Source organism: Brachyistius frenatus, unplaced genomic scaffold (genome assembly GCF_029030835.1).
Source record: "Brachyistius frenatus isolate BFR_SWC_R1_liver_20210118 unplaced genomic scaffold, ASM2903083v1 Contig_6, whole genome shotgun sequence".
Classification (NCBI taxonomy): Eukaryota; Metazoa; Chordata; class Actinopteri; family Embiotocidae; genus Brachyistius; species Brachyistius frenatus.
Genome location: NW_027210605.1, coordinates 3,566,024 through 3,638,112, shown reverse-complemented (window position 1 = coordinate 3,638,112; position 72,089 = coordinate 3,566,024). Strand labels below are relative to the sequence as shown.

The window sequence follows — 72,089 nt, the reverse complement described above, 5'->3', positions numbered from 1 at the left end:
ACACTTGGCCATGTTGATATCTTGTCCAACAGCCTTCCAACTCCCTCTACATTCAGTCAGCCTTCATCCAAAATGCCCAAGAAGGGGATACTGAAGAACTTGTATGGTGGGGAGTCGGGCTTTGGCTCATTCTCAGAAAGAAGGGGCTCTGGAGTGGGAGTTAAAGAGAGTGATGCCGGCGAGTCATGCTCCCACAAACAGCACACATGTCTCCCAGCAGCAGAGAATAGTCCCACCATGCGCACAGAGGCTGTAAGAAGACGGAAAGGTATTCTGAAACGGAACGGCAAGTTCTCTCGCAGTCTGGATCTTCCCGACAGCCACCACTCATCTCCCTCTTCAGGCCCTGCGATATTCCCTGAGGCTCTGCAGCGGCTCCTCCAGGCCACAGGGGACGCCGAGGGTCGCCGCAGCCGCCCCTCTAGTGTGATGAGCGAGGATAGCCTCTTCTCCTCTGATTCCTTTGATCTGCTGGATCTCAGCGCCCAGTCACGTCGCAGGATTTTCTCCCGGGGCATGCAGCAGAGTGCTTGCAGCTCTGAAGAGGACCTGGAGCCATTGAAAGCTGAGGCAGACAGTGTTTGTGATGACAGAGAAGGACCAAAGGAAATGCTAATATAAGTTAAAGAACTGATACAGACATCAGTATGGTGAAGAAAGGATTTAATGCCAGTTCTTCAGTTCACTTTTCAGTAATAATCAGTGCCTGCCATCTTGAAAAGACTTAATGAACTCTGGAAAGGTTGCATCTCAAGTACACAGATTCCCCTGAGGATTGCACTGTCAAGCTTAAGTCCCGTCTCTCGGCATATTTTCCTTTATAGAATGCTAAATTAAACTCTGGTAGCCTTTGACAGTTTAGCTGTATACTGGATGCGAACCAGGACAGAGAATGACACTTAAAGGCGACGTCGTATCCGGCACTTTGCAGAAATGAGACCTGAATGTGGCAGAATAATGTGATTAATAGACTCCTTCTGACCTGTCCTGCACAACAGATACTCTTTGTAGATTTTGCAGGTTTCTGTTCAGATGAGCCTTGAAAATCTGTGTCTGAATTCTCTAATAATCTGCTAAAGTGGCAAAGTATGATAACAGAGATTTGAATCCATGCATTAGTGAGTCAAAAGACAAAAAGTGTTTTTTCACCACCTTTTTTGGCCTTTTGTTTTTGCAGATAAGAAACCTTTGTGATAATGCTGATTAAAAAAAAAATACAGAAAATTGCAGAAACCAGGTTATTGCAGTAGATAAATCATTATATAAAAAGAATATGAAGCATATGAGAGGACGATGGGGGGGTCCGATTTAAAAAAAAATTCTAACATATTAATTTACATGAACCAAACATAATTACCACCTTCCCATCTGTTTTTGTCTACACTGTTGTTTGACTGGTGCTCTTTAATTACGTCATTTTCCTACACCCTCTTCCTCTGCAGTGGTTTTAATGGCACCCAGTTGGAGAATTAACATCATTAAGCCCTTATCTTGATGTGTTGAACTCCATATATTTACATAACAGTAGTGGATGGAAACACATTCATTTGCATTCTCTGGAAAGTCTATTAAAATTTGTGCTATGTTCAGATGGAAACCAGACTACAGACAGATCTGTTGTGAGTATATATTCTGCTACACTGAACCTTTTTGGTAACACATTATTTTATAAGCCTTATATAAACAATAAATGGGTAATAGCACACTAAAATGTAGTTATTAGGACATATTAAGTGTTAAATATTAACATACAGTATTTGTCAACAATTATAACTTCTATGAAGACATATGATTTTATTACAGCTGTATTTTACTATGTTTTCATTTGTCATCTATTTATACACCATCCTAGTAATATTTATTTACCGTTGGTGCAGACAAGAGGGGCTACAGTTGTTGACAAATATATTAATAAACACTTACATCTGTGTAAAGCTACAGTCAATTATAGTGTATAATACATTCATTCCATGTTTATGCTCCACCTAAATGCCAAAAATGAGCTGAGCTGAAGCAAACTTGTTACCTGTTTCCCTACGTGTTATCAAGTATATTTATACTTCACAGTGTTGGACTCTGCACAATTTGCTCCTTTGCACCAACACACACGGCGTGAATAGCAGATGGATCACATTGCTTTTTACCGTGACACCACCAACGCTGCTGTGGACGTTTAAAGTGATGTATGCAGTAGATGTATGCAATTTTAAATCTGTAATTTTCATACTGTGACAAAATAATTCTGTTAATTGTGTTCAACTATTTCTTTCTCTCTTTTTTCGGAGAACAAAATTAATTATGTGAATCTGAATACTTTCCAGTTGTTTTTGTGATGAGAGAACAGAACAAGCAGCAAGAGAAGGACTCAGCAGATACTGCATCTTTAGAAAGATGCATATTAGGGAGCACAGATGTTACACTGTGAAAAAGGACATTTTCAGAAAACCTCTGAGTGTGACACAATACAAGGAACATTGCTTATGAAGTCAAAAAGTCATTAACTGGCCAATTGTCTCCATAAACAAAGACCTCTATTTATCCTCCAAACTGTTTTCATAATGGTTCATCTAAAGAAAACACTCGGCACAAGAGGTCAGATAAGGTTTAAAGTAAACTCACTTCACTTCAGGGTAAGTTTATATTTGATGGCTTTGTTTAAAGAGAAGAAATGACAAATGAACTTGCAAACTACATTTGAATAAAGAAGGCAACTGAAACTACATGGATGCTTTCCCTTCTGTTTCCATTATTGGCTTTTACTAAATACTCTTCTAAACATGACACTGTTTTGCAGGCCTCTCCTCTGTCTAATAGAAAGAGTCTCTCATCACTGTCAGGTCAAAACCTCGCAGCTAAAGCTTTGGGGATTTTCATGCATTGAGACATAAATGTTTAAAATTTTCTTGATGGATAGATGAACAAATTCTTCAACTTCTTCAGCTCATAATGTCAATTCAAATGTTATTCAACAGTACTGTATGTGGTTCTTATGTCCTATACAACACTAAGATAAAACAAAGCAAAACTCACCAGCAGGTCGTGTTTAGATGTGAGTTAGCCTGTTATGGCTGATATAAACATAGGGCCCACTTTATACCACCCACTTGCATTCCTCTAACTCTTTTAAGTGTTCCTCCTGTTGTGGTGTGTATATATATATATATATATATATATATATAGTTGACAGTTTGATTGATTGGCGGCAGAAAAGCACTTTGCTCATTTAGCCAGTGGTGGATGAAGTCCTGAGCAGAGGATGAATGGTGACTTCTTAAAAACAGTCAATATCTCCTGTCAGTCACACAGGGACCATTTTGTTACATAACCACTGCCATTTAACTGTGTTTAGCTAATATTTACACTGCATGCATATTTTTTCTGGCATATTGCATTAACAGGTGGGATGTCGACAAAAGAGTATACTTTACATTAAACTAGTTGGCTGTTCCAAATGGCACACTTCTCTTGGTACACTCATAATACTCTGACTTGTTCGTATATTAATTTGAGTAGTACTTCAATTTTGATGGGGCAGTGTTGTCTTAACGCATACTGCCGTTCTGCACTTTCTGGAACATTTGAGTATATCACCTGCCAACATACCTGCCGACTTTGATTATGTTACCCAGAAACTAATATATTTTTCGTGCCCTCTGTTTCACACACACCATAAACACACTGATGTCTTCTATCCAACACCAGTATGATGGTTAATTAGTGAAAATAAAAACTTAGATAGGTTATTCTGCAACAGCTGCAGCTTCCACAGACACCTTAAATTAAAAATTCTTTACATCGGTGGACCCTCTCTTTCCACTACGTAGCCAAGATGCCAACTGTTGAGTGTGGAAAGTGTCCGTTTAATGGTCCAGTTTTGAGTACATCATACGGGTACTTGTAGTGCATTGCATATTTCCGTATTTCTCAGTGTGCACATTTATGCACTCAAAACAGTTGCTGTTAGTATATATAAGTACACAATTTGGAACACGACCGCTCTGTCATTTTTTTTTTTAGCTTGTGCCCTTACAAAACATGTCCTATTTTGGGCACACCGTAAAATTTTAGACACAGTATTTTTGAGTTGTTAGCAGTTCCAACTCCTCAAATGATTTCATTTAAAAAAAAAACAGGCTCAAACTGGTAAAATTGTCACATTTTTCAGACATAATAAAAATTACATAAACTTACATAATCCTCTCATGAACGCTTCCAATTTCTGTTTTCACTTAGGCAGTAGATCTGAACACTTCTTGTCCCATCCCTGTCTTGGCCAGTAAACTGTATAATCCCAGTAATGCTTTCCTTAACTGAGGAGCTCAAGACACTGAATGAATTAAAGACGTGGCTTCAATAGTCAGAGAAGGATAACTGTAGAGTATTGTCAGCTTAAAGCATTTACGTTGTGTGAGCCTCCTATCAGTCACATTGACAATTTCTCTAAGCAGCACCGACTTAATGGACGAGGACTTTAAAGATGTTGAGGGATCCCAAATATCTGAAATAATTACTAATCTAAACTAAGCGGAAGGGGTTCACAGCAGAGTCTCGGAGGAGGCCAAGAGGATTTTCTTTCTGTTCCCTCACGTGTGGATAAAAGTACCGTTGGATGAACAAAAGCAGTTTTTAGGCTGCTTACTGGAGCTCAGGCAGTTAGGGAACAGTAGCATTACTATGGAGAAATCCTTCATTATCCACATGCTGTGGCCATGAGACCTTGAATTTGCTCTTTAGAGCATGCAGAGAGAAATACTAGAAGAAGTAGTTAAATCCAACAAAAATAATGCCCTTTTTTAAATGCTTTATTTAAACTCCACTAGTGTAAAAATATATAAAATATTTGCGGGAAAATGTGCACAGGTAAAAAAATTCTATTAAATTACGATCATAGTGCAATGAATTTAATGAAATGAGTCATACAGTATAAAACTGAAGGAAGCGTGCGTATATACACTGTTAAAAAAAAATAAAGGGAACACTTAAACAACACAATGTAACTCCAAGTCAATCACACTTCTGGGAAATCAACCTGTCCAGTCAGGAAGCAACACTGATTGTGAATCAATTCCACCTGCTGTTGTGCAAATGGAACAGACAACAGGTGGAAATGAGGCAATTAGCAAGACAACCCCTATAAAGGAACGGTTCTGCAGGTGGTGACCGCAGACCATTTCTCTGTCCTCATCCTTTCTGGCTGATTTTTGGTCACTTTTGCATCTTGCCAGTGCCCTCACCACTAGAGGTAGCATGAGGCGGTGTCTACAACCCACAGAAGTTGCTCAGGTAGTGCAGCTCATCCAGGATGGCCCATCAATGCACGCTGTGGCAAGAAGGTTTGCTGTGTCTGTCAGCACAGTGTCAAGAGCACGGAGGAGATACCAGGAGACAGGCCGGTACACCAGGAGACGTGGACGGGGCCGTAGGAGGACAACAACCCAGCAGCAGGACCGCTATCTGCTCCTTTGTGCAAGGAGGAACAGGAGGAGCACTGCCAGAGCCCTACAAAATGACCTCCAGCAGGCCACTAATGTGCATGTTTCTGCTCAAACTGTCAGAAACAGACTCCATGAGGGTGGTATGAGGGCCCGACGTCCACAAGTGGGGCCTGTGCTTACAGCCCAACACCGTGCAGGGCGATTGACATTTGCCAGAGAACACCAAGATTGGCAGCTTCGCCATCGGCGCCCTGTGCTCTTCACGGATGAGAGCAGGTTCACACTGAGCACATGTGACAGACATGACAGAGTCTAGAGACGCCGTGGAGAACGTTGTGCTGCCTGCAACATCCTCCAGCGTGACCGGTTTGTTGGTGGGTCAGCGATGGTCTGGGGAGGCATTTCTTTGGAGGGCCGCACGGCCCTCCATATGCTAGCCAGAGGTACCCTGACTGTCATTAGGTACCGGGATGAGATCCTCAGACCCATTGTAAGACCATATGCCGGTGCAGTGGGTCCTGGGTTCCTTCTGATGCATGACAATGCTCGGCCTCATGTGGCTGGAGTGTGTCAGCAGTTCCTGCATGATGAAGGCATTGATGCTATGGACTGGCCTGCCTGTTCCCCAGACCTGAATCCAATCCAGCACATCTGGGACATCATGTCTCGTTCCATCCACCAACGCCACGTCGCACCACAGACTGTCCAGGAGTTGACTGATGCTTTGATCCAGGTCTGGGAGGAGATCCCTTAGGAGAACATCCGTCATCTCATCAGGAGCATGCCCAGGCGTTGTAGGGAGTGCATACAGGCACGTGGAGGCCACGCACACTACTGAGCCTCATTTAGACTTGTCTTGAGGAATTTCCACAGAAGTTGGATCAGCCTGTGATCTGATTTTTCCACTTTTATTTTGAGTATGATTCTGAATCCAGACCTCCTTGGGATAATGATTTTGATTTCCATTGATCATTCTTATGTTATTTTGTTCTCAACACATTCCACTCTGTAATGAATGAAGATTTTCAACTGGAATATTTCATTCACTGAGATCTAGGATGTGTTGTTTAAGTGTTCCCTTTATTTTTTTGAGCAGTGTATATACGCACGCATTGGTCGGGTTTTTTTTTGTAATTGTGTATAAATAATTTATTTTCTTTTACCCATTTATTGCTGTTTTGTATGATTTTCTTGCACTAATGGTTTTGTCTTTATTTCTGCTAATTTTAATTAATTTAATTTTGACAAATTAACCACAGTTGTAATAAGGTATATGACAACAATGATAACAATATACATTCACATAAGAATTATGATATTCAATATACAAAAGAAATGTACTTTTCAATGACAATGGGCTGTGGTCAAATCATCTAACAGACAGCTCTTTAAATAGTTTTGGATACACATTTAAAAATATAGGAAAACTCTTTTATCACAGATATAGAGCATCTTTTACATTAATGCGCAGTCTCTGGGTTTTATTGATGAAATTGCCTTCTAGGTTCAGCAAATGATGATAAAGAGAGACCACTACTCAGTTGTGCACATGGTAAGGAGGAGCACGGATCATTAACAGGAGTGCAAACTGAACCCAAAGATCTGAGCAATGGTGTCATCTTGTGGTTGTTTGATGTAGCTGGCGAAAAGTATTCACTTACAGGTAGATTGTGTACAAAAGCAAGCAGACATTAAAATGTGCAAATGTTATTATAGAGTGTTTTACCAATGGACGTAAGTACTAGTAACCAGTTGTTTCCTGGCCTTGATGTCGCAGACATATTAGTTGTAGAATGAATGAAATGGTTCATTTGACTGTTGAAATGTGCACTGTAAAAAAGGATTTTGGAGGGTAGTAGTTATTATCCAAGCAAATCATTTAACTTTTACCCCATTATATTTGTCAGCATTCAAGTGCCAAGCCTCACTTCATCGGCGGCACTGGGGACTGTCGAGCTGACGGTAAGACTCCTGTTTAACTTTTTTCTCTGTATCATATCATGAATTCAAATATTAGCTTACTGTTAGTTAATAATTAGCACGCTAATTGGCAGTGCTAACACCAGAGTTGAACATGTCAGCAGGTGAAGAAAATAAATTCTTTTGATAACTTTTCATCCCATCGGTGCTCGAGCTCTAATAACGCAGAAGAAGTTCTTAAATAACAATAGGGCTTTCGCACCATCTGTGCTCGGGCCCTAAATATGAGGGAAGACACAAGTGTTGACTGTAACGGTAACCACACTGAGGATTTCATTAGGCTTTGTTAAACATCATTAGCACTTAATAAATGAGTGTCACTGGTGTTATTGACAAGCGAGCTATTGAACCTCTTCATCTGTAAGCCTGTTGCTGCTTACGGATAAGCATGACATGCTTTGATAGTGTTTATTCAAGTTTTTTTTTATTAATTTTATTAACACATTATTGTTAGCATTTTATCATCAGTTAATACTGTAAGCGTGGGAGCGTAGGAAACATTTAAAGAACAGTTCTACACTTTTGGCAGAGAGCAGGAAAACAACAAGTTAACCAATGTACTCCGTGTTCAGTGATCGTTTAAAAAGAAAAATCTGTACTTTGCAATACCATACAATCATTTACACTACTAATTTCATAAAGTTCTACTTCGTGCTCAATTACCTCAGTGGGGAAAAAAGTCCCTTTCATCTCGAACTTAACGATTTTATCTTTGAAAATAACCTGTACTGTGCTGTCTATTTACTGGTGTTTACAGTATTAGAGGCGAGTTAGTGTAAATTATTTGATTCCTAAACCCCTTTTTAAAAGCCATTTCTCAAAAAGTCAACTATTGAGGCTTGAAATTATTGAGATTCTTTTTATTAGCCAGCTCTAATACACCAAGAATGAGCCATGGTTGAAAATATGCAAACACACTGTGGGCCCGCATGAGCTTCATGTTTATTCACCAACCTCTCAACTCTTAAATACTGTTAGCGGGCCACACACTGACCGTCAAATGACCACATGCTTGTTTTTTAGTTGCACTCTTAAGTTCTTATCCAGTGAGAGACAGAGCTTATCGCCGTCCTGATGTGAACTTCTGCCGTGTAAAACAAAGAATAATCAAGGACCTCTGTTCAAACTCTTCCTGTGAAGATGAATTCACCGAGGGCATTATTCAACAGTGTACAATCGTAAAAGATGCAAGGGAAATGTTTGAGTCTATAGAGCAACGTTGTGAAATAGTCAAATGTAAACCTTTTTAAGGAAACACTCTGGACGTGACAAACTGTTAAGAGAATGACATTTAGCGGCGGGGAGGTTGTGAAACGCTCATAATGACATTTACAGTAACCTTTTGCAGTGACTTTTTCAGAAGGGTTAAAACCACAGAAATGGAAAAATGTCGCTATGTAAGGTCTTTCATCAATTAAACTGTGATTGCGCTGGGCCAGAGCCTGAGGGCAATTTTTCCTCATTCGTTAAGAAGTGAGGGCTATAAGGATGACACCATGCACATAAAGCAGTCAGGGCTGCAGGCTGGTCTGATTTGTCCTTTAACCAGTCAGGCTAAAGCTCCACGGCAGAGCTTCCAGAATGTTGAGCTGGACACCGAATCCCTGCTAGTTTTCTGACCTCCAAAGGGATCCAGAGCAAATCAGAACCATTAACAAAATGAATTCAAACCACACTCTCTTGCTAAGAAAGTTTTCATTAAAACTCAGTTTGCATGAATGTTTTATTACTGCCAAATTGCTCATTATTATGTACAAATGTGTTTTGGAAACTATGGCAATGCACTGTAATTAGAGAAAATAGTTGTTAAATGGGGCTGATTTAAGCGAAAAGGGGCTGCTTTGTAAATCGCTGATTATGACAGACCTACAGCAAATGTGGTAAGACATGTTTGTGAATGAGACCTAGTGCCATTGGAGGAATGAGAAATGCCTTCTGCGGTCCAAGTTTTTTATTTTTCTCTCGTCCTATTTCACCTTACAAATGTCATCCTCAAAATATCTGAATCCCAGGAAGCCTTACTCTTTGTTTCCCTCCCAAAGGTGTCAAATATTTTCATATTTGGTATTGAGAGTGAACATAAAGGTTATGTTTGTAAAGCAGTACAGTACAATCAAATGAATGAGAGGTATATGATACAATATTTTGAGGCTGCTGTTGACAGTATACTGCTGATATTTAGCAGCCACTGCCTCCTGCCACTGTCAAATGTTGGATCACCTGCCCTTCGAATGGAAAGTTCATGCTAAGTACATATCCTGAATACATTTTAAAGACACAACTTGAATACTCCCATTTTATAGTATGATACTTTAATGCACAACATTTTGGAGGCATTTAGATATGACATTGAAAAATATTATTACCTTGAACTGCTACCGATTAGATAGTTTTAAGAAGCAGTTATTATTATCTTATTTGCACGTCAGTTTGCCCACCTGTTGTACCTGAAGCTGGGTGTGGCAGCAGTTTGACCTGCATGCAAATACCTGTATGTAAATACCTGCATGTAAATACCTGCATGTAAATACCTGCATGTAAATACCTGCATGTAAATACCTGCATGCACATACCTGCATGCAGGTCTTTTCCAGAAGGATGGCTGGTAGTATTGTTAGGTTCCAGGGAGATGTTGAATAGATGGTTTATTTTATTTTTAGTGTGGGTGTGTTTGTGTGTACCTGTATACCTGGCTCTTGCTAAGTTGTTTTGTTGTACTTTACTTTTTATAAAAGGCTACATAATTTTCTGAAACAGCAGAGCACTGTAGCTTCTTGCAGACATTATTCACACAGGAGTAAATAGTGTATTTTCTGCTGATGATGTTCAGCTTGTGGATTTAGTGGTCTAGTGAGGCAGCAGGAAGGTGAATGTGGAATCCACTTAGAATATACAAGAGTGTTCATTTTCTTCATGATACAGAAACACGTCAACCAATGCAACAGTGTGTACCATGAATTTGTGTAGCAATTGATGCGTTGACGGCACGACAAATTCATCGTTGGCTTTGATTTTTTTCATGGGATTTGTTGACAAGAAAGATAATACAAAATAAAGTAAGGATAAATCTGGTGATATTTTATCTAAAAGATTTTATAGATGTAAGAGACAAAGATGCAGCATGCAGGTTTAAAGTGTCAGACTCCAGGTTGGGCATCACTGTTTGCAGGTTTAATCAGTCTCCCATAAAATTGTGCTTTTAGGCACCAATAAGCAAGTAGTTGGCCATGTAATTCAAATTACAAATGTGCCGTGGCATGTAATCACTTTTAAATGTCAGTATGTAGGTGCCAATCCAGACATAGTAATACTGCATGTAACGTATAAAAAAAAAATAACATTTTTATCACAGATGTTTAGAGGAAACCAATGATTTAACAGCATGTAACCCATTTACCACTGCCTCATTTACATCACCAGCTGTGTTGTTGTTCAACAAAGCGCCCATCCTAAAGACCGGCAGTGTCGAAAAAAAATCTAATACACCGCATAACTCCAGGACCTGCTATTTATTAGCAGAGAACATGCCATTAACTTTACACACACAAATACACACAAACCAGAGGGAATTACAGTAACACCCAACTCATGGTGCCGAATATGAATGTTAACACGTTAACTCTGGGCATTCTGAGAAAACCCCATTACCTATTCCAACACGCTACACGGTCCCCACCTAGGTGGTTAGCTGTCCCCAGTAACCTATATGTCCATAACAAAGTATGGTTTTGGTGACCCCAAAGTGGCCTGCCCCCACCGAGCCGTGAACAAGCTTCAGGACCTTGGGGCGTAGTTTGAGGGGCACCAAGGGCTGGAAGATGTCGCGATGGCCCCTGGGGGCCTGCCAGCGGTGATGAAGGAGGCCGTCATAGTCGACAAGGCTTGACCACTGGGCAGAGAGATCCTTGGTCTCGGGATCCAGTGCAGATACTGCTGGCCATGTTGGTCGTTGGCTAGCCCTCACCCAATCCTGGACGAGAGAGAGAGAGAGAGAGAGAGAGAGAGAGAGAGAGAGAGAGAGAGAGACAGAGAGAGAGGACAGGGTCTTGGCTCTAGTCTTGTTGTAGCTGTTGGCTATCAATGGAGTCCAAACTGTCATTGTCGGCCATTGCTGGGGAAGCATTGTCACTGGTGAGGGACCGGTGTGCAGGGCTGCCACCACTGGGGTTGCTGTGTCACGGTCCTCAATGCGCTGGCAGTACCGGCACTCTTCTGCCTTGCAGGGGCATCTTGACATGGCATCCGCATTAGTGTGCGGTGTATGAGATACAGGATCTGCGATAATCTGAAATAAAAAAATTAAAAAAAATTATATTGACTGTATTTTGTGTACCTTCGGGTATAATCAAGGTAGATGGGTCGACCCAAGGGAAATAGGATAGACAGTAGTGGGTAAAATTGACATAGCTTTACATAGTTTTCAACGGTGGCAAGAAAGTACTGACGAATAATACATAACAAAGATTCTGTGTATGAACAAAGGTTGTAATCATGGGGAAATCATTGAGCAAGAAGAACATTGGTTCTGATAAAAATGAAAAGCACCCTAAAGGTTCAGTGTTGGAAGAAATGTCCGCGGCACTCCGTAGGAGGCCATGAAAGATTACTTTATAAAATGGTCTGTTGACACAAATGGCAAGTGGCCACTAGAAGGTACAAGGGATATGAGGGTAATTAAGGAAGTAGATGGCCTGTTAGATCAACAATGGGACAAGGTAAAAACAGAATTAGAAGAACAGTTGACCTGGTTCACGATAACAGAAAAACTCAAAAATAAGGCAGCAGTAAAGAAGATAGAAGCAAGTCAGAAGGAGGCAGAAAAAGCAAAGAAACATGCTCAGGCAGCCAAAGAAAGAGCAGAAAAATCGGCCAAAGAAGCAAAATCTGCAAAGAAAGCCCTTCTGGCCGTGCAGAAGGTATGTCAAAGTCCGCCAGCCCCTCCAGTACAGACCACACAGTCTAGGTTATACCTGGCTTTGCCAGATCTACCACCATATCCCGCATCCACAGATGACGATGATACCGAAATGTGACTGACCCCTCAAACTAGCAGACGCCTGATGGTTAGGAGAGCGAGACAGGCAGCAGAAGGAGGAGGTGTAGCAGAGGGAGCCGAAGGAGGGAAAGATAGGGATGTTACAGATGAAGGAGAGAAGATTAAAGGAGAGGATGAAGTTAAACAAGAAGAACAGGAAAGACTAAAAAAAGGCCAAGTGGTGGTTGAATAGAATGGTGACAGCAGGTAAATGGTGGTCTGATCAAGATGGGCGACTGGCTGCCACCGCCATGCTAGGAAGCCAAGCCTTTGATAAACAACAGTTTAAGTCAGCACTAAAAACGTTTCTGTGTGACAGAAACCGGAAGACGGAGGAAAGGCTGAAAGCACAGAATCAGCGTGACTGCGATTTTGACATTTCTGACTTAGAAATCAGACACAGACACTGGCAAAACAAAGTCAGACACCAAGGGCGGGGCAGATAAATCCGAGAGTCGTAAAAGAAAAAAAGACAAGTCGGTAAAGGTCTGCCCAATGAGAGCAGTCCCAACCCCCATAGATAATAACCGAGATCACCAAACACGAGTACACCGACCGTGGAAAAGGGAGGAGGTTATGGGAATGGTGAAGGACTTATCAGACCCAGAGAAAAATGTAAGGCAAACTTGCGTCATACTCCGCCAACAGATGGCCATATACGACCCAACAGCAGGTGACCTGAGCCAAATGGCCCTCTTTGATAGGACAAATAGTAAGGAGCTATGAGGAGGGACAGAACCAAGCAGGACAGCCCAGGCAGTGGCCAGAGGTAGGGTGTGATGCAGAAAAAGATCGGACCATAGTACAGGTCATCCTGAACCATACCTGTGAATGGCTGACCGCGTATTTCTAGTCAAAAATAAATTGGGTGGCCATACAACAGTATGCTCAAAAAGAGGGTCTGGATGTAGGAGATTATCACCACAGGCTCAGACAATGTTTTAAAGATCACTCAGGTTTAGGAAAGGAAGATGGCCTGCCAGCGTTCACAGCACACCAAGTGAGAGGTGGTAGCGCCCCCTACAGTTTCGCAAAATCCTCCCCCTACAGCCCCACAGGTGTACTACCAACAATCACCATTACAGCCACCGCAGTATTCGCCGCAGCCACCCCAACAAATGAAGTATTGATTAATGGAAAATCAGTCCCCATAATGGTTGACACAGGTGCTACGGTGTCTACTGTAAACATCTCTGCCATTAACCTACCCCCATCAGCAGAAACTATTGAGACTGTAGGCGTGTCTGGCATAGTACAAACCCAAACTGTATCTCGTCCAGCCAGAGTGGAATTCGGCCCAATCGCGTGTGATCATTCATTCGTTATCACCCAAAATTCTCAATGTAATTTGTTGGGAAGAGATCTTTTATCTGCATGGAATGTGACCATTTCATATTCTGCCGATGGCATTTATATCTCGGTACCTCCCCCACATGCTCTTTCTGTTCAGGCAGTGCTACATACCCCACCCAATCATGGGCCTGCATACTATTCCCTAGATGTGGATGTTCCACCAGGGGAACGAATTCTGTTAACTGCTCTACAGCATATGGCCACAATGGTTGACACTGTGTTATCCCCAGAGTGGGTGGTCCCGACCATTGATCAGTATATCTGGCATCATCAATTGCATTGCATATTAGCATTGAATATGACCGGAGATGACATTAGTTACTTTGATGCCATTTCTCAGCTCCTGTCACACATGTTTGAGTTTGAAACCATGTCTTTGTGCGTGGGAGTACAAGGGGTAGCTCTGGCGGCGGTCTTAGATCCTCCCATTGATACCTGTTACACAGTAAAGGATTCTGTGCCCCATCTCTCATTAGCAGTAACAGCAAGACACACCACTGCTGAACTCGGACCGATGGTTAAAATATTTGCCCAAACCACTCCATCCGCCGTGTACCAAACCAGTGTTGGGATTATAGCAATGTATAAGGACCTGGTTTATGTCATTGACTGTGCATTACCTGCTAAAGGATGTTTGGAGGTCCACCCATTTTCACGTGTGTACACCTGCCACTGTCTCAAATCTAACTGTAATCCCGTTGCGGGATATACCTGATGTCCTTTGGTCAAAACATTCCAACGAGGTTGGAAAAATCCATTCGGCATCTCCCATTTATGTCCGCATTCGGCCAAATTTGTCTATACCCCGAAGACCACAGTATAATCTGTCCAAAGAAGCCATGGAGGGAATAAAACCAGTAATTTCATCTTTGATAGCACAAGGAGTATTGGTATCCTGTTACGAAACCTCATAAATGAGGAGCTTGGCGATTCGTGCAGGATTTACAAACAGTGAATGCATATGTTGAGCCCATACATCCGGTGGTTCCTAATCCAGCCACCATTTTGTCTTCCATACCAGCAGGTACCAAATTTTATTGTGTTCGGCTTTTTTCAGTATTCCCCTACACCCGGACTCGCAGTATTTGTTCGCATTTACTTACAAGGGCCGGCAGTACACGTGGACTAGACTGCCCCAAGGGTTTATTCATAGCCTGTGTATTTATGCTCACATGTTATTGGATGATTTGGCTGATTTGGTTTTGTCAGGAGGCAGCACCTTGGTTCAGTATGTCAACGATCTGTTGGTAGCGAGCCCCACAAAGGAGGCCTGTGAAATGGACACTAATGCCTTGCTGATGGCCCTAGCAGCGAAAGGTCATAAGACTAGTAAGGACAAATTGCAGCTTCTGTCTCCTTCGGTGACATATTTGGGACACATTCTTACAGAAGACACTCGAACATTGTCCCCTGCCAGGGTGGCTGCAATCTTGGCCATGCTCAAACCCCGCACAAGGAAGCAGATGAAGTCTGTGCTGGGAATGATGTGGTTCTGCAGGCCATGGCTGATGGACTTTGCGGTTCTATCATGACCCGTGTATAACATTTCTCTGCCATCAGCCCCAGATCCCCTACAATGGACGGAACAAGCTGATGCAGCATTTGAGCAGGTTAAAGTGGCCCTCTCTTTGGCCCCATCTCTCGGGTTACCAGACTACCACAAACCTTTCCATCTGTTTGTGCATGAACGAGAAGGATTTGCATGTAGTGTTATTACACAAATACATGGCCCTCGTAAGCACCCCATCGCCCTTTACTCTCATCAACTGGACGCTATGGAGAGAGGTCTCTCGCCTTGCCTCCGGGCAGTGGCGGCCGCTGCCTATGCAGTTCAGACGACAGCTGACCTGGTGCTAGGTTCTCGGTTACACCTCTATATTCCCCATTCTGTTCACACTCTACTGACTAGGACCAGCACACAACATTTCACCGCAGCTCGTCACAATATGAGTCTTATTTGACCTCCCTGCACTCGCTAACCATTCACCGTCATCCTGCTCTCGATCCCGCTTTCCTCCTCCCCTTCCCACATGATGGAGATCGTCACGACTTAAATCTTTCACTAGCAGCGTTGAGCCACCAGCTGAGTGTACCCTAAATGATGATTCTGTAGGGCCATACACTTACGAGGGAGAGAATGTCAGATGTCCCATCACACCACCTCTTAGAACCATTGATACAATCCCCAGGCATCCCCACTCCTGTTTAATACGTGGTGGTGATAAAGATACCCCATATTTGGATTTGGGTGGTTCGATTTGTACAGATCTTCGAGGAAACGAGGATGCCAGTGGGACCCACTGGGATTCTGACATCCTGGTAGCTCCAGCCCCTGCCAAATGGGTATGCGGTGCAGCACGTTTCGACTGGATACCACCACCAAGCATGTTCCGTGGTACTTGTTTCCTAATGTATTTAGTACCCGCAATGAGGACTACCTCCTCTCTCCCCACTCATCAAGCCCTCTGTGATAAGCTCACCTGAGTAGATAAAACTAGAGAAAAAATAGATATCCTGCAGCAATATGGCTACGACGCTTGCCCACTACACACAAGACGACAAACTGTATGGAGTTGAATAGTCAGGGTTATCCTACCATCCTGCATAATGTCTGCACTGGATCAGATCAGGGATCTGGCTAATGCAATGTGTTGAAATGCACTTATTGTAAGTCGCTTTGGATAAAAGCGTCAGCTAAATGAAATGTAATATAATGTAATGTAATGCAACATCCCAATTGGCGAACCGGACAGCAATATCTTTAGGCCTTATTAACACCCAACTCACGGCCACTTCCAAGATGACACTCCAGAACTGCATGGCACTCGATATTCTATTAGCAGCCCAAGGGGGGACATGCAAAGTAATCGGTGTAGAGTGCTGCACTTGTATCCCCGACAACACCACCCCTCTCCAAGAAAAAAAATCAATGCAATAGCAGATATAGCCCTCCAAGTAGAACCAACTGACACCCAAGGCTGGGAACTTTTCGATTGTATAGCAAATGGGTTCAATGGCTAAGGTAGAACCATACTGCAGGTTATGGCCCTGTTTTTCTTGAGCTTACTTGTATTCTAAATGTTGGCTCAATGTTTCATCATTGCTATGAGAGCATGCTTTGTTAGAGTATTCTCAGCATCCAAAAGGACGACCGCTGTAATGCTTACTACAGTACCGCAGACTGATCTAACCAAAGAAGCAGACATAGACAATGGCTACAAATCATTTGCCCTTGTGTTCTCTGGAGGACTAGACATTAAGAATAGGGACACCCCTCCCTGGTTACAAACAGAGCTAGAAGAAGTAGGAGAGGAACTCTTACCATTAGTTTCAGATCCAACACCTCACGCAAACCATGACTATGATGTTCCCGACACCACAAATGATGACGACAATACATCGCAGACGCAGAAATGACCAGAATCTGACCTAGAATCACAGGGAGAATATGACTCAGATGAAGACCAAGGTGACTAGTATTGGCCTCCTGTTCCGGGTCCATTTCCAGACGCTCTGGACTGGGAATATGGTGACTGGTAGGTGTCTCATGATGGTGTTGTCCCAAGAGGGACAAAAGGGGGGAATTGTGGAGATATTTCATATCTCCTGTATATACATGTTAGTATTGATAACATTGTACATAATATTATAGCAGCCTATGAACAGTCTCAACACAACTTATTAGTATATATTTCCACTTTGTTGTGAGACTACAAACACACACTGTTATTCACAGATGAACTTTGTGACCGGATGCACTCTTGTTGAACAGATATATCTTGTTAAACCCAGTGTGTTCTGCTCTTATCCATATAAGGACCTATACTCTGAACATCTCCATATATGGGCTTATGTCCTGCATGCCTGTACTCTGCACTTCTCCATGTAGGGACATATAGCTAACATCCATGTTCGGACCTATGTGTAGCTGGTAAACATCCATGTACATCCCACCCCCACTTCTATGTAACAGGAGTGTATAAAGGCTTTACGTTTTTCTCACAAAGTTGAAGAACTTTTCAGTCCAGCAAGCTGTGTACTTCTTCCCATGCTGCATGTCCAATAAAGAATTCTGATGAACTGATCTTTGACTCCAACCTCATCTGTGACCAGTCTGTTCAAAGAAAATCTACAACAAGGGTTAAAACCACAGCATGCAAATGCCTGCATGCAAATGCCTGCATGCAAATGCCTGCATGCAAATGTCTGCATGCAGGTCTTTTCCAGAAGGATGGCTGGTAGTATTGTTAGGTTCCAGGGGGATGTTGAATAGCTGGTTTATTTAATTTTTAGTGTGGGTGTGTTTGTGTGTACCTCTATACCTGGCTCTTGCTAAGTTGTTTTGTTGTACTTTATTTTTTATAAAAGGCTACATACTTTTCTGAAACAGCAGAGCACTGTAGTTTCTTGCAGACATGTTAAACATCAACTTTCTGTGTCATGGCGAGCGAGCCGTTTGGCCACGCCCACTCGCAAAACACATCAGATGTATCGTCTCACCAAGCTGGATGTATGTAACATGTTTCGTGAGGTTTCAAGCATCCTTTAACCTTAAACATCAATCAACCACCATCGGTGCTCGGGCCCTAATAATCATCTCCAGCTCAGCCTGAGAGACAACAGGGCTGAGTTTAAAAATAGTCTTGAGTATTAAGCATACATATTGGGTATTTATGAAGCATGCAAAATGCTTCTTTAACATAGGCTTCTTTCACGAAGAGGGCAGTGACCAATCTGATAGGTGTGTCTGAACGCATAAAAGGCAGGCATCCTTCAAACCCAAGGTATCTTTTGCACTGGTCCAATTCTGAACTATCTACCTAACACTTGCTCTTCACTGAAAACTTAAATTCAAGGCATGGCCTCTAACAGCGGACAAATGTCAGAGAAGAACCTGACTACCAAAGACTGGGGAAAAGAAGAAGTGGCTAAGTTCATTAAAGGTTAGTTTTCTGGTTTGGCAGATTAAATTGATTGATTTCATGGCTGACCTAAATAAGGCTGTCAGATAAAAACTGCATTATCTTCGGACTTTTCCTGTACTTATTGTGACATATGATTTCTGATAGTAAACAATAAGGCTACTTGTCATAATAAATACTAAATGTTACAGGACTGCTATTAACTGTTTTTCTCTTTTACCCAGAACATGACATCAAAGAAACCAACCTGAAAATGTCAGACTGTCTTAATCGTTTGAAGAAATTTGAGTAAGTTTGAATCTGTTAAACAAAGTTGCACTTTCCATTCAGTTAATTCAATAATTCTCAACAGTTATCTTTTTTCCCATTAGGAAACGATGTGAACGTCTTTGGCTCCACAATTCTATCAAGGCACACTTTAAAATCAAAGATGAACCCAAGGTAATAAGAATATAATTGTATAACACACGACATGTTCAGTGGAAAAGAGGGAAACGAGTTAACAATTAAAAGACACAAAGCACGGAATAGCAGTGAGTAAATGATCCGACACAACCACAAAATCAAAAGTATGCATAATTACCTCCTTTTTTTGATCCAATTATACAAAAAAAAAAAAAAAAAAAAAAGTTGGATGCTGAAACAAATTAAAATAATGAGGACTGCAGCTTGAAATGAAAAGACTGAGCCAGAAAAGAAGAATTGAAGTTGTTTTTACAAGGTTACTATGAAACAATTGAGCTGGGTGTGTCTAATTTTTTTGTTCAATTTTCTTTCCCCAGGTGTTCAATGATCCCATCCACGGCACTATGGAGATACATCCACTTCTTGTCAAAATCATAGACACACCTCAGTTCCAGAGACTACGACACATCAAGCAGCTGGGAGGGACCTATTACGTTTTCCCTGGAGCGTCCCACAACCGCTTTGAACACTCGATTGGGTATGTGCACGTGCTTTCAAACAACACACCTATGAAGCACCAAATGAAAGCAATTAAACCAAAAGTCAAAAAATGAACAAATTGCATGCCTTAATAGAAATCTAATCATATAATGTGCGCGCGTGCGTGCGTGCGTGTGTGTGTGTGTGTGTGTGTGTGTGTGTGTGTGTGTGTTGTATTTGGTAAAACAGGGTGAGCCACTTGGCAGGAGAGTTTTTAAAGACTCTGAAGTCAAAGCAGCCAGGTCTCAACATCACTGAACGTGACATCCTTTGCGTGCAGATTGCAGGTCTTTGCCATGACCTGGGTAAGTGATACACACCTTCCTACTATCATACTGCGTGTTAGCTTTTAAATGGTAATAGTTAGGTGTGATTAATCATGAAAATGAAAGTGAAACTATCCACAAATTGTCTATAACATGTTGGTCTTATGGCCAGGGATGCAGCAGGCAAAAGGGTGCCTCAGAAAGTAAAAAAAACACATGCAAACAGTTCACTTGTTCACATGATAATGTACATGGTACACTGTTTCTCTTTAAGTTTCTCCACTGAACAACAAGTTATTCTCTGATACTTTCTCATTTCAGTGTTTAATATACAGTAGTGGAGTACATTTTCATTTTTATATCATAAATGACTCACTTTACTCAGTCACGACTTACTTTATAACTGACACTAAATATTTTCCTCTGCTTTGAGTGTTAAATCAAGACTTTGGACAGTTATTATAGTTACTTTGAATCATTATTAAAAAAAAACATAGTCATTTGTTTTTTGGAAGTTTAGTTAAAAAAAATTTCATACATTTGGATGGAAACTTTTTGTTTTGTTTTGGAAGTTTGGAATACTTGCATGACTCAATCAATTGCAATAATTAGTTAAACTATAGTTACAGTGATTAAAAAAAGTTGCAAAAACATACCTTATTTATCAAAACAACATGAAGTTAATGTTGACTTTGCATTTACAGCAAATAATATTTGCAGGAAATGGGAACAGATTACAAAAATGTAATCAATTAAATGAATTATATTTCATTACAAGAGCTAATTGGGAGTAAAAGCCTATCTCTGATACTAGTCAGTTCAAAATCAAACATACCTGGGAAGATACTATAAAGTTCACACACAATTGCAATTAAGTTCATAATTATTTCCCCATATCTAGGACACGGGCCGTTTTCTCATCTGTTCGATGACATGTTGATCCCAAAACTTAAAGAACAAGGAAAACCTGTTGATGGCCCGGGTGGTAAAAAATGGACGGTATGAAAAAATTCTGTTCTGTTAACTGTGATGCATAAAAGCCAACCACAAAACTGAAGCACAGTTGCCTTTAAGGGTCAAGTTAGTAGGACTCACAGTATCAAAGATAAGTAAGTGTTTATTTGAGAAACACTCTGGAAGACACACAATCATTCTGTAAGTTATGGCTTGAGACCTGTCAAACAAACATTAAAGTTAAAACAGTTATTAATATTCTCCTAATGTTCTAGCAAAAATAAGCTCTTCTAACTGAGCAGTCAACCAATTAAACTTTGATTTACGTTCCAATTCTCCAATTAATATGTAAATAAGTCTGTGTATCTTGCAGCATGAGCAGGCCTCTCTCTCAATGTTTGATCACATGGTGGATGTTAATGGCCTGGAGCCATTGATGGAGCTGTACGGGCTGAAACTGCCAGGTGACTGTGAGTTCATAAAGGAGATGATTGGAGGACCTCTAAACGACGGACAGGTCAGTTCCTGTGGGAATAATGCAAAATCAGTTTGTGTCATCTTTGCTGCAGGAGACTTTGCCTAATGCTATCATTTTTGCCATCATCTCCACAGTATGAATATCGTCCAAACAACAAGGCCTTCCTCTATGAAATTGTGGCAAACAAGACAAACGGCATCGACGTGGACAAGTTTGATTACTTTGCCAGGTGGAGCTTGCTTTTCGGCAGAACAGTCCACATTTTGATGAGTCAGGAACTACTGTGTATTATTTTCCCTGAACAATTATAATATTCTCCTGATTAGTTTTACTATGTGCGGCATTCTCAAGGTTGCTTTGAAGAGTTTAACACAATACCTTTATTTTTACTCACATATTTCTGTCTCACCTCAGGGACTGCTACCACCTGGGCATCAAGGCTAACTTTGACCATCGGCGCTTGTTCATGTTCAGCCGGGTGATGAAGGTGGATGGGAATCTGCACATCTGCTTTAGAGACAAGGTTTTCACTCCTGCTTTTTATCATGTTTGAAAAAGCAATTAATGTGTCTGTCTAGCTGTTACTAAAGTATATGCAAATACTCGCAACAGGAGGTGAACAATCTATATGACATGTTCCATACGAGGATCTGTATCCACAGAGCCTGCAAGCACAAAGTAACCATGAGCATACAAATGATGTGAGTTCCTATCTTTCCCATATCAATAATCTACAACACTGAGCATCTTCCCTTGTCTGATGGAGTTTATTTTCTTTATTTCCTTTGCTTTATGATTCTCTCTATTGTGTTCTATGCAACAAAATGTTTCAAAAGGGATAATATTTTGGGTCTGTTTATTTAGGATCAGAGATGCCCTCTTGAAAGCAGATGGAGAATTACACCTCTCCGGAGCCATTAATGATCAAGAGGCCTACACCAAGCTGACAGGTTAGTGGATGCCTGTGCTATATTTAAAATAATAATACATGTATGTCTTATAAAACTGAAATTGTCTATATTCATGTTACATCTTCTGTCATATTGTCAGCACTATCTCTCGTACTTTGTTTGCATAAAATAATAGTAATATAAAGAACCTATGACAGTTTTATGATTTATTTTAAGGGTTTTCAGTGGTAGATGGATTAGTTGCTAACCACAGTGCCTTTTTACCGATGCAAGCTATAATAATCACGGTTTGGTGGAGAGATTTGGAAAATGGTCATATACGAGTAGAAGCAACCAATTACGTTTTAAAGTTAAGCTGTCTATTGTAAATAAAGTTGACCATGATGATGGTATGACGCCAGACCCTGTAAATCACCCAAGTTGTGAGAAATGATAAAATGTTGTGAACATAAAAGTTTCCTCTAATTTAAGAACAAATTAATAAGGTAAAAGTAACTTTGTCAGTTTTATTGTTTCATTTTGTTAATTATGCCTCTCAATTTAATGTCACTTATGTTACTTGCTTGTAAAAGACGAATGAAATTGTGTCCCTTTCTTGTGTTTGAACTGAGCTATCTTCCACTTCATCTCCGTTTGCCCTGTAGATCACGTGTTTGAAAAAATACTCCACTCAACCTCAGTTCCTCTGGAGGAAGCCAGGAAGATTCTGGAGAGGCTCGTCTGTCGGGACCTGTACAAGCTTGTGGGTGAAGCCAAGGTGTGCAATAAGGTCTTTATTTGCCTGCATTACATTTGGCTTGTGACGACTGGTGATCAGGTCGACTATCGACAATTTAAGAGACCATTGAAAACTGTGTTTTTCAATCTGCAATCTCTATTAATGACAATAAGCCATGTCAGTATTAAAATACAGATGATTACCAAGCCATTAATAGCAGTACACTTCCTGTTAACACACCATTTAAGTTTTGCCATAATGACACTAAATGTTCCAATCACATTTGTGAAAATAGATTTTGAAATTAAAAAAAAATATAGGGTCAAATGTCCAGCTGTTACATTAAACAGCTGTTACTGTATACATTTAAGCACTGTTATTTTGTGTGCATGAAAACACTTGTGTTTGCGTCTGACTAGTATTTTTTGGCCACTTCTGTCGAGATTTCTGTCCACAATGAAACAATATAAAAATTGGAAAATCTCAGATATCTGGGACAGTCTAGCTAACAAATGATTATTTTAAGATTTTATTTTCAATAAATAAATATGTGTGAAGTCAATTTCCTCAAACGAGAAAACATAATTGTGGTTTAGCCTGTGGCCAATTGATGAAAGCCCTTGCATTTTCAGTATTAGTATCCTTGGCAACATTACCAGGAGTTATCCCAAGTGGCACACAATTTTCAGACATCTTTTAGAGTCTTACTTATAGACTATCAGTGACTGCAGGCAACACTGTGCACCTCTGTGGCAGTCTATTGAAACACATTAGGGCCTTTCTGCTTCCTGTATTGATCTGTTTTCATATAGCAAAATTCATAATATACAACATTGGGCTGAATATTTTTATTTAAGAGTATTGTCGGCATCAAATTCTAAATATGATTATACTTACAAAATGAAATGAAGTGAAACTTTATGTAACTGACAAAGGTACAAGATTTACACACTTTAAAGAAAGTTCCAGAGCAGCTCATGTTTTGGTTCAAAACAATCCATTTCATTGTGAACGGGGAAAAAACTGATAAAAACATTTATTTTCAAATGAACAGTTTAAGATGAATGTACTAATGCTGTGTTGACAAGATTGAATAATCAAGTTGAGTCTTCTCGCTCCCATTTCTCACCCTTTCTCAGTTAAAAGACCAACCGGGGCTGAAACTAGCACAGGTAAGAAAAAGAAAAGAGTTCACATCATAGAATAAAAATAACAAAACAATAATAATAGCAATAAAGGCCTCTCATCTATCCCTCAGGAGATGATTGACAGTTTGAAAGAGAAACTGGAAAAGCTTGGCGGTGACATTGAAGATATTGTGAGTTTTTACCCTTTGCTACGCTTTTCTTAAAATCTCACGTTTTGTTCATTATCATTGGATTTGTACGACGTCTAGCTTTACTGAGGCATAATCTGTAAGTGAAAATAAACACAGGATTTTCTCTCACTTTTTGACATCAAAAATGTCTGCGAGATTAGTATCTTAATGAGAACAGCAAAACACTCCTAAAAGAAATGATATTTTTAGTACACAGATGCATTATTTCATATTCAGGCCTGTCATCAGGTTTTTCTCAAGTTCTGTTCAATATTCAATAGTTCACATATTGAGTTTGATCATTTTCATTCAGCTGTATTAAACTGAATCACTGTATTACAAAACCTTTGTCCTGAAAGCTTGTAATTATGTAATTCTGGAGCTTTCAAAAGAAGTAAATCATGTTTGCAAACAAAGGACAATAGATTGTTGCAAGCTGTAATGCACAACCAACACGTTTAACAGAGTGTGTCATTTAACTTGAACATTTAATCTGAGGTGTGGGAAGTGGAAATATTGACTTTTTTAATTTTGATTATGTGATTGGTGCCTGGAAATCTTGCGAAATATGATTTAGGTTTTGAATGGATTTTGATCATATTTTCATACATCAGACATCTTTTAGAGTCCTACTTATAGACTATCAGTGACTGCAGGCAAAACTATGCACCTCTGTGGCAGTCTATTGAAACACATTAGGGCCTTTCTGCTCCCTGTATTGATCTGTTTTCATAGAGCCAAATTCATAATATACAACATTGGGCTGAATATTTTTATTTAAGAGTATTGTCGGCATCAAATTCTAAATATGATTATATTTACAAAATGAAATGAAGTGAAACTTTATGTAACTGACAAAGGTACAAGATTTACACACTTTAAAGAAAGTTCCAGAGCAGCTCATGTTTTGGTTCAAAACAATCCATTTCATTGTGAACGGGGAAAAAACTGATAAAAACATTTCTTTTCAAATGAACAGTTTAAGGTGAATGTACTAATGCTGTGTTAACAAGATTGAATAATCAAGTTGAGTCTTCTCGCTCCCATTTCTCACCCTTTCTCAGTTAAAAGACCAACCGGGGCTGAAACTAGCACAGGTAAGAAAAAGAAAAGAGTTCACATCATAGAATAAAAATAACAAAACAATAATAATAGCAATAAAGGCCTCTCATCTATCCCTCAGGAGATGATTGACAGTTGGAAAGAGAAACTGGAAAAGCTTGGCGGTCACATTGAAGATACTGTGAGTTTTTACCTTTGCTACACTTTTCTTAAAATCTCACGTTTTGTTCATTATCATTGGATTTGTACGACGTCTAGCTTTACTGAGGCATAATCTGTAAGTGAAAATAAACACAGGATTTTCTCTCACTTTTTGACATCAAAAATGTCTGCGAGATTAGTATCTTAATGAGAACAGCAAAACACTCCTAAAAGAAATGATATTTTTAGTACACAGATGCATTATTTCATATTCAGGCCTGTCATCAGGTTTTTCTCAAGTTCTGTTCAATATTCAATAGTTCACATATTGAGTTTGATCATTTTCATTCAGCTGTATTAAACTGAATCACTGTATTACAAAACCTTTGTCCTGAAAGCTTGTAATTATGTAATTCTGGAGCTTTCAAAAGAAGTAAATCATGTTTGCAAACAAAGGACAACAGATTGTGGCAAACTGTAACACATAACCAACACGTTTAACAGAGTGTGTCATTTAACTTGAACATTTAATCTGAGGTGTGGGAAGTGGAAATATTGACTTTTTTATTTTAATTTTGATTATGTGATTGGTGCCTGGAAATCTTAGGAAATATGATTTTGAATGTATTTTGATCATATTTTATGATTACACTATATAGCATAAATTGGCAATGTACTCATACTAAATCAATTAAATTGCATCTGTGTGTATGTGGTTAAGATAAAGTTTGGGTATTGTGTGTTTTGCTCTTTGTATGAAAATTCATAATATTTCTATAACATAATGGGTCTGTGAATGGTAATTTATCAAAGGTGAATCGATCATTTTATTATTTAGATGGTGTGTTAACTAATGGTGCCTGGTCTATTTGAAATAAAGCTCTTTTACTCTTTGTTGTGTGTCTTTAGAGTTAAACTCACCCAACATTAGAGGGAATTCTGTAGATATAAAATTACACATAAAATTGAATCCATATTACACATCCCTCCCACATGATACCCCACTCTCTTCTGTTCTCCCTTTTTCCTCTATTTAAAAGACTTTTTTCCCTTTTATAGGGATTTAAGGATAAGAAATGTAGTATATGTGTCGTGATTTTTGTCAGTATAACCTGAAATGGACTTACTGATGATTAGTTTCAAGAGCAGCATATACTAGTCCACTAAAATGTTGTGCCAGATTAGCACTCAACATTCATCTATAGTGCCTTTTTTTGGTTTTTAACTATTCGCAGCAGTGTGCAAACATTTCAGGCACTTTAGATGTTTAAATTCTTATTAATCACGTAATACCATCAACAAGGAGTCTGGTCGGCCCCAAATTCATTCTACAGCATGACAACACCCACAAACAGCCACGAAGAACTACCTGCAGCGAGAAGAACAAGGAGTCCTGCAAAAGGTAGTATGATCCCCACAGAGCTTTAATCTCAACACCATGGAGTCAGTCTGGGATCACATAAAGAGGCAGAGTTAATGGAGACAGACTACTAAATACAAAGAAGAACTGGGGAAACCTCTCTGAAATGAGTGAAAAAAACATACATGGCACATACCTTAAAAAATTAAAAAGGCAAATGGCCTAAGAGAATTGATACCGATTTAAAGGCAGTGGTTAATCACTACAAGTATCACAATTATTGACCTACGTAATCGCATGATTGCAATTATGAGCATAATCATCATCATTTACTTACTTCCTCCTTTAATTTTTATTTTTTTATTTTTATTTTTTTAAATTTTATTCACTTTATTAATCCCCGAGGGGAAATTTCTTCACTACAGCATCTTCGATTTGACTGAAACTGCTGTTACGCCAACTCGGGTGTTACTGCTGCTGCTCTCTCTGAGACCACGTGTGTGTAACTTCAAACTATAACCATACTTTCTTTATAAGAAATTAGTAGTAATACAATATTTCAAACGGCCGCCTTTAAATATTTTTTGTTTCGCTGCGTCACGTTACGTAATGCGGGGTTTTGGTGTTTGCGCGCCGCTCCATTCGCTCCACCATCTCTACAGCACGTTAACCAATGAGGAGCCAGGTGCAGCAAGCGCACGACAATATACCGGAAGCAAAGGGTTCAACTTCCAAATTAAAATCATAACAACCTAATCCATTTAGAGGGTTTTTTTCAAGCATTACAGCATTTTAGTTAAAAGGTGCCATGTTGTACTGACAGGAATATTAGAGAGATGTGGTAGAGCAGTGGGTAAAATTTACTTTTCATTTGAAACTAAATAATATCAGCCAAAATCCCCAGTGAAAATATCAAAATTAATACTTTTTATTGTTAAAAGCAGTTGAGAGAGAGAAATATGTCATGATTCATGACATGACTGTATTGTTATAGCTACTTATGAGTATGTATTTATTGCCACAAAATAATATGCCACACAAGGCATTCCTTTGTAGCCCACTACTTTATTGTGAGTAATAGATTTAATTTAATGGTCGGCCTAAATGTCCATGTGCTGTGCAGCAAGAAAAGTGGTCTGTGATGGATCATTCTCTTAAATTTTGGTATTGATGCTCCTGGCTCTACTGATACCAAAAGAAGATGGTGTATCAGCAATATCAATAGTTTGGGGCTCTATCACTTTAGTAGTAGGGCAGAGAGGGAAAGAGGGCCCTCAGAAAGACTGGAAACAGAAACCTATTTTTAACAGCAATTTTAATTTCTTTTAAATAACATAATAGGCCCTACTGCTGGGTGAATAATTTATATCTTCTGCCTAAAACCTGCCCTTTCAAACCAGTTTGGATCTGTTTGGAAGTGAAAGCAGGTTGTAGTCCTGTGTTTTTTGTTTTGCGGTAATTCCGTGGTGCAACACACTGTGCAAAAAAGGCACGGTCTGATTTTGTGGTAAATAACTGAAAATTACATGTTGGTAACTTTAGCTGTTTTTGCATACTTGCCTACTTCTTTAGACAATTCAACATTAAAGGAATTAAGTTAATAAAAAGCATTATAACTCAACAAAATGAAAATATTTTGATCTATAAATCCTGTAGCGTGTGGTTTTATTCAGCCAGTTGTCAATGTTTCGACAAAGGATTCAAAGGACTTTTATTTTGAGGCTGTCATTATCTTATTTTGAAATCGGTAACCGGAAAGGTCCTTTGCGTCTCTTTTTAACTTGACGCACACAACAGAGACACAAAACCCGGGTATTTTTCACCGCCCGTGAATCCCCTGTGCGAGTCTGTCAGATCAGCTGTTGCAGTCGGCGTGCTCAACGATTTCGTCTGGATTTCGTCTGGATTTCGTCTCTCGTAACTAACACGAAGAACCGCCTGTGTGGCAGCTCAACATGTCGAATCGCAAAAGACCATCAGGAGCCGTTGTGAGCCCAGCGGACGAGTTCAAAACGCCGGAGAAGAAAGTGTCAGTGGTCCGGCTGCCGGATTCGGATTACATGCGATGGGGAGTGGAGGAAACGTGCCAGTACCTGCGACGAGCGGGTCTTGGCAAATGGGAGCATCAATTTAAAGGTTTGTTTTCTGGTTTAATTGATATCTGGTAAGTAGAGGCAGTCTTATAAATCTCTTGGCTGTTTTCAGCGCCTGTCCGTTTGTTGTTGTTATAACATCTAAAGCGAACATCCGAACTCCTGTTTGTCCTGTCATTCAGCTCACAACATCAAGGGTGTGGCGCTGCAGTATCTCCAGGATGATAACCTCGAGAAGATTGGCGTAGAGTAAGTGTGCATGCAAGGAAATGTGACCACGGGAAGTTTCCTCCCATCAATGCAGAGCACTAATAGTAGATCGAGTCACCCCGATTGCGTTTCTCTCCTCACTTTCCAGCACACATTGGTGAAGTACATTTACTCAAATGCTCTACTTCAGTACATCTATAATGCACTTGGACTGTTCTGGAATATTTCAATTTGACCCTACATTATACTTGCAGTCCACTAAATTTCAGAGGAAAATAACGTACTTTTTAAACTCCACTTTTTACTCTTAATATGAACTTTTGACACAATGGATAATGTAAACACGCTTCCAGGGTTTCTTTACCACTGTAATACTTGGGTGCAGCGCCTAACTATAGCTTCACTACACACTTTCTTTTACCCATGTTTGGTTATTATCGTTTCTATGGCTGACAGTTCATTTTTAGATACATTTGAGATAAAAACACAAAAATGCATAGGTTTTGTTCAAATAAATGCCCACTGCTACTACAGCCCCTAAAACCACCAGAAATGGAAGGAAAACAAGTTTTAAACCAGTGGTTTCCAACTTTTTGTTTTGTCTTCTTACACCATTCAAACAGCAGTGTGTTGTCAGGTTCACATTTCAGAAGTCTATAAGTTGTTAACGGCTCCACAAAATAGTTATTTTTGCCTCTAAACTTCTTGCATGGTTTCATTTCATGAACTATACAAATGATTCACAATCTCATTTTGCTGCTTATGCACTAATAATACCCAAATGGAGGATCTGAATACTACTTCCACTGCTTCCTGCCTCGTCAGCTCTTTCAGTCCCATGATACTCCATTTCGTTCTGCTTTATTCTGTTTAGGTGTCTCGGTGACCGCCTGGAGATCCTGCACAGCCTCAGGGAACTGTGGCAGAGACAAGTTGAGGCAAACAAGGTGAACAACAGCCTCACGTCTCACGCTTTCAAGGCTATAGCAATAAATAAGACATTCTGTTGTGACGAGCAGTGAAAATATAAAACAACACCTGGGTCTCTGTATGAAACGCATCCTCTGCCCTATTTGTTTTCAGCCTACAGCTCAAAACAGACAGATAAAGGTTAAATGCAACAAAACAATGTTAAAGGGGAAGATTGTTTTGTGTGAAATGAAGACAGACTAGGTCCTAAATCCCTGGAGGTGAATTTTAAAGAGAGCAAGGTGGCAGCTTTATTTACTAGAACCAAGAAATATCTCTTGCACTGACAGCCTGTTTGTTTTTTTTAATCCATTTTTCCCATTTTACATCTGCTTATCTTTTTACATCATGTTTTAAATCACACAAAAAATATAGGTATATTGGATGTCAGCATTGAGTTATGTCTAATGTCTGTGTTTAGAGCCCGTCCTGTCTTAGTCTCTGTTTCATAAAGAACTTTGAAACTTTTGTTCAGAGAAGTGATCTATTAATAAGGACTTGGGGTTTCTATCCCGATGTCTTGGTTGAAAACTGGTTTCTAACCACCCTTTCACTCAAATATATATTGCAGCACTGCAACTGGCATACTGGCATTTCTCTGTGTTGACGATGAATGATGACTGTTTGTCGTTCTGCCGACTGCCAGGTGTTCAATGATCCCATCCACGGACATGTGGAGTTACATCCACTTCTCATCAAAATCATAGACACACCTCAGTTCCAGAGACTACGAAACATCAAGCAGCTGGGAGGGACCTATTTCGTTTTCCCTGGAGCGTCCCACAACCGCTTTGAACACTGCATTGGGTATGCTCCCAGTTAGATCAGGGTTTATCATCAACCTACGTTGTTTTGCTGTTAAAAACACATGTAACGCTCCAAAACCACAGTAAATGCAAACACACACTATGTTAAAAGTAGTCTCACTAATACAAAACACAGTTTTCACTCTGTAGTCAATAGGGACTCAAATTTGGAAGTTGTCAACACTGCATTTTATAATCAAGCGGTGCAGAACGCACAATAGCAAATGCTGTAATTGTATTTCATCGGGACAAAAAAAACGTTGTTTTTTTTCCCCCTTATGCCAAGAAAAAAAAAATACCTTCCTGTCGCACTAAGGTTGACATGAAAAAGATTGCTGGCAATTTCCAACAATTGGGGTTGCAGAAATATAAAGTGAATCAATGGCGGTGAAAGGCTGCGGTATATTAAGTGACCATGTAATAATTTCCCGTTTGAATAAACTAATTGCAAGGATTCACTGAATTACCAAGTAATACCAAATTCTCTCATTATTTTTCTCCACACAATTATCTATTCGTCATGTTTTGTGGTGTCTTCTTTGTATATCTTGTCTGGAATAAGTTTGTTGTGTGCTTGTGTAGGGTGTGTCATTTGGCAGGACAATTTGTCCAAGCTCTGAATGAGAGGCAGCCAGAACTCCTCATCTCTCCCACAGACATCCTTTGTGTGCAGATCGCTGGGCTCTGCCACGACCTGGGTGAGTGGTTTTGTGGATATACTGCCTGTAACTTTTACAACGCACAAAAATCTCGCAGGTCCATAGTCTAATATGTCTATGATTATAGTAACTCTTCAAAACACAAGACACTAACATACATTTCATGTGGAGCAGAGGACATCCAGGTGAACTTAAACCAACTTCTAGAGCCTCTACATAAGCATATAAAAGATAAGGATAAGGGTTTGCATATGAAAAAATTATAACCCTCCAGTTTAAACGTGTTTGCTTTCACAGTGGTACGCAGATTATTAACATGTTTCAGACATTGGCCTTTTTGGTCCAGGGTGTGTGCGGGAGTGAAAATGGAAGTAAAACTATGCTTCTCATCATTTAGTTTCCAGATTGGGATACAGCACGAGTGCAACGTTCACAAACATTCACACACTGTATTCCTCCCGTTCCAGGACATGGACCGTTTTCACATATGTTTGATGGTATGTTCATCCCCAAAGCACGACCAGAAATTAAATGGAAGGTAAGAACACCTGATTTAAATGCTATATTGTCTGTCTTTCTTTGGCCCTGTGATGAACTGGCAGACTGTCCACCCTCACTTAAAGTCAACTGGGATAGGGTCCAACCCCACTATGACCCTGTTCAGGATAAATCGGGTAGAGATAATGGAGAGATAGAAATGTTAAATGAAACTAGTAGTTAAGGGAAACAAATGGGGTCACATTAAGTACAGAATATGCCCCCTTTGATTAGCAACTATTAAAAAGGTTGGTCAGTTCTGTTTGGCATTAAATGCCTAAAAGGCTTTTATTTGATTTCTAAAGAGCTTTTATTTGAATTCTAAAGAGCTTTTACTTGATTTCTAAAGAGCTTTTATTTGATTTCTAATTTCCCTGTTCTGGTGCTCGTAAAATAAATTGCCAACTGCTTTAGCAAGATATTTTGAAAAAGATGACCATGCGGTGTCTGGAAACCAACAGAACTACTCGAAAAGGCAGAGGGGCAGATAATGACTGTTGTCTAGAAAGGTTTTTCAGACGGCTATTTTTCAAAAGTAACAGGAAAAGGATGTGAGCTGTCACCTCTGCACTGCAACCTAAATACTTTTTTGTTTGTTTTTTACATCTAAATCATCAGTGAATTTAATAGTTTTTAAACTGTTCCATCTGACACAAATCCTCTACTCACTTGTCAGGTAAACTCTCAAATCATGTAAGCTTTTAACCTTACCCACTAAACTCTGCTCCCTTAGTGAAGGACAGTTTAAATAATGTTGTTCTTATAAACTTGGTTCATTTATCCATAGTTGTGCTGCTTGACAACATGGTGTGAAGTTACAGCAATAAGCAGCATCGTCTGTAAAGAAGGCTTTTATTGTCACTTTTTAAAAAGGCATTAACGTCATTTGGCTTTATAGTGTGACAGTTAAAGGCTTTAGATAATGATTGCGTTGTTCGGATAAGGACAACTGATGAGAACTACTGAACATGCAGCCATTATGTGAACTATGACACGGGCCGTCTGCCTGGCAAATGTGAGAGATAAGATAAGATAAGTATTCACATTTGTGTGTTCCCTCAGATAAGCTCTATTTGTATATGAGTCAATGCTTTCAGTTTCAAAATGAGACCGTGCACTTACTCATGTTAATTTATTAATACGTTTGTATCTTTTGCAGCATGAGAAGGCCTCTCTCGCCATGTTTGATTACTTGGTGAAAGACAACGACCTGGAGCCAGTGATGGAGGAGCACGGCCTGGACCTGAGAGTGGACCTGGACTTTATTAAGGAGCAGATTAACGGACCACTGGACACTGAAGCAGCTCAAAACAAGAAGGTACCTGCAAGTAATGTGTTCAATCCATCAATAGCATTGTAGCTCATATAGCCATATCTGATTTGTATATAAAGTAACTTACCACACTGTCTATAAAACTTTCTTTGAACCCCTACTGGCTCGCTATTACAACCCTGTACATACAGTTTGCATTTATAATTTGACCTGCATATGGACGAAAGTGACAGCACTGATGTTTGGCTTCACGGTGGGCAGATAATGGTCATTTAAGTGGGCGTTTCTCTATCTCAAAGCAGCAGCAACACCATAATTTCATTATGACACGCCTTCGAAAATGGATTAGAATTTATTTCTTTTTTAAATAAGAAAAATACGATACTATAAAAGTGGAATGTCAGCCTATTCAATTCAATAACATTTTATTTATATAGTGCCAAATAACAACACAGGTTATTTCATGGCACACAAAACATTAAAGTCCTTACAGCAGAACTTTACAGCAGTATACAGAGAAACCCAACAATTCAACAATTCCCACATAAGGTAGGAGGGAAAAACTCCTATTTTAACGGGGGGGAAAAAGTCCTTACTGGAAGAGCCTAGTAAGAGATATGTGAGGTTGTGGCTCACCATCATTTCTGTGTAAACAGACCTTTCAGTATTTAGTTGTCTTTGGATATTTATTCAGCAGAAAGCCTTCAAAACGAAAGTAAGATTGAAACTTGTGGCTTTCCCTTTCTGTTTCCTTCCAAAGTCCCAATTTGTTTGGTTTCAGAGCAGCCCACTATAGACTGCACCAAATTTGGATGAAATTTAAGGTTGTTTATTTAGATATACAACCCATTATTATTTTTGATCTTAAGAGTACAGATTTCTTGGAAAATTCAGTTAGAAAACTTTACAGACATCACAGTGCGAAATGCAAGTTTATCGGTGAGGTGACGCCGGTAATAGTGGCTTGTTTACTTTTACCACCTCAAACCCGTCACCTACAGATTCTGTACTCTACCCTGTTGTCCATTTGTTGTTATGTATGTGTATGTATACGTATATTCTCACTCGTATATAATGAACAAGCTCAGCTGTCCTTGTATTAGCTATATGTCTATAATATTATAATAATATTTCTATCTTTCTATAATTGCTTATTTTTTTTTACTATAAAAACACAGACAACACCTGCAAACCAAAGGCTAACACCTTGAATGCATAAAAAAACTTGACCAGTTAAGTTCATTGTTCTGCCTGTCGTCTCAGCAGTGGCTATATAAAGGCCGCCCAAAAGAAAAGTCTTTCCTCTACGAAATTGTGGCCAACAAAAGGACTGGCATTGATGTGGATAAGTGGGATTACTTTGCCAGGTGGGGCTTATTGATTTGTCTCTCCAATACAAATTTCCCAAAATGTATATTTTCTGTTCAGTCCTGATACCTTTTTTTTCCCACATAATTCTTTACCCGCTTAACTCAGGGACTGCTACCACCTGGGCATCCAGAACAACTTTGACCACAGCCGCTTCCTGAAGTTTGCCAGGGTGTGTGAGGTGGAAGGGGAAAAGCTCATCTGCACACGAGACAAGGTGCTGACTTTATTGCGGCTGTTTTTTGTTGTTTTTTTTTCATCCAATCTTAAGCAGCCCTCAAATTAGATGAAAGTTGGCTACTAAAATAAAGATAATTCTTTTATAATTTATTGAACAGGAGGTGGGCAATCTATATGACCTGTTCCACACCAGGAACTTTCTCCACAGAAGAGCCTACCAGCACAAAGTTGGCTATATCATCGAGACGATGTGAGTAGCTGGTCACTCTGATGCAGCTTGTTGGCTTTCCTTCATGGTTTAACCTCTCGTATCGAATGCAGCAAAGTGTGTTCACAAGTGATGATGTGTTGGACGTTTTTTAACAGGATCACGGAGGCCTTCTTAAAAGCCGATTCACACATCCAGTTTTCAGGCTCAGAAGGGAAGATGTTCAATCTCTCCAACACCATAGAAGACATGGAGGCCTACACCAAGCTGACAGGTCATTACACACAGACACGTTGTATTGTTAACTCGTGTCTGCAGAACATTTACACAAAGACAGAGACGGTCTCAGAGAATGCGACAAGTAGGGAGTCCACGCAAGACGGTCACTTAAAACAAGTTAAATTTATTCAAAATAAAATAGGTAGGTAGGTAGGTAGTTATATACTTTATTAATCCCCGAGGGGACATTTTTTTTAAATTTAAAATAACACAAACCAAGAATGGAGTGTGAAAATCTGTACCATCAGTAATGCAAGCAGTGAGTGGATATGAGTATTTTGTATTTTAAAATACTGCTGATGCCAAAGGAAGGAGGAGAGAGAGACTAATCACATGGGCCAGCTTTTTTTTTTTTTTTTTGCCTTATGAGGAATCAAAATAAGGTTATCAAACAATAAATGGTCTCAGCCTGTTCACTAATTGAACAGGTGTGCTTCTAAAGCACAATGAAACATTACTTTGTGTGCCACTCCTCTGTCAGTGGTGTACAATTTTTATTTTGTATCAGTCCTATACAATATATATGAACTATATACAAACAATTATGATTTATTGCACAAACTATCCCAACCCTGGTTTGAATCCAGGCAGATATAATATAGAGGAATGAAAACCATCTTCAAATAAGACTACTTTGTGTTTTGCACTGAAAACAATTTTCACTTTGTAATATTCTTCTGTGGCAGTGCTTTACACAGCAAGTTTTGACTGAAAACCACAAGTTTATTAATGTAACTTTTTATAGTTTCAAATAAAGACACTAAATAAGTAATTTAGTAACTTTGATGTTCTTGGTTTGCTTTGTTTACCCACCCTGGAATCGAATTTTTCTTTGTTTGTCTTTTAGATCATGTGTTTGAACAAATACTCAACTCCTCCTCCCCGGAGCTGGCAGAGGCGAGGGAGATCCTGCGCAACATCATCCATCGGCGCCTCTACAAGTGTTTGGGCGAAACTCACCCAAACAAAGAAAAAAACGTAACTCGGGTGTGTGTTGGTTTGTGTGGCCCTGGTCACACTTGACTTTAAAATGAGTCTTTGGTGATCCCATCATAAGTGGACAGCTCAAAGTACAGGTGTGAACACACCCAAGACGCGCCGGAGCTGATTGCAAATTCATGTGCAGTGTGAATGTAAACACGTCCCTGACCACATTGAAAAACTACCCACTCCACCATTGTCCTCAGAATAAGCAATAGAAATAATATCTAATAGAAAAAAGCTGCAAACTGAGCTGGTGGCTACAGGGCAGCTGTTTAGTGAATGAAAACAGAGACTGTCTACTTCACATTCATCTTCAACTTCAGGGTCTAGATCATTTATCCACTGCAGTGCAGAGCCCAACACTCTGAATCCCACCAGAATAATGAAATAATCTGTGCCTGATCTAAATGTGACCAAATTGAGCCTGACTGAGTTTGAGTTGAGATTTACAAACTCTAGTGTTCAGACAATTTTCCTGCATAATAAATTTTAAGAATGAGTTTAAACTTTGTGTATTTTGAGTACAAATTGAAAACAAGGCAAATAATAAGAGCCTGGTCGCTCCTAATTCACTCAGTTGAGTTTTTTCATCAGATTATTTGTCTCTGTCTGGCGCTACATGCATTTCCTGCATCGATGTTAAACTGTTGCCAACAACAGACATTATTTGGTCTGAAAGTGCCTCATGTCTTAAATTGAATATCTTCCATCAGGTCACGGATCCTAAAGGCTTTCTGACCGATCATACATTATTCTTACATCATCATAAGAGTAACGTTTACTTACACAGCACTGTTGTGCTTTACAACGATGTCGAATGGAATTAAAAGAAAAGAAAGGCAGCTGGGTTGTGGGATGATTTATTATGGTTCTTGAAGAGCGCTTTAAATTTTGTATGACAACATTGTTTGGTAGAATAACTGACAGTAATAACATACAGATGTTAAATTATCATGAATAGGCTAATTGACATTCAAATGAGGCTCGAGTGACCGAAGACATCTGATTTTGTTAAATGCCTGATGCTTCGACTCCACTCTTCTCTATTCTAATCTCTATTAATTACAATATGCTCATTACTATTTTTTTTTTTTTATTATATGAAGATATGATACCAATCTGATTAAAAACTTTCTCAGTCACTCACTTAATGGTGCCGAGTTGAAATAAGTATCATCTGTCAACTCTTCTCGTTAAAAGACGGAGATTATTCAGATGTGGGAAAAATCCCTGTCCAACACTGAGAGTGGAAGTCAGGCCGTCGGTCTGAAGCCAGAGGACTTTGTAGTCAACGTGAGTTTTTCATCTAATTACTTAATCTCATACACTTCATTTGTCCAGAGCCCCAAAGGAGGGAATTCCTTTATCCTGTGAACTTAGTTTCTTTCCCTTTTGTGACTGACTGCACTTTTAGATCCAAAAACTTCTCCATTTTTTTTAGGTCATTGTTTTGGACTATGGGATGAAGGAAAAGAACCCGATCAACAATGTGCGTTTCTATTGCAAGAATGACTTCACTAAAGCCTTCCAGATACGCAAGGACCAGGTCAGAACTGAAGCAACGATCACAGAATTTAAATCTTAAATATTTGTATACATGAGCAACTCGCACATTTCAGTTTCATGTGTTTTCCATGTCTTTTAAGTGTCTCCATCTTGGATTTATGTCTCATTTTAAACTATGTGATGCTGTCCGTCTTGTCAGGTGTCTAAACTTCTCCCGGAGCACTTTTCTGAGCAGCTGATCAGGGTCTACTGTAAGAAGACGGACGATGAGAGTATGGAGGCTGCCAAGAAGCACTTTGCTCAGTGGTGCACGAAAAATAAATTCTCAAAGCCTAAGGTACTTTTTATCATCTACAGCAACGAGAATTACAGTTGCATGCAGTGACAATGCTGAAGGGATCATTTACAGTAGGAAATGTAGAGTACAAGTAGCATGGGGAAGTGTAATGAGCTGGCCCCTGTGTTGTCTGTGTCTATCACAATACAGCAGTGACATGGTATACAGGACATTTATGCATACTGCACACGGCAATAACAGTTGGTCATCAGAGGACTTAAAGTAGCTATAACTTCAATTCAATTTTATTTATATAGCGCCAAATCACAACACGGGTTATTTCATGGCACTTAACACATCCTGATAACTGATATTTTAATAATCATATTGTATCTCATGACAGCGTGACCGTGATATAAATAGGTTCCCTTGTTTCGCTACAGAGAATTATCACCTGAACCTGCAGCTCCATCAGCTTCACTGAGCAGCAAAGTTCGAAGAACGGTGAATATTAGACTTTCACTCACCAGGTGATCAGAAAGTGGACCGCAGACAAATGATTATGTTGCTCTCCAACTGCTCGAGGAATGAATGAGCAACTGTTTGCTAACAAGTTATCTGCATTAAGTTGTGTTCACAGCTGGTTCCTGCTGCCCACAGCTAGCTAAGAACAGTCAGTTATTTGCAGTGCTGTAACATGAATGCTGCAGTTTGTCAAATGACAGCAGCGAGCCACAGATATCTGAATAAAGCTGCGTGCATTAAAGGAAGGAAGTGGAAGGTAGAGATGGAAGCAGTTCATATTTACATTTAGTCCCAGAATCAGGTATCTGCAAATTGTTGTGAGGAAGTATGTGTTGTGGTACCTGCTGCTTTAGCATTAAGTAGCAATAATCACAACTGTCAGTTCAGGAAAACAGTGTGTAGTGGAGGGTGTGTCGAGGTGAAGAAAGGGAGGTAAAGATGTCAGAAAACTAAATTAGTTTTTCGACTGTAGAAAACATAATTGTCGACTATTGGACTTTGGCATATAAAACATGTAAAAAAACAAAAAAAAAAAAGGCTGTAGGGAGTTGCTGCCACCTTATTATGGCTGGAGACCGTAACTCAAGTGTTCACATTAATTTAGAATTTGTTTACAGAACAATGGCACAGTTAGGATAAGAAGTTACTGAAGTGCCCGCCATCAGCAGTGTCATCTCCACACTGCTCCTCTTGATACCAGTGTGTATTGTTTTTGTTCACGCGTAGGTAGGAGACATCCCACCTGAGCTGACTCCCCTGAAATCCAGCGAGGCCAAGGACGGTGAAGAAGGCAGCTCCAGAGCAGCAGACTGTGGCAGTGGGCAAAATAAAGCCAAAAAACAGCTCTTTTGAAATGGAAAGGATAGCCCTCCATCGCACATTTAGAGACAGACTAGATGAGACGGTGTTTAAAGAAATGTATATTTTTCTACGAGGTGAGTGTGCTGATGAGCACAGCAAACTGTTTTACACCAAAAAATATATTATTTAAAAGTTTCAAAAAAAGTGCATACATTTATGCATTTCCAGGATTGTACTCAGGGTTTTAAAAAAAAAAAAAATAGGGCTCTCATCAACATTACATTTAATTTAATCATTTTAATCTTGTTTTTATCTTAGTCTCATTTGGAAGTAGAATTTTGCTTATCAGAAGCCTACTATCATGTATCTCTATTACAAACAACAGGTGACGGTCTTGTTTAATTATGAAACTCAACATGCACACAGTGTATTTCAGGGCAGCGTGTTTTTACAGCAGATACAGCTGACGGGTTTTGAGGCAATTTTTTTATTCAGCTTTCAGGAAGAAGGCAGTGACGGGTTTTTTTTCGTCACTGTCAAGCTGTCACAAGACACACCAAACTGCAGTCAAAAGTTGCTCCATAAGAACAAGCAGCGTTTTTCACATTTAAAGCGAATGTTTATGTTTACTTATGGGATTGTTTGGAGATTTAGCTTGAGTATTTATTATTTGGTTTTTGAGTTGAGTTTGTTTTGTGGTGCTTTTTTTATTGTTCTTACAATAACTGGTTCGGCTTGTTCATTTCTCTTTTCACCTCATAGTTTTGTGCAGCATTTTTAAATGGTGTCTTGGATACCTTTTTAAAATGTTTTAGTCCTGCCAAAATGTCATCAGGGAGTGTACATGTAGCAAAAGGGTTTGACATTCTGTCCAAATAAACATTTTCAAATGTTTCCTCCAGTAATTCAACTTGATGAACACTAGAGGGGACCATACACTCAGTTAAAGAGAAGTGCTCCACATGATGTTTTGTTTTTGCTGATTTTATTTTCTGTGACCTGAAATCTAAATTTTCAGTTGCTTTGTTTTGTTACATGAAGACCTCACACGTGAGAGCTCAGTCTTTAACTTCCTGTGGGTTACTAGTGAGACATTAAAATCACAAAGAGAAATTTCCCAAATCTGTGTTGGATCACAATATGGCAAAATATCAACAGATAAACTGTATTTTTTTTTATTATTAAACATAAATATGTCCAGAGGTACAGGAACATATGTAAAGATATGTGTAACGGTCAAATGAGGTCCACAGGTTGTTTTTTTTTATGTTGGTTAATAAACCATAAACATTGAAGCAGGTTTTGCTTCCTGATCATAATGACAGATATGATCAATTTTCCTCTGTTGGACATGGTGCTACTACAAAATGTATTAAAATGTTCAATATTTTCCTTTGAAATATAGTGAAAATATAGCAATTGGACTACAGGAAGTACAGTGCTCTACTAAATATATTGAGCAATATTTAACATTGCAAATGACAGTAATGTAAAGACAGTCACTCGTGTAAACTGAATGAGAGGTTTGAGTTCAAGGGGTAGAAAACGGATGGTGTCTGCACAATTGGACCATTAAAATCCCTTCATCTCAGTTGTCTCCACATGTAATAACAGTTGTTGAACACCAGAGGGAGTCATACACACGTCCCAACCTTATCTACTGCATACTTCATGTCCTTTTTCTATGGCCCAGGAATTGAGACACTGCTCAACTCCTTTAAAGATGAATGATCATTTTATAAAAATAAGAATCACTAAAACTGTGCGTCAATAGCTTCAGATGTTATAGAAATACAGTATAAATCTGTCGTAATATGTACTACTTAATGTCAGAAAAAAACCGTCTTGGTTCTTTGTGTCAGTGACAGAAAGTGAACTTGTTCAATGGGGAAAATGAAGGATTTGTTTTTCAAAGGAATTTCATTTTTAATGTGTTGCTCTGTGTTAATTAGAAAATCTTTACTGACTCACAAGTAAATCAACTTCTGGGATCTAAATTTGATTTAGTCTTAAAAAAAGAAATCTGAACTTCTAAGGCAACAATAATTAATAAAAACATAGGATGAGTCCATGAACCAGGAAGGTTATCTCACAGGAAGTATGCAAAAAATACACAGCCCTGATGCACGATGGGGTGTACACACACACACACACACACACACACACACACACACTCTCTCTCTCTCTCTCTCTCTTCCACATCCTGTGGCACTGTGGCAGGCGAGGGATATCCACCACACACACTCACACTGTGCACCGGCAGGACCAAGGCCAACTGCCTGCTAGTATTTTTATAATCTTCATCCTCCCTGACCTGTTGCACCCCTCCTGGCGCCAGTGGTCTCAGCCCTCCCCCTGCGATGCCTCAACCTTACACACACTCGCACACACATGCTCCTGTACACTCAGCAGTGCCTCCATGGATAATTGAGACCAGCTGTTGCAAGGTGCCTCTTCCCTTGACCCTGCACCCCTCCTTCACCGACGGCTACTGCTGCTGCACTTGCCTTTTCCACAGCCTGCCTCCCCCTCCCTTTCCTTTCTCTCCTGACTCCCACATGCCTTTGAATGTGTTTGCCATAAGTTGTGCTGATTGATAGAATGGTGTGTTTTTTTGTTTTGTTTTTCCCTGTAGTCCTTTCTTGTTGATGATGTCTCATCAGAGCTAAATTGAAACCATTTCAGCTGTAAGGAGTCACTTGGAAATTTCCTGCTTGCAATTAGTGTCAATATCTCAGACCTGAAACGCACTTCGAGACTCCAAAACCAAGACAGATTCAAGACTTATAATACCGCTGCCTTGTTAGAGTTGTGGACAAACCCAGTGTACTCTAATTTCTGTCATCTTGCTCTTTAAACTGATTAATTTGTGTTAATTTTGGGACTTAAACTCATCTGAGGCTCACTGAGGGTGGAAACTGTCAAGGCTAAATTAAATATAATATGGTGGAAACAATAATACAAAATTTGTCAGCAGCTGTTTCAAGCAAGTATCCCAATTATTCCCTCATTGCCAGTTCTTGTTTTCTGAAGATTTGCATCCCTATTTTGTCTTAGGCATGAGGAAATAAAATAATTTTTTTGACAATTCTATATGAAATGATTAATCACTAAATTGAGAAAATGATTAGACAGATCAACAGTGAAAATAATGTTAATATTTTCCCCTAAACTGTTTTGTGAGTTCCTGACTTGAAACACAATTCCCCCCCCCTCCCTCCCCCATCTTTCTCTCCCTCTGTCAGGTTCTCCTGCAGTATTAAGGTATATTTGGGAGGTGAGATGTAGCCGGGAGAGTGGTGACTGCGATCTGCTGCACTGCGGCTGGAATGTGTGGAGTTTGGAGAGGAATGGAGGAGGAGGAGGGTAAGGCAGGCCAGGCATGTCAGACTCTCTTTTCCAGCTGGTGCTGAGGGGTCAAACTGTGTGTAGATGTGTGCATGTCATGGCCTCTCATTAGGGGGTGAGACGCTTCGGCTCCAGACCCCCATGGTAGGATTGCTGGGTAGTCTGCAGTGATCCTGCCATACCCCCCCCCCCCCACACACACACACACACACACGCGCGCGCGCACACACACACACACGCACACACACACCCCACCAGGGGGTTAATGAGCCCCAGGGGCTGTTTCCATTTGGCTATTTCCATCCAGACATCTGGCCGTGAGCGGATCGAATAGTGGCCAGCTTTAGGCAGAGTGTTTCCACCTTGCATCAACATGCGTCCTGGGTGACCACCTGAGGTTGGATCTCACTTCCCCCGCTGTTTATGCAAATGAACACTCAGGCTACGTTACGAATATATACAAGTAAATAACCACAAGAACAGGAACCTGAACATCAGAACCACAATGAGTCAGGTCAGATTCATTCATTGTTCCAGCACGTCTCCGCTGTTGAGGTTCAAAGGAGGCGCTGCCTCACAGCTGTGGGTCTGATGGGTGTTGGAAATTACAGGAGATAAACTACAAGACAAACAGATACATGAGAAAAGAAGTTTAACAGCTATTTATTGCGTTGTCTGTTACAAATATAGGCCTGTGACATATTTCACGTTTGTAAATGTCCGAACACTGGAGTTTGTAAATCTAATTCACAGCCTGAAACGTTTGGCTCCTTAGATTAATTCATTATTAATTCATTATTGATCCACAGCGCGTCTCCGCTGCGTCTCTCCTACAACCGTGGGTCTGATTGTGTGTCGGAAATAAAACGATATTAACTCAAAAGAAAAAAAGATAAACCCAGAGGACGCGTTGGTGAAACAAGCATCATGTGTTTTAATTCCCTCATCAGCTGCTTCGTAACGTCAGTTTGCAGTAAATTTATCCTGCTGTCAGTCGGCTACAGTTCAGCTGCACTCCGCAGAATCACACAGGAGATTAAACCAAAATAAAAGAAGTGCAGGCAGAGATCAGAGCAGGTGAAAGACTGAAGGGAGAAAAAAAAAAATCCAAAACTAACGAACCTCCTGTAAGGTAACGGTAACACACGGGGGAGCACCGGGTCAGATACCAACACAGGAAAGTGGAGCTGCTTTTATTTATATTGATATTCAGAGTATGTCACCTAAATAGGCAGTCTTACAATGCGTCCTCAGGATGGATTGTGTTTCCACTGCTAAACGAATGTGGACACATGCGTCCCAGGCCACCTCCGAATGTGGCCTGAACAGATCAGGTGCTTTTTGTACTTTTGCTGCCCACTTGTGGTCAGGTCGTATATGTCCGGATTGAAATAGCCAAATGGAATGGAAACAGGGCCTCAGTGAGCTCTGGAGGCATGCTGTCGGTGTGTGTGTGTGTGTGTGTGTGTGTGTGTGTGTGTGTGTGTGTGTGTGTGTGTGTGTGTGTGTGTGTGTGTGTGTGTGTGTGTGTGCGCGCACAGATTTGAGGTGGAAGGACCCTCCAGAGCTCTTACTGTTGTCCCTTGCAGTGGTTAGATCATATGACTAGGCTGTGTATGTTTGGGTGTGCAGAACAATCTTAGAATAGCTCTGAAATAGTTGAACCAGCATCTGCTCTTCATGGCAGGTTCATCCAATAGGCTTCATAAAATTTCAATGGAAAATTCGTTTTCTCTGAAGTAACTAAATCAGCATTGAAAAATAAAATGTAAAGTCACATCAGCCATTTATCATATACTGCTTATATACATTATTAATCAACATCAGGTTTATGATGGAGGGCAACATTGGTGACTGTGCAGCAATAAGATGTGACACCCATCACTCTGATTTGATTAAAAAAAATAATAATAATTTTAAAAAAACAACCTGTAAAGAAGTTAAAAATTTCAGCTTTTCAGTTTTAAATTTTTTTTTTTTTTTTACATAGTTCAGATTTTATCAAAATTTCTGTACCATCATTAAATATGGGCACATAATTATTTCATTTGGTTGGACATATTTTACCTAAATTTGAACCCGTCACAAGCAAAAGTGTCTAACTATAAATGTTATCAGTATTTATCTTCATGTCTAAGACAACATTAGAAAACAAATTAAATGAAAAACATTGACATATTTTTTTTCTCCATTTGAAAGTTTTGTTTTTCTTCTCATTTCTTTTGACGTAAACATCCAATCACATGAAAACCGGTGAATTTTGGAAAAAAAAAAATCTGGATGAGTGCAATTTGCATATTTTTCTGATGGATCTACCTGCAGTTTGGAAACAAACAACTTGGCTTCTTTCAGATGATGCTTTGAAATCTCAAACCACTGATTATCAAACCTTTTGTCAGAAGTGTCACATGCCAGTGACTCGCACCAAAGCTAAAATAAACCACTTTTTTGGAGTTCTTGCGATAAACTAACGACCCACTGCTGATTTTGATTCACAGCCCAAACTGTGTGGAATTACCGACCATAACTACTAGTCCTACTTGACTATTTTCTCATTTCTGTTTCACTCTAACCCCTGAAAATTGACCCCTGCACTACTTCACATAGCTGAGCAGGCACTGAGACGTGAATGCGTTGTTTAGGGCGGGGCAGAGCAGGCCCCAGCCCGCAAAAGGAAGGCCAAAACAGGTGCTCATGTTCTCTTTTTTTTTTTTTTTTTTTTTTTTTCTCCTTTCTTTTCATCATTCACTCTCCTTCCCTCTTTCTTCTCTCCACACCTGTTGAAGTGTGAGGACTCATGCTGGCTCATCTGAGCAGCTCAGCCCAACCTGAGCTGTATGCCCAAACAGCAGGCGTCTGAGTTGAAGTGTGGGTAATTACTTAACTAGTACGTTTTATCTGCTTTGCCCCCTTCCCCCCCTCTGCCTTCGGTCAGTTCCCACTTTTAATTTCAGGTGTTACTTCTGGGTTGATTAGTTTTGTGTCTGTTAGCAGGTAAAGCCAAAAAAGGGGGGGCAGAGACAGGGCTGCTTGTTTGTTAAAGTGCACATGGTAAACCCCTGTTATTACTTTTAAGGAAGAAAAGAAAGTTACAGATGGATAAAAACTAAATGGCACACAACCTGTTACATTATACCTGTGCCATCTGCTCAGAGCGGAATACTGTGGGTCCCTTACAATAGAAACCAAACTGGCAATGGAGACCCCCAGTGATTTGATTCAGGTCGGACTGATGGCTCCAGAGGTGACGGGTGGTCTCTGCCTCCTTGCGGAGCATCTTGCTGGGCCCACACCAAGCCCTCAGCAACCCCCGTCTGTTGTCCCAGCTGTTTGGGATCTGTGGGTGTGTAGCGGTGTGTGGCTGGAGAAAGTACCCCTCTTCATTTATGGCCCGACAGCATCATGTTTATTAAAAAATGAGTAATTTCTAAAAGCAAAGAAGTAAGAATAGGTGGAAGAGAGACACCTTTCCCAATGACTTGATAGTGAACATAAAGCAAAAAGTAAAAAATGAACAACAGTTTCATAATTTAGCTAAAAAGCCAGTATGAGTGAAGTCAGCTAAGGACAATGAGCTTGGTGCTTTGCTGCAGGACACTTTGGTAGGCTGGATGTAACCAGTGGTTATAAAAAGCCTATGACTGCAGCTGACTAGCATGTACAAAATAATAATGTAGGAGGAGTTTCTAATGTGCATTGTACATAAACTTGGCCATTCCACATGAGTTACACTATAATGCACCTAAATACATACAATATAAATATACTGTGCATTTCAAACAAAGAATTTTGTCTCCTCTCCCAAGCTCTACCAATAAAATCTGCAATTCTACAAAATAATCTCTAAAATCTCAGAAACAGAGCTTTAGCTAGGATACAATTAAACACATCTGTAGCAAATGATAGGTTACCTGAATGTAAGTAAACATTCATGGATCTTTGTTGTTTCCTCAGTTTTTACAATATAGCTATTCTTATGAGACAAAATGTAATTTAAGTTTACACCAAATATCAACAGATCATTTTCATGTACAGTACATACGGAACAATTTGGCTGTCTGTCAGAAATATATATATTTTTTTTTATTTTTTTTTTTAAGTACATTCAAGTATCTTCACAGTCCTGTTAAATATAAAGTTGAAATATAAGGGTATGAAATACAGTAGACACAAATGGTAACATCACTTTTCTCTCCCTGCAAATGAGAAAATTAACAAATCTATCAGTGAATCTCTGAGAAGTGGCATCACTCGAGTGAAACTGATTGGACACATCTGGAAAGGCTTTGTGGAAAGGTTCTCGTTTCAGATTCTGCATTTTGTGTGTGTTTGGGTGGCACCAGGGGTCTGTCATGTGGGAATCCTCTCAGCATTCTCTACGGGGGTGTTGTTTTCTTTGGGCTTAAAAAAAACAAAAAAAACAAAAACAAGCAGCCGGGTAATGATTTCAGTGTGTTTGTAAGTTTTTATTTTATTTGTGATACAAAATTTATTCAGTACAAACGTATCAGGTGGAAATGACATCTTCCATTAATGTGCAGGAGCATCGAGTGTACGGTGTGCTAGTGTTCAATCGGTAGATGGTGCACGTCTGTGAAGGCAGCGTATGTGTGTGTGTTGGTGCATGTTTGGGCACATGTGCATGCATGCATGCCACCCTGTTCTCCTCTCATCTGGTCAGGCCCTCTAGCTGGTAATCTGAGTATAGAGATTAGAAAGAAAAACAGCAGAGAAGAATGTCTTTGGTTGAGCCAGCGAGGAATTTACAATGGCCTTCAGGCTGCTTTGACCTCTCCCTCCCTTTCTCTCTCTGACTCTCTCTCTCTCTCTCCCTTACACACAAACACACAAAAATACCAAAAGTAAAATTCTTTTTTTTTTTTTTACAACCTGTGTCCTTTTTCACAGATCTGGACATCATCCTCACCAGCAATGATAACACCTGTTTCACCAACTTCAATTAAGGTCTAAGGACGCTGTGACATCACCAGAAAGGAGGTAAAATAGCCAAGCAACATGTTTGCTAATATGATGACACAGTTTATTAAAAAAAAAACGAATGAAGTTTAAGGAGTATCATCTTTTTTGAGCAAATTTAGCAAAGTGGCTTTTGCATATAAAAACTAAAGGATAATATTGCACTGGGTCTAGTGCAAGGACAGTGCATAAACAAGATAAATAAAAGTACACTTGATATAAGTGTTTTAGACACTCTTTTTATCCTGTAATTTCTTGTGATGAAATTATTGACTCCAAAAATATCTTTAAATCAAATTAAATCCTGACATTTTTTACTTAAGCATTTCAGATCTTGCAAAAAATTTGATTGAATTGAATATGTTTTATGGAGTTGGAAGGCCGCAACAAGGGTGAAACTCAAATCTTTCCAAAACTTTAGAAAGTTTACAGCAATGAATCTTCTGCCTTATCAAATCTTCAGCCATTTAAGATCCCAGTTAAATTTTGGGAAATTATGTGAAATGATATTTGGACTGATGACATCCTTTATAATGAATTTGAAATAAAACCCTAATAATGAAGAAATATGAATGATAAAGCCTGAAATAAAATGTTGTGGTTGTGTGCTGAATGAAACATATGTTCTGATACATTTCCATCTGCTTGCAGGGACATTAAGGTCTTGAAGCTGCTCTCCAACAGCTTGCAGCAATGTCACTGTGTGGGCAGAGATGACACCACTTTGTAGGGCAGAAACGGAGTTTGAGCCGGATGCTTCTATGGAGTTCCAGTTTCAGAGGGACAGCTGCGTTGATACTCAAGACAAACTGGCCACCAGACCGTCTGATCTGATCCCCCTCGCTCCGTCACAGCCGAGCAACCTGCCTTCCTCCCAGACAAACCTCAGCCAGTGTGTGTGTGTAGGAGCGTGCGTGACAGAAGAAAGAAGAGAGGTAGGTCTTTGCACAGACGAAGGGGACAGGTGTTGGGGACAGGAGGTGCCGTGTGGCCCGGGGGTGTGGTCAGGTGGTGACACACCTGTCCCTGCTTGCATAACAGGGTCCAGTTACACACACACACACACACACACACACACACACACACACACACACACACACACACACACACACACACACACACACACACACACACACACACAACCATGCACATCAGCCTGACCATGTGTTCAGACATGCAACATTAGACCATCTACCCTCTCATACGATGTGAATCTCGGCTTCACGACAAACCAGGGCTGATTCTTGTTATGCCAAAGAAAGCAAAACTCTGTAAGCAGAGTATGTGATTAAAATGTAAGCGATGAGGGGACACACAAACAGCAGAGGACATGCAACACATGCCTTTATGTGGAGAGGGACAGAAGAGGGACAGATAGTAAAAAAGTGTCTCTGGATATCATTAATAACTGTTTTCCATAAGGTGGCTAAGGTGTGTCTGTCTGTTTTGATCATGTGGCCTGATGTTTTACTGAAAAGGGAGCTAAATAGTTTCACATTAAGTCAACTGTTTGCTGATTTTGAAGACTGTTCTCACATTGAATGAAACAAATTAAGTGGCTTTCTTTCTGTGTCCAGAAATGAGAACACTCTGAATGTCAACGCAGCAGAACCAGAGATATTATCATTAATTCAAATTCCTTGTTGCCTATATTACTCAAAATGAGGAGCATACAAACTCATTTTTTTCTAACGTTACACCTCCAGAATTATTCTCGCATTTTCTAATTTGTATTCTTAGGCTTTCGAGTGACATCACTTGAGGTAATTTATCAGATTTCACTTAGAAAAATGTGTTGTGCAACTTTATTACATTATACAATAGTCCCCAACAGTGGTGGGGGAAGTATTTAGATCTGTGGCTTAAAGTACCCCTACAGCAATACATAATTATTAATCAAAAAATATAGAATAAATGATTAGTGTAAAGGTACAGGTTGGTCTGTCTGACTGATATATCTTTATATATTAAATCATTATTAAAAGTGAGGAATCAGTGTGTAAGCAGCAAGTTCCTGTTGTAGCTGCAGCAGGTTGAGCTAGTTTGAGCTACTTTATACCCAGTTTTATATCCAGGTACAGCAGATAAATGTGAGGAGTTCTCAGATGATTACTGGAAGAGGAAAGAAGAAAAAAAAAACAAAGTTGTGATCCTGAAATCTATTTTCAGTTTTTTTTTTTACTTTTTCTCTAATCTTTAAATTTGAGAAAAATCGTAACATTTGACATGAAACCATGTGAGACATTTAGAGGGGGGAAAAAATAGTATTTGGTGGAGCTGTTAACAATTCAGACATCTTAAAATCACACACTGCTTATTATAAGACATCAGAAACCATAAAGGCTGGAACCCACTGGTTTAATTTCTATGAAAGTGTTGTATGTTAAAAGCTTCTTTCAATGTCCATTGTGTTAAATTTTCATTTTAAATGGAGCTAAAGCTATCAAATAAATATAGTCAAATATAAAGTACAGCATGTCCCTTTGAAATGCAGGAAAGGGGAAGTATACAGTATCAGAAAATAGAAATATTCAAGTGAAGAACAAGTCCCTTAAAATTGTACAGTGTTTGAGAAAATGTACTTAGTTACTTTTCACCACTGGTCCCCAAAACCTGTAAACAGGAGTTTTGCTTTAAGGTAATTGAAAGCTCAGAGATTTAATCCACTTCTAATGTACATTAATACAAGTGGAAGGATTCAGAAAATCTCTCAGTTAATTTTAAATTCAAGTTTCTGAAATTTAGGGTTCAACATAACTGGATGTCCTTTCATGTGCTCCCCCTTTAAAAGACTGTAAGTGGACACCAGTGTGTGGCACATGCAGTGTTTCTGTAAAACCGTGGAGATGTGGGAGATAGGCGTCTGGCCCTGGGGTGTGGATTTCAGGCAGGTGCATTTGCCTGCCGTGCGGCTCCTCAAGGGACAGGATAGGACGGGACAAGACGGAGGTGGAAGAGGAGGAGATTGGAGCTGTGCTCCATGCAGTAACACACACAAAATCCAGATCCCCACTCACAGGGGCTGTTCTCTGCCCGTCTTGGCCCCCCTCCCTGCCCATCCCTTCCCACCCCTCCCTCACTCCCTACCATATCCTTCATTGAGCGGAATGTGTCGGGACAATAGAACTGTCCCGGTCCTTCGGCTGGTGCCCCCCCTGGGCCCACAGGCCCTGACAGGAAGACAAAAGTGCACCTTGCACCTCTCAGCACTACCAGCAGCACCCTGGGGGCAAATACCTGAATACCTGCGGTAAAAAAAAGAGGGAGAGAATGACACAACGTGAGGTGATAGAGGGATGAATGAAAAACAGGAGATTTTTGGTGGTCCAAGCAAAACACAATTGGAGTTTTCCTATTTTGTTATTCTTTCCACTTCTTATTATTATAAATCACTTATTCTTTCAAATGTATTCTGATACCTGCTTTCTTAGCAACATCCCCTCAGAGTGCACTCTCCATGTATCCCAGTCTCTCTGATAGTGTTCTCTTGTTCTGTCATGTTGTGACTTGCTGGCCTCTGCCTAGCCTCCTGTGTGTGTGTGGTTTGTGCACATTCGGCCCGACACTACTCTTCTTGCACCACATTTAATCCTGGCTGGCTCACAGCTAAAATACTAATGCTGAGGACATCTCATTTAGACAACTGCTTGTGCACAAGATGGCTGATGTTGCTGATCAGCTTTTCTCACCAAATCAAAGTCATGCAACCCCTGCATTTCACCATTTCCCCGGTGAAGGTGTGCTAATCGGTGAAATGAAGAGTGTTAAGCCACAGTCACATTACCACTGATAAAACCACAATCACTTTGTACTGTGCAACATATGTGGGTGTAGCAAGGACTCTGGAAACTAGAGCAACTCTTAATAAAAGACACAGATGCTTTAACTTTGCACATGTTTCATCAGTGCTCATATTCTTGAGCAAAGGGCAGTATTGGAAAGCGCTGGACGTCAGGGAAATTATATCCAACACATCAACTGTTACCCACCCACCATTAAAACAACATGAGCATAGATGCAAAAGCCCTTTTGTTAATATACTAATAAAATATCAACTTCACGGAGCAGTTGTGAACCATCTCCCTCATTATACCATCACACAGTAAACCATGCGATCCCCCATTTCCCTCTGCATTACATAACTTTAATCAGATAGAGTGTGATTGTACCAGATGGTAAGACGGAGATGTGTCAGTGTGACATGGAGCACCTCTATTTGCCAACCCTGTTCTTGTGTGTTGGGTGTGATTGTATAACATGTGTTCAAATTTTGTAGTAATACGAGCATGTAAATATTATTACACTCAATTGTCCTGCATTCAAAGCTGTATTACCTTTCAGTTTTCATGAAGAAAATATTAATCTCCAGAGAAACTTAAGGGCAGTATTTTAATGAAAATGTTGTGCAAGGGCAAATCCCTTAGAGATTACTTAAAGTAGTCAAATAAATGACTGTATTTAGTGATGCTAAAATGCAAGTTGATGGTGTTATGTATACAGAGTTGAGCAACATGATTATTTCTCTGCCTCTGGAGATGTTTGCTCCGTTTAATACTGTATACCTTTTTTTTAAAGGGACTGTAAGTAAGATACAAATACACCCAAATCAACTGAACAAATAACATTGCCCCTTGTATGGTGTTCACCTTGACATTTATATTCAAGCACAGCCTGCTTCTTCATTCGTGAGAAGATATGCAACATCTGAGTTTCTTTGATAAAGAATGAACCATTTCCAGATTTCTCCGTAAACCATCTTGCAAGTTTGCCTTATTTGATAATTGGATCTGAAGGAGTTTTGCATTAATGTGAGGAGGTACCATGATGCTTTAACAGATAAATAATTAACTAGATTAAACATTCCCACCGTGTCATTCTTATCTAGACACACTTTCGCAACAAAAATTTTAGAAAATCTACCATTTATATTAAAGATATGTCCACATCCACATTGCCCCTACATTCTCTTGCTCTCTACATGCTTACAAAAGGGAATAAAGTTCAAAACTTTAGTTAATCTGCTGCTTAACTATTGGCGTGTAATAGAAACATGCATGTAAGTAACACTGGATGATGCAAAGTTGGAAATCTATGTTGCACAGAAAGTATCTCATTTGTTTACCCTGCTGTCCCTTTATGGCTCATCCTCTACCCTCTGACCCTGTGGGACACAGAGTCTGTGTTTAGGAGGAAAACACCAGCCACATAACACACACACTGATACACACACACCATTGAAGGGGGACAGCAGGAGTGCGGAGGTGGGCAGGAAATGGTGTGTACCCCCTCCTGGAGGCCATATCCTGTCCTTGGGTAAAACTGGTTTATTTGTACAGAGATCTGAGTTCTTTGTGTGCATGTGTCACATAGTTGCATGTGGATAAGAGTCCTGATGATGAAGAAGAATTTTTAAAGTGTTGCAAGTTCCTGTAATAACAGAAAGTATATTTTGGACTCAGCACCAAGCTAAAAAAAAAAATTAAAAAAAAATGTGCATGTGTTTTGCACATTGATTTTCTGTTTGCATGAAACCATCCAGACAAACCCTCACTAGAAAAGCATCCATAGTGAGCATATATCTCTGCCCTCACAGCACATGTCATTGATCAAGTCTGCGTTGCAACATGTGGCATTCCTCGGTAAGTTCTACTCCCTACTGATTTGATTAATGGCCCGCAAACAGAAACACCTTTTCTTCTGCAGACACCCCACCCCCACCCCTCCAATGTCCAGTCTCTTCTCTCTTGTTGCCCTCCTCTTCCTATCATTATCTTCTTATCCCTAGTTCACCCTGTCCTGCAAACCTCATGCCATTAGTTTCCCCACATGCTCTATTTTATTCTCCTGAAAAGGAGTGGAGGCTGGAGAAATTTTGTCCGCCTTTTAAAAAATGTAAGTGACGAAACTTTCTCTATGTGTTTTAAAGGTGAACCTACTAAGGGCAAAAAAGACAAACAAAGGTTTACCTGTTCAGGTCGCCATCCCGGGGCCAACACAGAAAGAGCGACAACCATTCACGCTCACTTTCACACCTACAGTTAATTTAGGAGTTATGGTGTTGAATAAAATAAAAGTGTTTCTGCAAAACATTCAGATTTCACATTGAATGTGACCTTTGACCTTTTACTGGCACTGACTAAATTAAGGAGCTTTATAACCACAAAACTAAAAACCATTTGAACCTGGGGACCAAGTTTTGGTTTTCTTGCCTTTGGTAGGTTCAACTTTTCAGACACAGTTGAGAGGACCTTATATAAATAAAAAGTCGCATATCAGACAGAGACCACTTGGTATTTACTCAGGACTGAAGAAAGAAAGTTTAATAGAATCAAGTACTCTTTTAAAAGCCTTATCAAGTCACCCCCTCTGCACCTGATATAAAAAAAATGATGCGCTTCCCACAGGCAATTCTACATATGCATCTTTAAGATCAGTTCCCACAGTTCGAGTTTTGTCTTCAGATGATTTTAATGTTCCCTTGTATGTTGCATTATCTCGCATGTAGTTCTGGATTAGTTTGTTCTCGGTTTATCTGGTCTATTTTGAGTTATGATTAATAAACTGATGGCTTAAACAAATTGTTACTGTGTGGAACTCCCTTCTTTAAACAAGCCGTGAATGAAGTAGGCATAGAACAAAGGTAGATGAGAGTCCACTGAGGAAGCTCCAGCACAGGAGGTTGGTGCTGAGGCTTTGGGCAGTGACATTGTGTAAGAGCTGTGCAGTTTGTAAGAAGGTTTGAAACTTTAACCCAGTGACTTAACCCTCCTGGCGTGAATTTGATCCTCCAGTGAATCAGCTCGGCAAAACCCTGCCAGTTCTGATTTCAGCAACATCTCTCTCTGTTTCGACCACTTGCAAACCTAAGAGTCATCTACCCTTCACAGAGACCCACAAACACAGTAATACTTCCCCGTACACACAAACAGCTGTAGCTGCACCCAGATGCTTTAAATCAGCACTTTTTGGACTGGCTCTGTTTGTATAAAACTGACAGGCCACTTCCTGTGTCCTAAACATCATCACAAAGACATGCACTGAAAGCAGGGCAGGGAGAAAACTGCCATTTCAGCGCGCAAACATCTCTGTCCTCTGTGTTGGAAAAAGTTTGGCTCATTGTTGACATACGCTGCTGCTTCACATTGCTCAAATCCAGATGCAGAGCTCCACTTCTGACTCTGGATGATTGTTTATGGAAAGCCATATATTTTCCAAGATTGCACCATTCTAAGAAAATATAACTCATCAGGCTGCAAATTGTCAAACAACAGCTTTTGCATATACACAAAACCAAAGTGTTAATTTTTTCTGAGACAGTATCGAAGCTGGGGTATTTTCAAAAAGGAGTGATTTCATTTTTCATTTATTAGAGCAAAGTAATAACACTTAGACATTCTTTCCATGAGAATAACACATGAGAGATTCTAACGATTGGCATTCCCCTTTTCTTCGTAATTAGGTCAGCATAACATTATTTCCTGTTACGGAAAATCAAATTATTACTTTGATTCAGGAGAAAACTGCAAGGGACAGCAGACAGAGCAGCCTTCTCTGTGTTCGAAGGCCGTATTGTATGTCTGTCACTAATGGCTCAGGAATGTCAAATTAGTCAGGGGCTGCATGCATGACGCTGTGAACATTAAAATACTTTGAGGGGACCAATATGATATTACACAAACAGTGAAAAAGAAAGGTGACAGCTCCAGTGATCTCATTGCCTCAAAGGTATAGAGTGATAGACTGCCTCCTACTCACTGCAAACCAGAACTATGCCCCCCTAGCAAGATGTAAGAGTTCAATTTCAAAACAGCCAAAACACAGAAGATATAACAGTCTGTTTAGTGGCATTGTTTTGTCTAAATTTGCGGAGGTGGAGTTAAGATATCCCAAGGAGAAAATGGAATATTATCTACCTCTATAGCTTCACCCGACATGTGATGTGTCTTCTTTCTCCTTAACTCTGCTGTTGCTTCTGTGTGCGTACCAAATGTGTCACCGTCGGCAGTTCAAGGGGAGTTCAGTCCCCTGTGGCCCCGCTTCTCCGTCTTGACTCACCGCCTGTGTAGGTGTGCAGCAACGAAATGACTCTCTCACTACAGGCTGGCAGAACTATGGAAAAAAAAAAATCCCCCTTGATCAAAGTGAACTTCTTTATTCAGGAGGTGTGTGTTCGAATGTGTGTGCACATGTGTGTGTGTGTGTGTGTGTAGTCTTTTGGGTGCTGTTTACATTGGGCAAGCTAAGTCATGCAATCTGATCTCAGGCTTTTTGAGTGCCTCCTTAGCCCCCCTCCCCACTCCTCCTCCTCCTCCTCCTCCTCCACACAGACACACGCATCCACCTCTCATCACTAAGAGCTATTGGAGGAAACACTTTGTTACCTCACCAAGACACGCTGGCGTCAGTGTGTGTGGGTCAGGAGGCCAGTTGGGATTGGAAACACATTGCTGCCATATGTGCACATATTGTTCACCCTCAGCTGGACCTAGAAGCACCGACGTCCTCCCAAGTTCATGCAACGTAATAAGTGAGTTTAACCATGACTGAGCAGATAGCTGCACAGTCTGAGTGGATCTGTGTTGGTCATGAGGTCTGTGTTTGAATGCTGCCTATCTGGGGTGTATTTGTTGGGCTTGAGCCTGGTTTCCTGCTTCCATCTGTGCCTGTATGCACGCTGACAGCCTGGCAGGTGTGTGCAGGTGTTCCTCTTATCACTCAGCATCACACAAACCACCTCTCGCCTGCTCCCCCTAACATACACACCAACCCATACAACAACGCACCGCTCTATCTTCCCATTCAGAAACTGCCATGTCTGTCCTGATGATCTCATTTCTATGTAAATACAATGCCTGCTGAAATACTACTGAACATTGAGAGCACAGACACAAGCTGCTTCTTTTAAAACAAATATTTTATTTACAAGTGGAAGAAAAAAATACACAACCTTAAAAAGAAGGCAAAGAATTACAATTACAAAGCATGTTCTTCGACAAATTATTTCATAAAAACTGTAGGTCAAAACTGTAAAATGACAATATTGGTGAAAGCAATTTGGGTTTTTGGTCAAGCTCAACTGGTCATTTCATGTCCTGTAACACATCCAATGTCTGTCGAAAGAGTTCATGAAGGGGGGGTGAGGGGAGGCAAGCAGGGCGTGGGGTGTGGGGTGTCACCTGTCGTCTCTCAACGCCCTGCCTCCACAGAGCACCATACACAGACAGCTGTCTACACACACACACACACACACACACACACACACACACACACACACACACACACACACACACACACACACACACACACACACACACACACACACACACACACACACACACACACACACACACACACACACACACACGCGTCATGTATGTATAGTATGGTGAGGAATGACATCCATGCATACACGCCAACGCACCCAAGCAGCTGCAGCATGGCAAGAGTCCCGGACCAGCCGGCACCAATGGAGTTTCCTGGGAATTAACTGCATGTCCAGCTGCCCTCAAATCACACACACAGACATACATACATACACAGTTGACAGGATGCAACAAAAATGTGCTGCATATACCAATATGACATCAAATCTGATAAACCCACAGAATCCTGAAATTAAGGCACTTAAGTCCTTTCATAAAAGTAGAACTGCAAGTCGAGTTGGCATCAATCTCCCAGTGTCTTCTGGGTGTATTGGCTCCAATCACGTGGGAACATATCCAACCAGCAGCTTCGACTGAGTTATTAGATCAGTCCAGGGAATGTTGGGTCTACGAGGCGGGACAGCATCCCGAGGCGTTGTGTTTGTGCAGAAGGGACATGCGGCTGAAGGTGCGCGAGCAGGAGCCACACTGGTACTTCTTCACTTCGGAGTGGGTCTGCAGGTGGGCACGCAGATTGGAGCGATCAGCAAAGGCCCGGTTACAGTGTTGACAAGCAAAGGGGCGCTCACCTGGTTGGAAGAAGAAAACTGTTAGAGCCAGCAAAGCACTTTCCGCATTAACGAGGCCAAAAGGTTTGTCCTCTAGTCATTGTTTTTCAAATGACTGACAGATAACAAACCAAAGAGCAGGAACACACTTATTTAATTTAATGAGATTAGATTGTGCCGTGCTAAGCAATAACATTTTCTCACACATCAGGAGACATCAATGAGCACAAGGTGCAACCAGTTGTTACATTAACAAGCCTACACAGCCTGGAAATCAATACTCTTGACATAACAATATGAAAAGCTGCTCTTACCCGTGTGTGTACGAATGTGTCCTCTGAGCAGCCACGGCCTGGAGAAGGCCTTGCCGCAGGTGGGGCACACGCAGGGCAGAGTGTGTGAGCGGATGTGCATCTTCAGGGCCCCCAGGCTGGTGTACTCCTTAGGGCAGTGTTTGCAGTGGAAGGCTGGGCGTGCCGGGACCTCTGTGGGCAGGGAGGGGGCCTGCTGCAGTGGGACGCAGGTGGACAGCTGATGGTGAGACATCTGATGTTGGGACAGGGCTGAGAGCCTGGTGTAGCGCTTGGTGCAGTGCAGACAGTGGTAGATGTGCTGGATGGCATCAGGGCTGGGGGGGTCTGAAGTACGTCCACTTTCCTCCTCTTCCTCGCCACTGCTGCTGGAGGGAGAGCTGCTGAGGTCCAGGGGGCCCAGTGGTGAAGCGGGTAGATGCCCTGGGGTGATCCCTGGGGTGATCCCTGGGGTGATCCCTGGGGTGATCCCTGGGGTGATCCCTGGGGTGATCCCTGGGGTGATCCCTGGGGTGATCCCTGGGGTGATCCCTGCGGTGATCCGGGAGAGCAGTGCAGGCAGGGTGTCCAGGCAGCTGAATAATAACGTGGTGGGATGGCAGGTCAATGCACAGCTGTTGTTCTGTGTTGGTAGTTCAGCCCGTGGAAAGCTTTCAGGGACAAAAGCTGGTAAAAGAGAGGAAATTAAGTTCACTTAAATGAACAAATAATCTAATAAAGCACTAAACTTGTTTTCATTCCTGGTGTCATGTCACACCTTGCATTCATCACAGCACTGATCATGTAGCTTTCTCATCAACTAGTTTTACAGAACAGAAACACATCAGCATGTTTTGCACCCAGGATTCTATCTGACATAGTATCTGCCACGCAGATCTGTTTTGTGCCTGCAGGTAACAAGAGCTCTGGACTGTGATTTACTGTCAAACACAATCACAGATGCATCAAACGTAGCCAATGAAAAAAATATGAAACTTACCTCGTTGGCTCTCCAAATGGCTCTCCCTGTAATACAGCTTCTTGTTGGAAAAATACTTCTTGACAAGAAATGACCGAGGCATGATGAGTTCAGGCTTCTCCGATGAATTAAAACAAAATAAAGTCCACGAAGGGGGAAAACGCTTGCGTTGATTCACAGGACCAGTACCAGCGGTGAATGTATCGAGTGGTCCCAAAGTTTCCTCTTCATATAGTAACCAGCGGGGTGGGTGGGCAGGTCTCCGCCCAAAGACACACCCCGTGCGTCCGGGCGCCACAAGCTCCATTCACAGCAGGTGCCCAATGTGCCAAAAGCTGCGACAAAGCGCAGATCTAATTGTGCATTTCACGGCTCTAATGGGTCGCACTTAAACTACAGGCACCTCTTATTGTCTTTAAAACGTGAATGGCTGAGTATTCAATTCAATTTTAAATACGTAGCCGGCATGAGCACATCAATGCGTTTCATTGTGAAGAAGAACAGTTCAGGGCATTGAATGTGTTGCGGACACACTAATAAGATCGAGTAAAATCACGGGATTTATGAACAACTTTCCACACTTCGCCGTCCGTTCACTTGCAAAATGTAGCCTGTCAAATAAGCTGGAGCGTCCTCTGTCGGCCCAAAAATGTTGTGATCACTGACTACAAAGCCAAAGCCTGTAATGTTTTAGAAAGTGCGGCAAATACCGGTCAAAAGTTGAGTTAAAAGACAAATTCTCTTGTCTGATATTTATAAAGTAGCCTACATTTTCTGAACAGGTTTACTGCTTGGTTTTTGTGCTTATTACAATAGTTTAAGAGCAGACACTCCGATGAAAAGACTTTTTTGAGAAGTTATAGGACACAGACGCTCCGTTGTCTTTGCTCCTCTCGGGACAAACCACTTTAGTTCAGCGCAGCTCTCCTCTCTCTGCGGGGAACAAGTCCGTTTCAATAAAAGCGGCACTGTCATGCCCACAGCATGATATGAGGTAAAATTAACCCTGCTCACAGGATCAATATGAAGACGTAGACCCAAGACCTATTGAACTGTTTGCCTCTAGGTGCCATGACATGCAGTTACCCAGGATAATGGCCCGAGAGGAACAATGCGTCCTACAAAGTTTTATCCTTTTTCTTTAAGTGCTAAAATGTGTGTGCGCGGGATTATAAATGGTGGTGCAATCCAAAATCAAGTGTTTACGCCTGTTATATTTACGATTAAGAATAAGAACAAGGGCTACCCGAATTTGTTGAAAAGAAATTGATTATTGTGAACTTTCATCCCGTTCATCACAGTTTGAACATGGATGTTTGTACCTTTTACTTTTATCTTGTCCTCTTCAGTCATCTAATTTTCTTATCATTTTACGATCACAAATATAGTTTTTTTTATATTTACTTTTTTGTAAAGCGTTTAGCATTGCATGTATGCATGAATCGTGTTATCGAAACAAAGTTTGATATGCATTACTGTATTAGTATCATTATTTGCCATTTGTGTTGTTATTGTCATATGTATGTGGCAACCTTACATTACTAAGTTGTGTATTTTATGCATCAATGGATCTTTGAGTCTGAAACTCAGGTCCCAGGAACCAGACAGAATGTCACCGTCTTCAATGGTCCTATTTAGCATTGCAAAGAGAGTCAGATGGTGCTCCGTGCAGCCTGAGTGGTGAGTGATTGGGAATATGCACCTGTCTAGGCGCCGTTGTCACGGCATGCCCCAAAAGTTCACACGTTGTTAGAGTCCTTGTTGACGCCGACGCCACGTAGACTGGGGTGGGTCACGAGGGCAGGAGAGCACTAAAAACAAAAAGACACGTGAAAGTAATCTGACTTGTAGCTCTGCTGCTGAGGATGACTCTGACTGAGCAAATGGGGTTTAAAAGCCTATCTAACAGATATAAAGTAGATCAATGCAAAAATGATTAGCGATATGAGGAGTGTGGTGATTATTCATTAGTCTTTTTCTACCTCTCATCTTCCAACATAAATCACACACATTATGACAACATGAAGCATCCACCTGAGCTCTGTCTGTCTCACACACACACACACACACACACACACACACACACACACACACACACACACACACACACACACACACACACACACACACACACACACACACACACACACAGTGTAAGAGGCTGTAAGAGTGAAAACAGCTGATTACACACTACTGAATTTGCTCTTTCGAGTAGAGCAGTTTGTCTGTAGGGTTGACTGCAGACAATTTGTGTTACAACAGGGTTGTGGTGACCTCGTGACACATTGAGGACATGAAAAGTTCTCTGCTTGGAAACAGATGTTTTCTCCTCTCTGGCTTCAGGCATGAACCAGCCAGTGTTCCCACCGAGGTTTATGCTGTATGCTCAAACCTCTTGAAAATAATGTCAAAGACAAATCTTCATTCAGTCTCCCCTCAGTTTTTGTCCAAAAATACTTCAACAAGTCAGACCATCCCGCCAAAGGGAATGAAGATCACATTGACAAGAATTATGAATGTCTTTAAAAAAAAAAAAAATACAATTTTTTATTTTTTTTTTTTTTTTTTTTTTTAAGTTTGTATTGAAACATTTAAGGACCAGATTGCAGTTTTTACAGCCTTCTTTTCTATTCAAGCTTGAATGAAAATGTGTCTCATGTTGCCTGTTGCACAGTAAAGTCTTGCTTTTTGTTGTATAAAGTCAGTCAAAAAGGATTTTAATATACATTCATCAGCTTGTAATAGATATTCCAAATATATTAATTTAAGCCAAAACCATGCACAAATAATAACAAAACTGGGTGCACAGTTCATGATAATGTATCTAATCTAAACAAAACTCCAAATGACAGACTATTGTCTGCTGTTAATAATGTTTCTCTTTTCTATTTCCAAGTTTGTTAACCTGGATGTACAATGTTAGTTTTTGACAAATTTTGATATTTGCCCCTGCAATGTGGTGGTCCACTGCAGCTAAACTATTACAAAACTACAATGGATAATGTGGTTCCTCCAGAACCTATAACTAATGCTTTAAAGAAAACTGTTCTGTAAAGGGCAGCCAATCAGAGGAATAATCTACCATAATTTATCAGACGATAAGATTACTCCAAAAAGAAAAACTGAAATTACTTCTAAAAGGTCACACACACATTTAAAGCCATTCTAGGCTTTACAGTTTAATATGAGCATGGAAACATTTTGTTCAATTAAGTTTTTCTGCATTAGTCTGCATTAGAGGAGTAAGAACTTTACCTGACCTCTGTGGACTGCTCCTCATCTATTTTTGAGGTTAGTGCCTCTAGGATGTATGCAGACTGCGCCCACACAATAATTCATACAACTATTTTGAAATACCACAATTTGGGTAGATCTAACTCCGATCAAACATTATAAATTGAAAACCTAAAGAAATATTTCACGCAGGATTGTTTTTTGTTTTTTTATGTTAACACTTGACAGAAAATCTTCCCTTCTGCTGTCATACAGAAACATTATTATTATTATTATTTACTGATGTAACTGGGGCATCATTGATGTGTCAAGTCAGTGACTTCTATAAAATAATTCCTGTATATATTTTATAATATACCTGACCTGATGGGTTGTTGACTGAATTCCTTCGTCATGTGTTTGAAAGAAACCAACTCCCAAACAGTACTGTGATTTTACACACATTTCTGCTCAAGTGAGAAGGACACAAGTGTCACTTAAAGCCTGAAAGCCGCTGATGGCCCATGATCAACCAGACGGATTGTTAGCCTTCAGTCCATTCAGAGGACAGGTAGGAGCCATTTGAGCACATTTACATTTGTGGCTTTTTTCCAAACTGACCAAACAGGAAAAAGACCTTGAATGAAGTTTCTTTTGTTCTTGTGATGATTCAAAGGATGTCTCCCAAATGTGCTGCTACTTTAATCAGAAAGAAAACAGGTTGGTCGGCACTATCAGGTCTGTTGTCTACATGGAAATTCCCACTTTGGTGTGTAGCCTGCCTGTCAGAGGTGTTTAGACATTAACCAAGTCATCAATTGTAATCTGTCTAAATTACAGTTCATTTTATTGTCAAATGTCTTGGTTATATCTTCACCTCACCCACATAATTTTTTTTTAGCAATATAAACAAGCTTTTATCGTGCACAAACTGCTTCATTTTGTTTCACTGCTGCATGTTTGTTTGTTTGTATGTGTAGACTGGAGTGTGTGTGAGTGTTGCCCTACAGTTCAGGGGTCCTTAAACTCACCAGGAGGGAGATAAGATTATCCAGAGGAATGTAGAGCTGGTCATATGGACACACACTCACACACGCTCTGGTTAGTTGATGAGGCGATTGAAGCTCTTACAGCAGACCGGATATTTTTCAGTAAAGTATTCAGCCCAGTAAATTACAGAGCAGTGTTTTGACAGTGGGTCTTACAATGGTAAAGCAAACAGCACTGAGGATGTGGGAGGCTGTGTGCAGAGAAACACGAGCGGAATCTGCCCTAAAAAAATCTTGAATTTGTTTCCCTTAACTAAATATCTCTTTGTTTCAAAAAAGAAAAAATGAATCGAAGCAAGAAAAACGAATCTGTCACCAAAAATCAAAGGTGAAACATTCATGTATGACAAAACTTTTAAGAATTTGAAGAGGAAAGAAGCCAAGCACTGTACTTAAATATAATTGTGAAGAACCTCACTGTACTTTACTTTGGTATCTCTATTTAATGCTACTTCAGGTTTCTACTTTCCTACATTTTAGATGTAAATATTGTACTTTTTACTGTACATTTATTTGAAAGCTATTGTTACTCTGAAGATAACCTAACCATTGAAACTTCAGGCTACAGAGCAGTCAAAAGAAGTTAAGATTAGCTTGGTTCTGGTGACCTTTAGCAGTCGGAGCTTTAAATTCCTACTGCTGATAACACTTCTGTACTTTTACTTTGGAAAGATTTTCAATGCAGGACATTGTTTTTATTTTATCTTCCGATGTTGTGCTAATGCTTTGAGCACCTGGATGATTTCCCCACTGGTTTGGCCTTCATTAAACACCTAAAATGATTATCAGATTGAAAAAAAAAAAAAAAACTTGTCATCATCTCAGGTGTGTCACTTCAAGCATAAAAATAAGATGCATTGTTTTTGAGCTGTCGTACTAAAAACGTTTTCCTTTAGGTTTGGTGTATTTTCCTTACGTTCCTATAAATGATGTCGAAATATTAATAATATTAATGTCAGCCACCATAAGAGCATTGTTCCTTCGCAAATAGCATTTTGACACGTGACCTGAAGCAAGGTGAGGAAACTGGCAGAAGCCTGAAGAGGCCAAATCCTGAGTACCCAAATTATTAGTTTAATTTACTGCAAAATTATTTAATATTTCAACAGCAACAGTCTCATAAATTATGACAATGTATGAAAAGTATAGACACAATTGCAAGAAACTGCAATTACCAACAAAGAAACAGAGTGGCAAGAGGACATATATAACTCCACTTTGCTACATTGTGAATTGAATATAGTTCCTTTCAAAGTTATTGTTTGTCAGGATGTGTGCAACAGACTCAAATACCACAATAGAAATATCTGAGTTAAGACAGACTAAGAGTATCTTTTTTGAATATTTTCAAGGCTCAAAGTTGTTGAAATAAACCAGTAAACAAATATGATGTGATAATTTATTTTTCCTTTTTTAATGCAAGTATTGATGCTGTGGAACAAAAGATAATCAGTTGTTCACAATTCAACACTGAAATGCAGTAAAATGCGGTTCCTATTTTCATTTCATCTTGACAAATGTGTGTTCTGCACAAGCATATTAAACTATTGATCAAATGGACATGCAGTTTTTTATACACCCGTCACCACCAGATAATTATTAACACCCGATTATATTTTGTCACAGTTCCATTATTGCATGACGGCCTGAACAAACATTCAACCAGACAACTGACTGAGTTATGAACAAACACTCGCATATCTCACTCAGATGGAAACCTTTTCTATTTTTACGCGAAGCGGTGAAAGTCAGTGTTAGGTCACAACACAGTGTGGAAGTTTAAGATTCTGTCTTAACCTCATCTATACATTTTCTATCACTGACAGACATACTAATGCCCATAACCATCTACAGATGCTAGCAAAAACAGAATTTTCCAAGATGAATGTGTGTGTGTTTTTGTGTGTCTCTGCTTTAACCTTATCTGGACAACAGGCAGACACCACAATCCAACCACAGTCATCCTTTGATGTAATATATGGTACCATTAAAGGTCAACTCATGGTCAGTTGTTTATTTTCTTGTAAAGGCCAAATGAGAAAACATCTTGGATGCACAAAAAAACTGTTGACATATTTTTTTAATAGCATCTTATGAACTAGGATAAGCTTTTTCTTGTATTTTATTTTTCTCTTAGTCTTTTACACTTGCGTGCCTTTTAATATTTCCTTGTGATTATATGTCATCCCGCACTTAATATACTTGTTGAAGTGCTATAGGCAGGCGGTCTCTGAGGACCTACGCTGAGCAGGAGGGCTGGGCACCTGGTGATCTCCGTGGACCGACGCAGGGCAGCGGGCAGGGTCGACTGTGTGGTTTCCCGTGGACCGACAAAGGATTGCAAAGACTCGTCGACTGGTGATCTCAGAGAAAGAACGCAAGACGGCTTCTGCTTCCCAGGTGATCTCCGTGGATCGACACTGGACAGCAGGTAAGTACCACAAGGTATCAGGCTGGCAGGCGCACTGGCAGGCAGGGGTCAGAACCGAGAATTCAGGAAAAAAAAAAATGCAGTGTGGCACCAGGTGATCTGACGGAACGGACTGATGCAGGTGGAGTGCAGGACGGGGGTTGATATACTGCCAGGTGGGGATTACTGGAATGAGCCACAGCTCTGCCAGCTCTGCCTCTGAGGCGCAGTGGTGGGAGGTGTCTGGAGGCGGGCAGTGGAATGAATCCACACCCTCCAGACACAGATCAAAACACAGTGCATGACAGACAAAAACGATCAGGCGAAGAGACAGGAACACGAGGAAAAGGGTGATCGGGGAGAACAGAGGGAAAAAAACACAAAGGGACAGACAGAGATCCTGACATCATGTTTAATTTCCAGCACCATGTTTTGTACAGTGTCACAAGACTCAACCTTTAAGAAGGTTTTTGTGCTTTTATATAATTAACTATACAATTAGGTTCCATATTATTTAATTGAAACTGTTATTTTGAAACCCTGTTTAAATATATTTCAGTATTACGAAATATAAATACTAGGTTAGGTTAGGTAGGTAGGTTAGGTAGTTACTTTATTAATCCCCAAGGGGAATTTTTTTTCGCTACAGCAGCATACAGGAAAGCAATAAAATAATAATAAAATAATAAAAAGCAATAAAATAACAGTAAAAAATATTAAATATAAAATGCACAGTATATACAGTACAGTATATATAAATATATATATATATATATATATATATATATATATATATAGTTTATATACAAACAACTAAGAAACACAGACAACATATATATATATATGTATATATATATATATATATATATATAGTACAGTATATATATATATATATATTATTTACAAACAAACCAAGAAACACAGACAACAATGTTATTGTTGTGTGATGGATTTTGCCAGAGGTGAGTTGTTGTACAGTCTTATTGCAGTGAGCAAGAATGATCTCCTGTATCTGTCCTTGTGACAGCGGAGCTGGAGGAGTCTTTTGGAGAAATTGTCCCTGCAGCAGGTGGTGGAGAGGGTGGTCAGGATTATCCAATATGGATAATAGTTTGTTCAGCGTCCTCCTCTCCACCATCTTTTCCAGGCTGTCCAGTTTGTAGCCGATCTTAACCAGTTTGTTAAGTCTGTTGGTGTCGCCGGCTCCAATGCTGCTCTCCCAGCAGACCACAGCGAAGTACAATGCACTGGCCACAACAGGCTGGTAGAACATCTCCAACATCTTGCTGCACACATTGAAGGATCGAAGTTTCCTCAAGAAAAAGTGTCGATGGAGGAAGAGCCCTTTGAGGTTGAGGGCTCAACCTCTATGCAGCTCCCCAGGGGGGGCAGAGGGGAGAGGGGGGGGAGGCAGCAGAGGTGTTTGGGAGGTGTGAGGTGTGGAGGAGACAGATGAGGGTGGTGAACTAAACCTGTTGAAGAAACAGTTTGGCTCATTGGCCCTCACCAGGGAGCCTCCTGGTTGTCTCTCTCTCCCCTTATTTAACACATGACTGTGTTACTTCTGAGATTCTTAAATCCTTATTCTTTCCACAGGTCACTCAGCAATCCAAATAGTGTTAAATAAACATGTCATCAGATGGTATAACTTAACTGTGGCTACTTTAAGGCTCATAATGAAGGGAACTACTTTCAGGTGTCTGCCAAGATCAACTTGGATCAACAAAGGAAGAAACTGAAGCGGCGCCATCCGCTGTTCAAGGAGTGAACTGATCTACAGAAGTTACTATTCTCAGACTAACCGCAAGGGGGCGACCAAAGACCAATAATGTTGCAGGAGTTTAAAGGTCAGTGGTTGCACCAGAGGTCAGACAGTAAAGGTGAAAACATTACCATTATTTAGAAGACCCAAATATCAGTATCACTACAGCTGGAGCGAATCCCTTAACCCGACACAGGCCGGTATCCAAAGACAGTCATCATGAACACAATTAAAGAGACTACTCACTTAGGAATGTGTGTGCGCTTCGCCAAATGCAGAATGTGGAAAGGTCACCAATGTTGTTGTTTTTTGTGATCCAGCTGATCCATATCAACTTGTTATGTGTGTTGACTCAGCGACCAAACCCCAATATTGAACACTACAATCATTTTTATTGACTTGGTTACAGACAATGAAGAATTGTGGAGATTTACCCAAACACTTAACTGTGAGTAAAACATCTTTGACCCCTGATATTTAAACTTTGGGGCCTTTTGGGTCAGACGGTGCAGGCATGAATATAATTTTCTGAACATGCTTGTTCCTTGTACCTCTTGTAAACCATCGTCACTGCAGAGTTCTTTATGTGTCTTAAAATGAAAACTGGGACACTTTTAGTGCTTTAGGCGGCTGGAGCTTCAGACAGGAGTGACTGATGCGTCTCCTATTTTTTCCACCTTCAGGAATGTTAGCTTGATACCTGGATAATGTTGATGTGATCATTATGTAAAGGTGGATTTTAAAAGAAATTTTGAGGTCATAGTGTGCAGACATGTAGTATGTGAGTTAAGCAGTTACACATTTCTGAATGGTTCATGTGAAGGTCTGACCCTCAGAGTGGTCTTGTTTCGTACCAGATAATGTGTCCTGCTGGACAACCAAACTCGACGAACTTACTAAAAGCAGATGACATTAATTTGTCAGCCATATTATTTTATTTCTGGCGTAGGACTGACTGACTGTGTGTGTGTGTGTGTGTGTGTGTGTGTGTGTGTGTGTGTGTGTGTGTGTGTGTGTGTGTGTGTGTGTGTGTGTGTGTGTGTTCTGATTCTTATACCTTTTTCACCAATTCCTAAATGAGCGTCGCCCTCAGGCTTTCTGTCGGTCTTCTCATTCCTTCCTCTGACAGCAGGCTGAGGCAACAAAGGTCTTATTTAAACATCTTCACTGTGTACTAAGTTTTCCTGGCTTTCATCTGGATGCTAAAAGTGAACACAAAAAACAAGTTTATGTTTTAGAAAAAATAATTTGAATGGAATTCAGTTCACTTCACTCAATACATAATAACATGTGTTTCACCTGTAATAAAATCCCATACTTAGTAAGGGATTATATTAAAATAGCTCAGACAAATGTCTCTGGTGTCCTGGATCAGAATAGTTGTATGCTATGTAAAAAATTTGGTTAGGTCCGATTCATGTTCGAGCACTAAAAGATATAAATGAGCATGGGACACAGCTTAATACAATGTACGAGATCCAGTGTGGTTATTATTTGTTTTAATGTGCACAACCCACTGCATTGAAATGAACTGGTTGACCACACAGACATTTGTAGATATGATGAAAAGGCATGCTGTCAGTAAACAGCAGAAAACCAAAACAACCTACAATAAACCTAAAAATAAAAAGCTTAACGTGTTTTCGGAGGAACATTTTGCAGGTCTGTTCACTGAGTGTGCTGACTCCGCACACAGAAATGTAAATAACACTCACACAGATGCTGTGGCTCCTGGATGCACTCATCCTTCAGACAGTTTACAAACTACATACAAATCGAGACTAAGCAATAGATGTTTTACCAAAGACATGTGGAGTCACAGTAAGAAAAGCGTAAAAAGTTACAGATGTAAAGTAATTCACTTCTGTGGTGTTGTACAGTACATGCTGGCTCACTGTCAGTTCTTATTGGGACTCTTGACAGAGCGTCATTGATATTTATTTAATGATAACCTTTTTTTTTTTAATGATAACCTTTTCTAAAAAAAATCAAACAAAAAGAAAACTGAACTATATGTATTATGAGGCCTCCCAGGAACATAACGTGTCTGTTATGCTGTTGAACTTTTGGATCCTGATGACCCCATGGTGGTACTGGGTGATGGATCTAAACATAGACTGCCTAAAGTTTTTACTTAGTACTGTATATCAAGTTATATAATAAAGTAAAAAATACCCATCCAAACATCATCTCAGCACAACATGTAAACATTTGATGACAAAGGTTTGACTGCGCACTGTATAGCAAAATAAAGGAAGCAAGTGACCGTAGATTATTTGATACATGTATCTAAGTTTATAAATTCAAATATAGCACAATGTTGGCTTTATATTGACAAAAAAATGGACCAATGTAATAGTGCACCGCAATAACTTATATACACGTAAGTATATATTCACGTTTTCTGATGGCCTATACACATAGATATAGAGCTTCCTAATTACCATACCTATTTTATTTTCTGTATTATGGGCTACATTTACTTGACAATGTTTCCTTTCAAGTTTTTTCCTGAATTATAAATTTTGTGATGCTTCTTAAAAAAAATGTTAAATATACTTTCCCTTTTTTTATATTATAACTGCACAATTGGCAAAAAAAAAAGTCAACAAAAGGAAACTTTGATTTCCACTAACATGTATGTTTACAGAATAGATGTTGAAGAAATAAGATTGTCTCTGAGATTAAAGTCCAGTGCTGCTCACTTAGCATGGAGGTAGGCTACAGTGAGCCTGTTTAACGTGTAGTACGACCTTCGTAAAAAAAAATTAATAAAATAAGAATTTTCAAATGAAAATATGAGCGTTTATCTGTGTGAGACATATGAGTAGACACCACAATGGGCTTGTAAATAAAAGAAATCACACAAAAAAGAGTGGAGATGCCGGGGATTGAACCCGGGGCCTCATACATGCAAAGCATGCGCTCTACCACTGAGCTACATCCCCTACTGGTGGCCTGATGCAGAAAAGCAACAATTTAGTGTGAACAAACTGTGAAAGGCGATGACGTCGAGCAGGTTTATTTTTGTTTTGCGTGTGGCCAAGTTATGTAATTTGACTTCACACCTTTAGCCTGGTCTCAACCCTTAACCCAGCTGCGTGTATTTTTTTTTTCTCAGTGCATGTCAGTTGCATATTTTTTTTAATGTGTTAAAAGCAAAAACAATTGTCCCAAAGTGCTCCATCTGGTTTGGTAAACACAAAAGCTGAATTGACGTCAGGATGGATGAATGGAAAAGAAACTGTTATTTGTAGCTCTGTTTTTAATTTTTTTATTTAATCCTTTCTTGGTGCTATTTTTAGCCTGCAGGTCATGTTTTGGTTTCAGTCAGGGGACACATCTGAGAAAGGGCCTCCTCCTCTTCCCACACTAACAGCAACGCAAATAAAAAACTGATGGGGATGAGGACTAATGTCTAAAGAAAGGCAGAGACATAAACCTTCAACACAATATCTCTGAGATAGACAGAGTCAGACACAAGTGGCTGAAATTCAGTGTTTTCTCATCACCCACTGTACCCTAATCCTTTGGGGAATTTAAAATAGCTCCCCTCATTAGGTTTCATAATATCTTCCAGGGGAGCGTGAATGAGGGGCTGTCTTCCCCCTCTGGAGAGCACAGCCTGTCCTCACTCTTGCTGTGTTTATCAGCACACCCTCGCCAAGGACACCACTTCCAGGCCCTGTTTGCTCCGGCCTTGTAGGGACAGACCCATGGGATGCAGGCATGGCATGAGGACTTTGGGAGGGCTGAAGAATGGAGGAGAGAGGGTGAGAGACAAATGCCTTCCCTGTGACCGTCTGCAGACTTAAATGCATGGGCCTGCAGAGGGGTCTCCCAAGAGGAAGGGGAGGGGGGAAGGGGGACACTGGCGGATATCAGCTGTTGCTGTATTTATTGTGTGAATTTGGATTGGTGACAGAGGTCTGCCATGTGGAGACTGTGCTGCGTCATATGGAATAGTAGGCACTTTATGTTCTGGGGGGGTTATGTGGGGACTGTAGGGTGCTGCATGTACAGACAGCCTGCATGCAATATGAGACGCAGGAAAGAATTCTTTATCTGAGGCCACTGACCTCCAGAGGTTACAGTGGACTGTATCAAAGGGAATGGCTCCGACTTCGGTATGGCGTTTCAAATATATTTGTACAAGGGGTCTAAGCATTAAAGTTGATACATCCATTGCTTTCTTAGTTTTCCCTCTGCCCTTGTGCACAATGAAGGCCAATATTAGAGAAAGTATTCAAATCACTGACAAACTCCTTTTCAAACTAAAAGTAAAAGAAAAATACAGAGTTTATCAAGTCCTACCAGCAAAATATTCTCAAACTATTGATGGAAAAGCATCCATTTTGCGGAAATGTGTGTATAATCATTGTACCATAATTATATCATTAAACACAATTTACTGCCATGGCTGGTCAACCTTTAATAGTTTAATCATTTATATTGATAAATATCTATAAATACAGTAAAAAGTATTGTATTTCCCCCTGAAATATAAAGAAATACAAAAATTAAGCAATGGAAATACAAGTATCTCTAAATAGTACTCAGTTTGTACTCATGTACAA

The 72,089-nt window shown here is 40.2% G+C and overlaps 4 protein-coding genes and 1 non-coding gene across 6 annotated transcripts in view; 3 read left to right on the top strand and 2 right to left on the bottom strand.

Moving 5' to 3' along the window:
* LOC138636944 (NUAK family SNF1-like kinase 1) overlaps positions 1-2,712 on the top strand; it is a 16,021-nt gene extending 13,309 nt beyond the window's left edge. The window contains exon 7 of the mRNA XM_069725328.1: positions 1-2,712. This exon is cut by the window's left edge and continues 575 nt beyond it. Within this exon, the coding sequence (XP_069581429.1) occupies positions 1-621 (621 nt within the window). The 3' untranslated portion in view covers positions 622-2,712.
* A 15,902-nt stretch (positions 2,713-18,614) lies between these two features.
* LOC138615497 (deoxynucleoside triphosphate triphosphohydrolase SAMHD1-like) lies at positions 18,615-24,378 on the top strand. Its single transcript, XM_069689164.1, has 14 exons — positions 18,615-18,746; positions 18,950-19,013; positions 19,097-19,166; positions 19,508-19,668; positions 19,860-19,975; positions 20,838-20,935; positions 21,264-21,407; positions 21,503-21,597; positions 21,783-21,891; positions 21,981-22,069; positions 22,233-22,318; positions 22,924-23,036; positions 24,137-24,169; positions 24,256-24,378. Exons 1-14 carry the CDS (start codon positions 18,662-18,664, stop codon positions 24,346-24,348), a joined length of 1,356 nt encoding a protein of 451 aa, XP_069545265.1. The 5' UTR covers positions 18,615-18,661; the 3' UTR covers positions 24,349-24,378.
* A 4,321-nt stretch (positions 24,379-28,699) lies between these two features.
* Positions 28,700-40,447, top strand: LOC138636943 (deoxynucleoside triphosphate triphosphohydrolase SAMHD1-like). Of its 2 annotated transcripts, none has more exons than XM_069725312.1 (16): positions 28,700-29,014; positions 29,154-29,220; positions 30,056-30,128; positions 30,797-30,957; positions 31,539-31,654; positions 32,083-32,153; positions 33,312-33,470; positions 34,692-34,792; positions 34,902-35,010; positions 35,132-35,223; positions 35,340-35,455; positions 36,308-36,447; positions 37,645-37,737; positions 37,886-37,990; positions 38,150-38,287; positions 39,479-40,447. In XM_069725312.1, the coding sequence occupies exons 1-16, from the start codon at positions 28,834-28,836 to the stop codon at positions 39,602-39,604; spliced, it is 1,848 nt and encodes a 615-aa protein (XP_069581413.1). In that variant the 5' UTR covers positions 28,700-28,833; the 3' UTR covers positions 39,605-40,447. The 2 variants fall into 2 exon arrangements, with proteins under 2 accessions (XP_069581413.1, XP_069581402.1); XM_069725301.1 differs by having other exon boundaries at positions 34,689-34,792.
* Positions 40,448-57,247: 16,800 nt separating this feature from the next.
* On the bottom strand, positions 57,248-59,252 carry snai1b (snail family zinc finger 1b). Its single transcript, XM_069689133.1, has 4 exons — positions 59,100-59,252; positions 58,667-58,786; positions 58,124-58,558; positions 57,248-57,830 (listed from the first exon to the last, which is right to left on the bottom strand). The coding sequence occupies exons 1-4, from the start codon at positions 59,179-59,181 to the stop codon at positions 57,649-57,651; spliced, it is 819 nt and encodes a 272-aa protein (XP_069545234.1). The 5' UTR covers positions 59,182-59,252; the 3' UTR covers positions 57,248-57,648.
* An 11,136-nt stretch (positions 59,253-70,388) lies between these two features.
* On the bottom strand, positions 70,389-70,460 carry trnaa-ugc (transfer RNA alanine (anticodon UGC)). Its single transcript has one exon. It is a non-coding gene; the product is annotated as a tRNA-Ala (tRNA).
* Between the last annotated feature and the right edge of the window lie 1,629 nt (positions 70,461-72,089).

Coding starts and splice junctions, on each gene's coding strand:
- LOC138615497 (XM_069689164.1), top strand. CDS start 18,662: ATGGCCTCTAACAGCGGACAAATGTCAGAGAAGAACCTGACTACCAAA. Junction 21,408..21,502: donor GACCTCTAAACGACGGACAG/GTCAGTTCCTGT, acceptor TCATCTCCACAG/TATGAATATCGTCCAAACAA. Junction 22,070..22,232: donor ACCATGAGCATACAAATGAT/GTGAGTTCCTAT, acceptor CTGTTTATTTAG/GATCAGAGATGCCCTCTTGA.
- LOC138636943 (XM_069725301.1), top strand. CDS start 28,834: ATGTCGAATCGCAAAAGACCATCAGGAGCCGTTGTGAGCCCAGCGGAC. Junction 35,224..35,339: donor GGCTATATCATCGAGACGAT/GTGAGTAGCTGG, acceptor GTTTTTTAACAG/GATCACGGAGGCCTTCTTAA. Junction 36,448..37,644: donor AAGAAAAAAACGTAACTCGG/GTGTGTGTTGGT, acceptor TCTCGTTAAAAG/ACGGAGATTATTCAGATGTG.
- snai1b (XM_069689133.1), bottom strand. CDS start 59,181: ATGCCTCGGTCATTTCTTGTCAAGAAGTATTTTTCCAACAAGAAGCTG. Junction 58,787..59,099: donor CCATTTGGAGAGCCAACGAG/GTAAGTTTCATA, acceptor CTCTTTTACCAG/CTTTTGTCCCTGAAAGCTTT. Junction 57,831..58,123: donor ACACATTCGTACACACACGG/GTAAGAGCAGCT, acceptor TCTTCCAACCAG/GTGAGCGCCCCTTTGCTTGT.